The 72,089-nt window shown below is 41.4% G+C and overlaps 1 protein-coding gene across 1 annotated transcript; it reads right to left on the reverse strand.

Moving 5' to 3' along the window:
• Positions 1–1,421: 1,421 nt before the first annotated feature.
• On the reverse strand, positions 1,422–59,687 carry LOC132807656 (deleted in malignant brain tumors 1 protein-like). Its single transcript, XM_060821707.1, has 16 exons — positions 59,648–59,687; positions 23,097–23,129; positions 21,488–21,802; positions 20,627–20,941; positions 17,054–17,086; positions 15,221–15,535; positions 14,352–14,660; positions 11,754–12,071; positions 11,257–11,574; positions 7,976–8,431; positions 7,577–7,894; positions 7,415–7,456; positions 7,117–7,233; positions 5,466–5,567; positions 2,503–2,625; positions 1,422–1,460 (listed from the first exon to the last, which is right to left on the reverse strand). The coding sequence occupies exons 1-16, from the start codon at positions 59,685–59,687 to the stop codon at positions 1,450–1,452; spliced, it is 3,165 nt and encodes a 1,054-aa protein (XP_060677690.1). The 3' UTR covers positions 1,422–1,449.
• Between the last annotated feature and the right edge of the window lie 12,402 nt (positions 59,688–72,089).

Consider the following 72,089-nt stretch of genomic DNA (forward strand, 5'->3'; position numbering starts at 1 on the left):
GTGACGACCTGAACTGTACACAGTATTTTAAAGCGGCCGAACTAAATTTTCAAAGCAGTCAACAGTGCAGTGCTGGAAAAGCACAACAGGTCAGGCAGTGCCCGAGGAGCAGGACAATCGATGTTTCGGGCATAATCCCTTCAGGCATAAGAAGGGCTTATGCCCGAAACGTCGATTCACGTGCTCCTCGGATGCTGTCTGACCAGCTGTGCTTTTCCAGCACCACACTATAGACTCTGATCTGCGGTCCTCACGTGCTCCTAGTTAATTGTAATCTTACTGTGAAGCCTCTGCCAAGGATGCTACCTTGAAGACGTTCTCCTGAAGGCCGTACACCCGAAATGTCAATTTTCCTGCTGCTCGGAAGCTACCTGACTTGCTGTGCTTTTCAAGCACCACTCTCCTGACTCTGATCTCCAGCATCTGCAGTCCTCACTTTATCCTAAACTTTGAAAGAAAGCTATCTGACTTTGAAAAAAATTATGCTCTGAGCCCTAACTGATGACGGAAGAGAAATGGCATAGGACATGTTGACCTATAAATGTTGCCACTTTCAGGAAATTGTGATTTTGTACACCAGTATCCTCCAGATGTTAATGTTCCAAAAGTTTCTATCATTATTCTGTTTATCCATGAACTTCCCTCCTGCATTAAAACTTCCAAGTATTCACACAAACTCCGTTACACTCGCATTACAATCGCATACATAGTTGCAAAATCACAGAAAATTACACCACTCTCACTCATTCTTCCGCATTCGCACACATTCAGAAAAACACAGATAACTGAACTCACATTCTCGCCCACTGTCTTTCATAAACATTCATTCAAACACAGACAACACTCACTGACACACACATATTCTCTATGGCACTGACGGTTGCCAAGAGACACAGAATTTCAACACAGGAATGAATTCACTGCAATTTTATTCATAAACGGCAACTTACATGATCACTTACAGAAAGATTACAAAGTCACGACAAATACAGCAAATGGAAGGGAAATTTCAGTCAATACATAGCGAAATAATACTTCGGGCAATTGTTTGATTCAAGATGTTTTAAACTCTCCCTCGTGAGCTATGAAAAAGCAAAAAAATTACACATGGAATTCCTTATACTGCTTCATTAACAAACGACAGGAACTTCGCCCCCAATACAGAGGCAATTGATCCATACAGAGAAATGAATTAGATGATGAATACAAACACGATAATAATCGATCCAACCTGCTCACTTCCCATTTTAAGTCATGGCAAAACACACAATTAAACAAAAATAAACGAATGAATGCAAATATAGTTTTTCCAATAAAAAGTAAATGCTGATGAAATGCAATCAAGTGAAGCTTGTATTGAGAAATAAAGATGCTCAGCCTGTTAAAAATGTAAGTGGACGGTTTCTTGCAATATTATCTGCCTCGGGGCAGCCCATGCTGAAATAGACTCTAACATTTACCTGAAATGATAAAGAAAGTAATTTCAATCTACTTGATGCGATATCACTTATGACTCTATTTACAGCACAACAAACTGCCAATGCACAGCTGAAAATGGACTGGGGAAAATAGTAAATCTACACTTGAAATGTCAGACAATGACGGGTTGTATTTCAAACAAGGTGTGACTCTATCTGCGCGCTGTAAAAGACTGCCTGGAATCTGTTCTGAAGACTATTCGCAATGTATTTCAAAGATTCAATACTAAAGGTTGGTCTTATCTGTTTGTTGTGTCTGGTGCAAAATTCAGCGTCACACTTTCAGGGCATGTCAACACTGAAGGCACGATGGACACCTGAGTGATCAGAAGATAATGGATGAATTTTCTGACAGGGCATCTGGGAAAATGCCACAACACCTGGCGTAGCATATGATGCCCTTGACTGAGTTGATTCAAGTAACAATTGGCTCGGTTGAGAGCTGTCCATGAAGCTGGACAGTGCTGATGATGTTGAAGACGATGATGTGTTCATGTCAAAGGTTGTGTCATAGAAACAGGGTCTGCATTAATTTCTAGAAATATTTTAAGGTATCTGATAACACACAACAAAACAAGCTCTATTTGATTTGAAAAATAAGCATCCATAGGTTTTGTCTTCTAAGTGAGCAGTAAGAGCTACATCATTTAAAACCTGGACCACTAAAAATCCTACCTCCTATATTTTCAATCCAGCCAGTCGCTGATTCATTGTGAACAGTAGTTTTATAGACTTTCTCTCTCACCAGTGAATGAAGCCAGTGCCTGCTTTTCAAAGAGCTGACTAAACGCACTGCCTGCTCAATATCAAAGTAGTTTATTTTTCAAAATGATGTAATTTTTCATGATATTGAAATTAAGATCCTCTCAATGAACACTACACCTTCTCAGAGACAATTTGCGGAGATAAGGCTTCGACTTCGCTTTGCTGTAAATGCGATATTGATCTTAGAATGGAAAGGAATGAAGACAGCTTGTACACACAGAGCGGCGATTATGATGTGAGCAACTGTAGTTCAACTCACCGACTGAACAAAGACCATCATCAGCATTTGTCAGTGCGAGGGATTCATCAGCATTACTTTCCAATTGTGACTGACCATCCTGAGATTCAGTCTCAATGTCATCGTAATGGTCCTGAACTGGAGCTTGAAGAAAATGCATGATTGATTGTCATTGATGCAAATTGCAATACATAACATGGAGAAAAGGAGATCCGTGCTGGAATAGAGTATTAGTGCTGGAATGTAGAATTCGAAGAGTTAGATGGTTCAAAGGAGTCCAGTGTTTGGGGAATATATAGACTTTTAAAGCAAATTAGGTCTATTTTCTCTTTAAATTTGAAAACTAAGCACAATTTTGAAGGTATTACAACTTTTTAAAATGAGTAGATAAGGATGAACTACTTCGAATTGTTGTAGATTCTAGATCTCATATTCATAATCTATGATTTAGAGAATGGCAGTTCTGGAGGCATCACAGAAAAGAAACGCTGGGAGGGATGTGGAATTGTCTTCCTCTTAAAGTAGCTGATTCAGATCAGTTGCCAATTTTTAAATCTGAGACAGATTATGCTTTTTCTTCAACGAAGTCAATAAGAGATAAGTGCCAAAGGAGACATCTGTATTTAGACCACACAACAACCAGCCATGATCTCACTGCACGCCACAGCACGATTTGGAGGCTGAATGACTTGCTCCTGTCCAACCATTATTATTTCTTTCCATCGAACTGAGGACACTGAGGCGTTGATATGAAATTACGAAGGACATATGTGGGGTAGACAGGAAGGAATGCTTCTCTTTTGAGGGCGAGATAAAACATCAGGGGAATCGATTTCAGGGAAAGGAAAGAAGAATTAAAGATGATTTGAGGAAAATTGTTTTAGCCAGAAGCTGGTGAGAAACTGCGACTCACTGACCATCATGATGTAACAGGCAAAATATGCTGAGAATATATAACAGTATTCAGTGGTGCACCTGCGATGTCAGCCCATATAAGGCAAAGAACCACGTGCTGGTAAATGGCTTTGGAATATTTAGGTACTTGTTTTTACAGGCACAGTCTCAATGCACCATGCCTCTATGAGTCCAAAACAGCACATTTCTTATTCATTAACTTTGCTCATGTAAGCACGATCAGTGCCAGAGTCATCCTCAGTTTTGTGAGCATTAACAGTTTTATGTTCAGACGGCAGTGGGAGAGTCAAGGACAAAACTGAACTGACAGTAAGTGAACACATATACACCCAAACTTCTGTTGGCGTTCACCTCAAGATCGTCTGATCCCGGATTATTGTCACTGAAGCCATGGCTGGTGTAGTATTCAATGCGATTAACTGAACCAACGGAAGCAGAAATGACTAAAAACGGGAAATGGGGAGTTATTGTCAGATTCACTGTCACAGTGAAGGCATGACCACTTAGAAATTTAATTAGATGAAATTTCTTCAACCACATGGTGGTGGATCCTTAGAATTCATTAACACGAAGAGCTGTGGTTATTAAGTCTTTGACTGTAACAAAACAATGGTGAATGGGCTCTTGATGTGTAAGAGAGTAAAAGGTTTCTGGGAGAACTCAGGAGAAAGAGGTTGAGAAACATATCAGCTGTGATTGAAAAACAGCAGACTGGAGGGGCCGAAAGGTCTAATTCTACTGCTATCTCTCTCAGTCGAATAGACTATGGATTTATAATTTGTAGTCTAATCCGTAACAACAAAGACGAAAACATAATTCTTTCGTCTTCTCTTTAACAATAACGGGAATATTTTCAATGCAACCTATTATAGAAAAAGCATTCAATGCACAGATTGCAGAGAGTCAATGGAAATTTACTCAAGTCCAATTTAACTGCAATGAGAGATTTGAAACAAACTTTTATCCTCACATCGGACAAACATTTTCCCAAACATTACGTTTAATGACTTAATTCTCAATATCATAGTACGTGAGAAAGTGAAAGTATTGCCTTCAGTCTCTGGACAACTCCTTTGTGTCTGATTCGCCTTTAAGTGTTCTTAATTAGGTAACACAATGTGCATTTGTTGAATCTATTAAACACCATTTCTACACTTTTGTTTATCGTTGTATGCCATTCTTTGAGAATGCTTTGATACATTATTTTTCAGTATTATTCTCAGTTTGACAACTTAGTCAATCATTTCAAGCGATGTCGTGTAATATTCCCTCTCATCTCTATCGTAATAATCCTAAGATGAAGATCAAAGTCTCGAGTTCTAACCTAAATTCTACGTTCTATTTGATTTGTCTCGTCCCTCGTCAGCAGGTTTATTAGGCAGTGGTTCCCATGCATGCCAGCCTCGGATGTTTTAAGCATCCACTTTGCACGCAGTATCAGTCAAGTAAAAATGTTGCAGCACAAATTCTCGTTTGATAATTATTTTACTGCCGATCAAATGGATAATGGATGATTATTTGAATATAAATTGTGTTCAGAGACATGGGGAAAGACAGGCGAATCTGCAACAGGCATTCGAATTTGTGCTGACACATTGCGGCAAACGACTTCTCTTTGCACTGATGACATTTCGGTGATTATCTATATTAAATCGTTAAAAAATCCTACCAGAATGAAGGCATGTGTAACTGACAGTATTGCCTATGATTATATTATTGTACAGTCAATCAATGATTCGATTGATTATTCACAGTATCGGAAATCTGATATCGTCAATTTGGAATCAGGGTTGAGCTAGAAAATGTCATCCTGCTCGTATTTAATGACAAGTGTCAGAAATATTCTTCTTTCATCAATTATAGGAAATGGTGATTATAATATATCAAATATGTCTGTCACGAAACACAGACAAATACTCATTCCCTATGATAACATCTTTCACACGAGGACAAGGATTTTATAACTAGCCATTTTTACTTAGTTCACAGACCATTCAAAACTACAAATTCAAGGGAAGCCAAACTTTTCCGGTTAAGATTAACTATGAGATCGTAAATACATACATTACCTGACCCATGTTTCTCAGAAGTCTTCTTGACAGGGGGAATGTCCGCAATTTCTTCATAAATTCCTTGATACAAACCAAGGCTTGAGCCACCAGTGTAACGGCCTGTTAAAGGAGGGATAGACAGGTCAGCATTAGTAACTAAACACCCGTGACAACACTGAGTTTATTTCTGAAACAACATTACTGCACAACACATGTAGTTCATGAATTCCAGGAAAATAGAGTCTTGGCACAATATTGACTGATCACTGATGGCAGCAACAATTTGGACAAAAAAGTGAACAGGCCATGATTAATTTTCATTTCTCATCAGTATGCAATGCTTATTTAGTTGAGGGTGTAGTGTGAAATGTTGCTTGTTGGGATCTATACCTCAGTTCTGTTCGAATCAGGAATGATTAATTCCAGATGCAAATGTTTACTAAAAAAAAGAATTCTCAGGTCATAATGGAGCATGTGAGGGAAAATGATGGCTTTCAAAACTAAAACTTCTTAACGCAAAGAAAAAAATTTTTTTATCATTATTTGATGAACAATAGAAAAACTCCTTGATGATTATGGGGCGGTTACACATCAATGTTGTGTAAAACAAAAGGAAGCTTCAAGTACAATGATGTATTTAGAATCTGAATATTGTAACTAAACAATTATATGGCAGCTAATACTAGTTGAGTGCAAAAATGTGAGCACGTGAAATATGGAGAAGCTTTTTGACATTGATAACCATACAGGAAGTTTGTATCTTTGACGGATGGCTGTAAACTATTCTTAAGATAACTTAATATGGACAGAAGCTGACGCATTTTATAATTCGTAGGAGAAAATTCATGCCTATGCTGGAATCTATTGTGACAGCAAAAAAGTCTGGAGATCACAGCGGGTCAGACAGCATCCATGGAGAGACAGCAAAGTAATGTTTCAAGTCGAGATTATTCTTCATCAGAATTGCGTGGATGTCTTCTGACCCGCTGTGATCTCCAGCGTTTGTCATTTTCAATATATGACAATATTCGTGTTGATCGTCATCGCTCACCTAGTGGAAGACAATTTATTTGCAATTGGTATAAATAGTGAACAGGTATGATCCGGTTACTCAAGAGAACGATGACCGAGAATTGCAATTAACCTTTTCATTGACCACAACTTCTGTCATCAGCACCAAGAATCTGAAAAACCGTCAAGGAAAACTAACTGATGAATAAATAATTAGAGGCAGAGGGCCAACCTCTCAATGAAAACTAAAGTCACATTGTAACGCTTAGTAATTTATTCTGGAGTGTCACGGACAGATTAATTAAATTAAGGGGTATCCAATATTTATGTTTCTTGCTCATTAAAAGTGATTCAGGAAAAATATTGTCTTAAGGGTTAATTCAGCTTCGCGCTCCAGGTATTGAAGGACTTGATGAATATTTAATGCAATTCTGATTTCAAAATAACTCTTCTTTGAAGTAATTTAAAGTTTCATCTTTGTGCCAATTAAAATTTGGCGCTTCAAGAGATGAGAAGACAGCCAGAAACGACCTCATCCTCATCATCATCAAGGCCAAATGATGGAAAAGTGCAGCAACAATCTACAACACCGACACAACATGAAACACGAGCAGAGGGTCACTGTTAGCTCAGTTCAGTCGGGAGACGAGAGGCTCACCTTTCCTTTGATATTTTCTCTGCATTACGACCAGCAGCGCGATCACATCACAGATTAACAGGACTGCCAACGCTAAGCAGATGATGCCAGGTATGGAAATAGATGCCCTTGCCTGTCCTTAAAGAAAGGATTAAAGAGAGATTTCGCTGAGTTACCATCTGCATTGTATAACTGTAAAGAAACCATGCATCAGAAAACGTTGAAATTAGCTTCAACACCGCGAAATGCCAAAAGTATCAAAGTCTCTAATCAGGATTGGAACAACACAAATGTTAATGATAGTATCAATCATAACTACCAGCAAGTGGAGTTGAACGGGATGGCAGCAACAAATCAGGTCCTGTGGAAGAGATTATACAAATATTCGTGAAGGTGCAATTTAATTCAGGAGGACAAATGCCAAAATGTATTTTGAAAACTTAATGACAAGCGATCGTCACAAAGTCAACATAATGCTTACCAGAACAGATCACATGGGCAATTCCCTTGTGATCACACTCCTTTTGCTTTAGCTCCAGGGAGAGACAGTCTGACAGAGAGGATTCACTTCCCTTACACTTCACATCGTTCTGCCAGATTATGCCTTTAGCCTGGGAATAAGCGGACCCTCCTTGGGATGATAGAGCGAAGCCACATCCCAGCTGTCTGCAGACAACATTGGCCTCAGTTATATCCCAGGAATCGCCACACAACGCGCCCCAACCTTCATCGCACATTATCTCCACTCTCCCAGCACAGTTGCTGCTTCCTCCAACCAGGCTCACGCTGTGTTGCGAATCTGTGGTAAAGAACTGGTTATTACTGAAAGCAGACAAAGCAGAGACGCCATTCCGAGAGTTGACACATTCATGAAACGCACCTGCTTGCTGATGGCAAGAACTTGAATTGAGGGACTGCTCCTTTGTTGCATTGGTCTCTGTGAAGAGGAGGAACATGTTGACTCCATTGTAAATCAGTTTTTGAAATGACAACTGAAAATTTAGATTTGCTGTGTTACCTGAACAAACAACACCTGCATCTTCCCTGTGGTCGCAGTTGTGTTGACCCCACGGATTTCTCTTACATTGCCACAGCGTTGGCTCGTGTGACAGGCACTCCACGTCATCGAGCCAAATAGGTCCCGTTCCTGCTCCGAATAACTTAGTGTAATAATCAATGTCCTGGAGAGCACCGCACTGCAACTGTTTACAAATCACTTCCCCATCGTGGAAGTCCAGACTTTCTGAGCACACCGTTCCCCAGGCCTCATTGTAGAACACTTCCACTCTCCCCTCGCACCGATGCTTTCCATTCACCAGCCGCATCTCCTTGTGTTCTGTTCAAGGAGAAGCAAGAGTTTGAGTTTTAGAATACATTGAACAATGTGCCAGGAGTACCTTAATAGGATTGATAATGCAAAGTTGTAGAGAAAGAAAACTGACAGCAAACCGAAAGTCTGGCGTCACAATAGGTTGTCAGATTTACAGAAGAGCGGAAGTGATCTGCTGGAATTGGGACAGTCGCATGGCTATTTAGTATTGCAGGAAGCAAATTAGATTCGGGAACCCCAAGCCAATTCCAAACATTCTGATTGGCAACAAATTACAGTGAATGGTTGCAGTTCAAGACAATCGCCAAAAACAAAAATGCATAGTAATAAATGGGCAGTATGGGTGTCCAGTGCGTGATAGAATTTTAATTCACTTAAGTCTAATGTGGTGAAATCTGACAGAAAGTATGAAGAGGGCAGAGACGAATTGTAAACAAGAAATGCATCTGTTACTTGGTTGCAGACAGATCAAGGGAGACACAGAAGGGTGGGCTGACCATTGGCTGTGTATAAAACTTGAAATCATAAATAACAGCCTGTGACACGTAAGTCCTTTTCGACATCACGGAGAATATTCACTTCACCCAGACTAGTGATGCTGGTCCATCAATTACACATTTCACACTTAGCATGACGTATTATTTGGAGAAATATATGCATGGGAAGACAGTTTATTACTGATACAACCAGAGAGTCATAGAGATGTCCAGCTCAGAAACAGACTCTTCGGTCCAACTCATCCATGCTGAGCTGTTATCCTCACCTAATCTCGTCCCATGTGCCTGCACTTACCCCACATCCATCTAAACATTTCCTGTTGGTATAGCCGTCCAGATGCCTTCCAAATACTGCAAATGTAGGAACCTCCACTACCTCCTCTGGAAGTTTTTTCTATCCAAGCACCACACACTGAGTTAAAAAGATGCCCCTTAGTTCCCTTTTATATTTTCCCCTCTCACCTTACACCTATGCCATCTATTTCAGAACACACTCACCCAGGGCAATCCTATCCATGCCCCTTATGATTTTATCAACCTCAATAAGGTCACCCCTCTGTGTCCGACACTTCAGGAAAGTAGATCCAGAATATACAGTCGCTCACTATAGCTCAAATCTTCCAACCTCGCAATATCTCCTTGCAAATAATTTTTTAATGGACCCTTTCAGGTTTTATAACATCATTCTGATACGAAGGAGACCAAAATTGCACGCAATATTCAAAAACTGGCCGAACCAATGTTCCTTGCAGCTGCAACATGACCTCCCAACTACTGAACTCAGTACTAGTGGGCGGCACGGTGGCACAGTGGTTAGCACTGCTGCCTCACAGCGCCTGAGACCTGGGTTCTGTTCCCGACTCAGGCGACCGACTGTGTGGAGTTTGCACGTTCTCCACGTGTCTGCGTGGGTTTCCTCTGGGTGCTCCGGTTTCCTCCCACAGTCCAAAGATGTGCGTGTCAGGTGAATTGGCCGTGCTAACTTGCCCGTAGTGTTAGGTAAGGGGTAAATGTAGGGGTATGGGTGGGTTGCGCTTCGGCGGGTCGGTGTGGACTTGTTGGGCCGAAGGGCCTGTTTCCACACTGTAAGTAATCTAATCTACTCTGAGCAAGAAAGGAAAGCATACCTAACGTCTTCTTCACTATCCTATATACCTGCGACTCCACTTTCAAGGAACTATGAGCATGAACTCCAAGGTTTCTTTGCTCAGCAACGCTTCTGAGGACCTTGTCATTGCGTGTATAGTTCATGCCCTGACTTGCTTTTCCAAAATTCAGCACCTCGTATTCATCTAAATTAAAATCCATCTGACACTCCTCAGCCTATTTCCCTATCTTATCAAGATCCCATTTTATTCTGAGGTAACACTTTTCACTGCCCACTACACCTCCAATATTGGTGTCATCTGTAAACTTACTTTCTATGCCTCCTATCTCCATATACAAATCATTTTTTTATAAATGGCTAAAAGGAGTGAACCCAGCACCGATTCTTGTGGTGCACAACTGGTCACAGGCATCTCATCTGAAAACCAATACTCCACCACCACTCTCTGTCTTCCACCTTGGAGCCCGTTCTATATCCAAATGGCGAATTCCCATTGTAATCCGTGAAGTCTAACCTTGCCAAACAGTCTCCCATGGGGAAAATTGTCGAACACCTTACTGAAGTCCACAAAGACCACCTCTACTGCTTTGCCTCATCAATCATCTTTGTTAATTCTTCAAAAGCATCAATCAATTTCATGAGACATGACTTACCGTGCACAAAGCCATGCTGATTATCCATAATCTGTCCTTGCATTTCCAAATTCATGTAAATTCTGTCTCTCAGGATGCCCTCCAACAACTTGCCCCGCACCAATGTCAGGCTCACCTCGGTCTCCCGTTCCCTGGCTTTTCCTTATCACATTTCTTAAATAGTGGCACCACGTCAGCATACCTCCAGTCTTCCAGCACCTTACCTATGACTATTGACGGTGTAAATGTCTCAGCAAGGGGGCCAGCAATCACTTCCCTAGCATCCCACAGGGTTCTAGGGTACACCTGATCACTCCTGGTGATGTAACCACTTTTTATCAATTTCAAGACATCCAGTAACTTCTCCTCTGTAATATGGACATTTTTCAAGATGTCACCATCTATTTCCCCACATTCTGTCTTCTATGTCATTCTCCATAGCAAACTCTGAACTCAATTCAGCATTGGCATGATCGGGACCACGGAATTCAATTGCTGCCTCTGCTGTAAATACTCCCTAATTCACTATACAATCCTTCATATGAAGCTTGGTTGATGACATTGTATGCCACTAACAACATTGAGTGTCCTCACCTGAGCACATTATTCTTACGTCCTCTTTATGAGAACAGTCGTCTTGCTGACCGAATGGTGCTGAAGGGCATTCCCAGAGAAATGATTCGTTTCCAGAACAGTTCACGTCTTTCAACCAAACTGGCCCTGTGCCCGGCCCGCAGGAGGAAGGAAGGGCCCTTTCCAGTGCACCTCCACAACCCAGTTGTTTACAAACCACTTCAGCGTCTCTCACATCCCAGGAGTCATCACAAACTGATCCCCATGTCCCTTTGTAGTAAATTTCCAATCGACCAGCACAACGGGTTCCTCCATCTGACAGCCTTAACTGGATATGTTCTGTTTGACAATAACACAGATGATTATAATTTCCCTTCCTCGTTCAATCCAGCATGGTATATTGATTCTGATAAAGTGAGTTTTACAGTTTCCTGCGAGATGGAATAAAACCCTGAAACAGAATATCTGACGACATTAACAGACTAAATCAGACCTTCATCTGTGAAGAATCTTCTCACCTGAACAGAGGATGCCTACGCTCCCGCTGTCAGTCACAGACAATTGCAAAGAATTGGAGATGTTGCAATCTCGGATCTGTGATTCCTGTCCATGACACTGGATACTATGTATCAATGGACGCTCATTGCTATCCACGTAGTTTGAAGAGTTATGCGTTTCCAAGGCATAACCGCATCCCAGCTGTCTGCACACAACATGAGCAGCATTCAGATCCCACAGGGTGTCCTGTACTCTTCCCCAGCTTCCATTGTAATAAATCTCAACTTGGCCATCACAGCGGTTTCTCCGATTCACCAGTCTTGGTGACCAACTATCATCTGCAACATGAGATTTAGTTAGAACAATCATTGCACTGAACAAGATGCAATTGAGAAATAACAATTAAAGGTAAATGTATGATGTTTAAAAATCATTAGTGATGGCTGTTCCGATAGTTTTAAAGAAAGTTTTAGTATTGCGATCACCTTTCTTTTCCAAACATTTCAGAACAGGAAGTGGTATGGCCTGTGAAGGGCACAGAATGTTGGTTGGGAGGTGATACGAAGGAACTGAGAAGCAGGGAATTGAAATGATCCCTGCCTTTTCCCAACAGATCACTGCAGTCTGGCTACATTTTATCTCAGGAAACATTTGTAAAAATTCCAAACAATGCACTCAACGTCTTTGTTTCTGACAGGTCCATTCTGATGCTGCAAACTCCCCTCCCCACACCCCCCCCCCCACCCACCACTTCCCCCATCCCCCACCCCCAGACATCATGCCAATGTGTCAGAGTATTTCTAACTCGGATTTCCTCACCACCTCTGAAGCACGTATGGAATGTGCTAGAGGAACGCAGTGAGTCTGGAAACATGGTCGGAGAGAAAGGGGATTTGACGTTTGAAGTATGTTCGAGATACATGCAGAGATGAAGATAGTTAAGTGTCATCTCACGTGTTATTTGTAAAAGATTTAGCGGATTTAAGACGCATTAAGTCCGAGAATAAAAAAGCTGTGATATCTCAGAACACCGTTGTGCCAAATCAAACATGAAACTTTGAATAATAAAACGATGGAATGTGAGGTTTAGGAAGGATGTCACTTTTTTACATTTCAGAATGGCAGCTGATGGTGTTCAAACTCAGTGAATAGTCCCAGCATGAAATTTAGCCGAAGTAACAGTGGCATGGAAACCAATGTCAATTATCGCCAAATTTCACCTGATTAACTATCTTCCCTCAGGAAGGACATCTACCAGACTTACCAGACACACCCGAGCAGATGACATTGGCGACATTTCCATGGGAGCAGTTGAACATTTCCCCCTGTGAAATTGGACAGTCCCACAATCGTCTCGCGTTTCCATGGCAATTGTACTTATCCGTCCACACTGGTCCGGATCCCCTCCCAAATCGATCATCGCTGTGAATCGACTTGACAGTCCCACATTGAAGATGCTCACAGACTACTCTAGCGGTTTTTGAGTCAAAGAGATCACCACACAGCGTTCCCCACTGCTCTCCATGCAGAACCTCCACTCGCCCAGAGCACCTGTTCTCCCCACCAACCAATCGGGGTCCATGGTTTCCTGTTTTGGAGCAAATATAAGTGCACTGACAGACTTATGTGGGAAGATGAATTGTTTGAACAAGGAAGTTGAAGAAAAAAAATTAATCATAATCGTTGATCACCAGAAGCATGGTGGACACATGTGTCAAGTTCGAGGGCAAGAGATGTGGTCAGCATTTGAATCATATTGATTCGGACAACTGAACACTATTGTGAAATACACATTGATATTAAACTAAAATCATCGTGAAAGGTGATGGAACTAAAATGATAGCCTTCAGGATCAATATTAGGTTCAGAATACGATGGTGGAACAAATGACCATGACGACATATGTCAGATGACCAGGCATTAGAACTAGAAATACTTGCTAAAGGATTTGTTGGAAAGAAAGGTATCCAATTGCTTTAGAGAGTTTGGAACCGTCCTTCGAACTATTACTGGGGCCATGAAGCTAAAAAAACAATGTGTTCGTGTGAATTTAATTGTCCGATATTCACTCCAATATACTTATGTTAACTTGTGCTTACTGGTATTCTCATTCAAGAATCACACAACGACAGATTATAGTACCAACAGATTTAATTGGAAGCAATAGCTTTTGGAGCTTTGCTCCTTCATCACAACCACCTGATGAAGGAGCAGAGCCCCAAAAGCCAGTGCTTCTAATTAAACCTGTTGGGACTATAACCTGGTGTTGTGTGATTTTTGACTTTGTACACACCAGTCCAACACCGGCATCTCCAAATCATGGTATTCTCATTACAGATTTTTAGACAATCTGGACAATACAATACGTTGGGTGCAGACAATTTGCAATCATGAAGAAATCTCTTTTCCAATTCAAGTGTGATACATCTCAAAACATCTTAATTTCCAATAATTGCATGTATATTTTACCAATTAAAATTAATGCGTGACTACATTGGAAAACACTGGGAGTAGTTTAAATTTGGCACTGATCGAGCAATGCCAGAAATCCCAGCGCCACCACTTTCACCAACATTAAAGTGAAATGTGTCTTTTTTTCCCGTTAAGTCTGTACTCACCGGAACAGGTCAGGGTGACATTGTTGTATCTGTTGCAATCGAAGTGAGTTGTTGAAGACCGACGACAATTCCCCAGTTGAGTCTCGTTGCCCGTACATTCAAAGACTTTCGATCCCATGAGCACAGTACTGCCTCCAGAATGAGCAGAGCTTGAGACAGACACGGCCACCCCACAATGAAGCTGCGCACAGACCACATTGGCGTTTTTCAAATCCCAGTCAAGACCACACACCGTTTTCCAGGTGTCTTCAAACAGGACTTCCAGTCTTCCGTGGCATTGAGAATTTTCAGGTACTAACATGACTTGCTCTGTCGAAAGATCACTGAATCATAGTGAATTGCAAAAACAATAATTAACATTATTGACCAATTAATATTCAATCGATTAATGTCAGATTTGAACGTGAATCATTCCATCACTCTGTGTTGGTGTAGTCACCCTACAATAAAATTTATATTCACCTCCCACATTCCTCCCCATCAACTGGTCCAACACAAAGCGATTTTCAGCCTGTAGATAAATTATATAAACTGATTCTGTCAGGTAACACAACGCAGAATTTTATTAGTCATTGAGTTAAATGTGTGATGGTTCCAGCAGTGCAACTCTGTCAATGTAGCTTCAAGTGAAATCACAAAGTACACCTGTCCTGCATCTTCACCGGAGTGTACACAGTAACAGGAACTCTACTCTGTGATTACCTTTTGAAGTTCAGCACTTTATATAATGATACCGAATAAATCAGTGATTCTATTATTATGACATTAATTAATGACTGGCACTTGCCATTCTGTTAACATATCCCTTTCTTGTTTTAGACAGTAACAGGTTCTGATGCAACGACACAGAAACAACAGTAGATTTGTACCTGAACAGATGACACCAGCATCATTGGAATGTGGAACGGTGTAGTGACCCCATTCAACTGATGGACAGTCCTGCAGAGTGCGCTCTGTCCCCTTGCACCAAAACTTTCCAGTTACAATGGGTCCAGATCCTTCTCCAAAGTGAGCCCCACCTGGGGCAGAAAGTGCGATCCCACAGTCCAGCTGCCGACACACAACAGTAGCATCTGGCATGTCCCAGTAATCATCACGCACAGTCCCCCACAGACCCATGAAGTGAATCTCCACTCGGCCAGCGCAAGGACTGTCCCCATTCTCCAGTCTCAGACTCACCGTACCTGCAAAGTACAGAAATAGCAACTACGATTGATAATGTTTAAACATGAAAACTCTCAACACAGTCCAGATTCACCGTTCAGCATGCAATGGCTCTGAGGGAGTGGGACAAATGCATTTTGCTACAAGTAACTCAGAAACCGAACTGTATTGGGTGGAAGAGGAAGGGACGTTTTAATAAGGGATAATCACACACGGGGGTCAGAGAAATGTTTCCACAGAAACACTAACTCTAAACGGGCCAAGTTGAGAAGATAGTTATTATGCATTCAGAGGATATGGGCGTCGCTGCCTGGGTCAGCATTTATCACCCATCTCGAGTCGCCTCCTTGAGGTCGTGGGGATGAGCTATCTTGTCGAACTGCTGCAGTCCAGGTGCTGTAGGCGGAGTCACACTGTCCTCGGGGTAGGGGGGAGGGGAATTCTAGCATTCTGACCCAGCAATATATCTCCAGCACAGGATGGTGAGTGGTTTAGAGGAGGGGCTTGCAGGTGATGGTTACTCTATATACCTGCTGACCCTTGTCCTTCTAAATGGAAGAGGTCGGGTGTTTGGCTGGTGCTGACTCAGCAGATTTCGTGAATTTCTGCAAAATTGTTGAAATTAGATTGGATTACTTAGAGTGTGGAAACAGGCCTTTCTGCCCAACAAATCCACACCCACCCGCCAACACGCAACCCACCCAGAACCATTCCTCTACATTTACCCCTTCATCTAACACTACGGGCAATTTAACATGGCCAATTCACCTGACCTGCACATTTTTGGAACTTGGCACGATACCGGAGCACACGGACAAAGCCCGCGCAGACACTGGGAGAATGTGAAAACTCCACACAAAGAGTCGCTTGTGTCGGGAATTGAAACCCGGTCTCTGGCGCTGTGAGGCAGCAGTGCTAACTACTGTGCCTTGAGTAGTTAGTGCCACCCACACTACTGTGCCACGTGCCACCCACTGCTGGTTTACACTGCTGCGAGTGTACATTGATGGTGAAGGGAATGGATGTGGTGCCAATCAAACTGGCTGATTTTTCCCTGAATGGTATCGAGCTTCCAGTGTACTGTTGAAGGTGCACACATCCAGGCAAGTGTTCAGAATATATTTCAACTTCAGGAAAACCAAGAGCAACGGGTCAGTAATGGTTTCCATTCCATTGTGCTCAGCCCTGACTGGCAAGAAAAAACATGGACCCACGCTGAAACGTCAGCAAATGTCACGGGACTTTCATCTATCACGGCCAGGACTATTGTCGGATGTATGGTCATATGAGACTGATGCACAATGAAATAATTTAAATGAGTTTCAAAAAGCGGCGTTGCATTTCTAGCTGACCTTTCGCACTCTCCTGATTCACCGTCTCTTTATCTGAGAACGTACAATGGGAGAATACCACTCATCATCTCGTTTTCAGGAATGTTGAAGATGGAGAACTTCGAGAGTAATGCATCCACCTTCCGTGTTGAACAGATGTACCAGAACTTAGTGATGCCAATGCATATGATAATGACATGGAATTACCTGTGTTATTGGCCTGAGTGTCGACAGGTCTGCCTGAAATAGAGGAATAAGAATAAAGTGTCAGGGAGCAATGCAACACTTAGAAATGAATTCAATAAATAGCAATAAAGTGAGAGGAGCAATTGTCATTATTTTGCGAAATAAATAATAACCAGCATTGTGGAATCATAACTTCAAGCAAAAATAGAAAACAGGAAATGAATTTTCAGGAGCAAACACATATGGTCATTTATCTTCCTAAATCTAAGGTTTTTTTTACACGTAGGCAGACACACTGTCAACTCAATGCGGTGGGGCATTGCTGAGCCTCTTTGCATCCATGAGTTGTCAGTGTGAAGCTCTCGCAAAATTACTGAACGTTCTGCTCAGTGCTGCGCTGCCGACTTACTCAACATCGTTATGATCCGCATATAGAGTATTTACATTTCTCAATGACCAAAGCAAGGCGCCCCCAACGAAAGTTTGCAGAAGTTTAAGATGTTTGTTCGAGCAACAAGGCTCAAATAAATAACGATTCAAAGTAACTAGTCAGCAAATAATTCCAGAAAGTGCGATTCTCTTTTCAATGTGGAATGAGCTCGCAGTAGGTGTAATCACTGTGTTATACACATGTCACTCTGAAATACTTTATCCTTACGCAGACTTCTGCCTCTATCCAGCTAAATGAGTGCAACTAGGAAGATGTCAAGATCATTTCCAGTCGGCTTCAGCTGCACATGGGGATAGGAGCTTTTATTTTTAAGTACCATTTATTTAGATTTCAAAATGTTATCGCAGTTCGAATGAAGTCACTGTAATTCAATCAAATGTCAATCGTGATGGAGACTATAAAGAAACAAATTACTGACAGTGAGAGAAATGCAGACCAGTTGTCACTTTTGAATGTGAATTAACGAAATTAATACCCGAAATAAATAAAATATTCGATGTTGAATGTATTATTCCCGTCTTGATTTATATGATTTCCGTCATTATGTAATAATAAAACAACTTGCCGAATGGATTTTGAATTATATCCGAGTACTGGAAGAATTTCGTTAATGAGGAATTCAAGTCACAATAAACGAGAAAAAATTTACGTGAATATTGCTTCCTCAAAGCGTTTTCACATTTGTTTCTTTTTGAATTAATACATTTATAAAAGAGCAATCGTGTATCAAGGAGTCAGTTGTTTATAACTTTGGTATGAGGTGAATATTAAAATGGTCGATGCAACTTCTCAGCACGTGTTTCATGCACTTCAGCGACTGTTTAACAAACACAGCTTCAACAACATAATGAATGGAACTGTTCACCGTGATGTTATTGTCATCTGATCTGACAATGTTCTCATTATTGGATAAATAAATATTGTATGACAATAAATCATTTTTGTTTTTCCATTTTACAACGTAGAAAGATTGGTAAGTACTGTATAAAATAAAATAATGTACAAGACACCCAGACCCAGAGTAATTTTGCTTCTCTAATAGATCTGCTGGCTTCCCTTCATGGCTTCATCTCAGTTCCTTTTCTGTGAACTGAGAGGTGTATGAGTGCAATACTCCTGTCTCTGAAGCTTAGACATGGTCAGCATTTTTAATCATTTGCATAATTCTAACGAAAGAGTCCTGGTCACAAAGGCTCAAAAACGAAACGCAGAAACTTTTCTTTCAACTGTTCTGAACAATTTCGCTTTCCATGACAAATTAGTCTTGGATCGAACCACAACTTCAACGTGAAACCAAAAGGTTTCAAATTAAAAAACCTGTAAAGATTTCAGGATTTCTTTCCCTGCTTTCTAACGGTTGTCTGTACCAACAATATGGGCCCGTTCACAAAAATACCAAAGCAAGTAAACAACCAGACGAAAGGAAAGTACACTGGAGGCTGGAAATCTGAAAGGAAGAGAAAGCTGGAGAAACCCAGGAGGCCCGAACACTGCATCAGATATTATCTGAAATATGCAATTTTCCCAATGGCAATCTTTAATCTCCAAGCGAACCTCTGTCATCTTTCTTCACAGCCTAGATATGTGTTCCTTTCTGCGTCAAGTGTTTCGTTTTTACACTCCAACCAATTAACTTTATTGGAGAAAGCTAAGTAACTAAAATGTGCAAAATGGTCATAAAACTGGAAAAGGAAAGCTCTTATAAAACTTTCATGACAGACAAAAGACAACAGGCCATGCAATTGTGATTTTTTTGAGAATGGGGCACAGACTTTCCCAACTTAGCATTAACATGCGGGTAAAAGTTCAAAATTAGCTCATGATACCAGACATTGACGTGTTCAAACCATGACAGCTACCAATTTTAGTTGGGCATGCAAAGGACAGCAGAAGGACAGACAAATGATGGGACGAAAGGCAAATAAAGGTGGTGGGGAAAATTTTGGCAGCCTACGAAATTACTTGTAAGGTATATTTAAAGTTTTTTTTTCATTTCTTCAACGTTTACTTATTGATTAAATGTGCTCAGACAGAAGGACCAGCACCTTCAAAGGCTGAGATGGTTGAACTTGATCGAATACCTGGGAAAATAATCAGCAATGCAACTTATACTTAAAATTGTCAATAGAATTAATTCGTGAATAAATAGAGAAGTTATGATGATTTTTTTCATCCAGTTCTCCTCAGGCCGTTAGAACAACATTGTGCACAGTTATATGCAATGCGTGATACACAAAGGGTGTTATCGCCCTTCAGGAAGTGCAAATGAGCAATACTCGAATAAAAATATGAAAGGTTTCTATTTGTGACAAGATTGTCTTGGGCTATTAAGCGATGGTGCTGGTGCAGATAGAGTCACCCAAGAATGTGACTTGCTCCATCAAGGCAGGTGAAGAAAAATAATTGATCTCATGAGCTGATCATTGGAAGAGTAAGGGATATAAATGTTAAAGTTACGGGAAGAGTTGTGGTGTGAATTGGAATGATACTCAGTGGGATACCGGATGATATTGGCATTATTGTAAAATGCACAGTGATATTACGGCAAGGGCGCTGAAAAACAACATAGAAAGTGAGGGAACGAAAATATTCGCCTTTGGAAGCACGTTCCGTTAGGAATACAATGGTGGAACAAATGACCATGATGATACACGCCTGATGATGACGTATTGTGAGATGGAAATTCTTGCTGAAGAATTTATGGAAAGCGTGATGCTCAATACTTTCGAACAGTTTAAGAAAAGTTGTTCAAAATCATTATCGGGGCAAAAAAAGACCATCTTGGCATAAATTTAATTGTCCGACATTCTTTTCAATGTCTATATATTCACTCATGCTTACTATTACCGCGATGATCTACCTTTAAACAATCTAGGCAATAACTTATGTTGACTGCAGACACTTAACGAACTTGAAAATAATTACTTTCCAATGCAAATACAGACATTTCAAAACATCTTAAATTTCCAATAATTGCGGGTATATTTTTAATGACGTTGTACTTAGCGCATGATCACATTGGAAATCACAAGGATTGGTCTAGATTTGGCACTGTTAGACCAATTCAGGAATCCCTGCGCCATCACTTTCACAAACGTCAAAGCGAAATATATCTCACTTTCTTTCATTACCTCTGGACTCACCAGAACATATCAGGGTGACATTGTTGTGTGCACTGCAATCCTGGTGATTGGCTGGAGACCGAGGGCACTTCCCCAGATGAGTCTCGTTGCCCGTACATTGAATGACCTCAGTAGACTTGAGCACATTACAGCCTCCCGAAAGAGCAGAGCTTGACACAGACACGGCGACGCCACAGTTAAGCTGTGCACAGACCACGTTGGCGTTTTTAAAATCCCAGTCAAGACCACACACTGTTTCCCAGGTGTCACTGAACTGGACCTCCAGTTTGCCGAAGCATTCGGCACTTCCAGGCACCAATCTCGGAAGGATGTGGTCTGAAAAAAAGTCCACTCAATCAGAAAAAAAAGAAACTTGAACAATAATTGACATAACTGAGTGATGAACATTCATTTGATTAATGACACATTGGTGCATTTGTTTATGAAATATTCCATCATTCTGTGTGAGTCTGGTGTCCTGTCGACTTGCTAGTCTGATAGAGAGGGGAAAAAACACTTTCAGCCTGCAGATAAATGATACAAAGTGATTCTGCCGGCAGGCACAATATCAATCGCATTTTCCATTGGGATGTATATATGATAGTTGCAGCAATGCAGCTCTCTCAATGTGGCTTCAAATGACATCACAATGGACACCTGTTCCTGCTGCGTCACCGGAGTGGAAACAGCAGCAGGTACTCATTTCGCACATTATCTTTAAATATTCAACACGTTATATAATGGTAATGAACAAATCGGTGGTACTGTTATAATGATGTTGATAGTCGTTGAACAACTGCCGTTCAGTCACAGTATTACCTTCTGGATTCACACAGTGCCGGGTTGCGACACAACTACACTGAAACGGCGGCCTATTTTTACCTGAGCAAATGACACCAGCATTCTTGGTGTATGACCCGGTGTAGTGACCCCATCTCCTTGATTGACAGTCCCGCAGAGAGCGCTCGGTCCCATTGCATTCAAGGGCCCCGGTCATAATGGGTCCGGATCCTTCTCCAAAGTAAGCCCGCCTTGGGGCAGAGACCGCACTGCCACAGTCCAGCTCCCGACAAACAACAGAAGCATCCAGAAGGTCCCATTTATCATCATACACAGTCCCCCACAGCGAACGGTAGTAAATCCCCACTCGACCAGCACAAGGACTGCCTCCATTCTCAAGTCTCAGCCTCACCGTCTCTGTAAAACACAGGAATAGCAACAGAGGTTAAGAACTTATAAATATGAAAACTCTTATCACAGCCCAAAACCCCACTTCATCGTGCAGTAGCTGTGAGGGGATGGCACACCCTACACTCTGCAATAATATAACTCAGAAAATGAACCGAATATGTTGAATGTGGAAAGGACGTTGAATTGAATGGGGCTCACTCACAGAGAGTGGGTGTCAGAGAAATGTTTCCAAAGAAACAACTGTTCTAAACGGGCCAACTTGAAAATATTTGTATTATTCATTCATGGGACATAGACGTTGCTTCCTGAGACAGCATTTATCAAATATCCCTCCCCGCCTCCTTCAGTACGTCATTGTGAGCTGCCTACATGAACCACTGCAGTCCATGTGCTGTCGGTAGAGTCATAATGTCCTTAGGGAGGGAATTCTAGGATTCTCAATCAGCAATATATCTCCAAGACAGGACAGTGAGTGGTTCAGAAGGAGAGTGCACAAGCAGTGATTATCCCATGTATCTGCTGTCTCTTGTTCCTGTCGATGGAAGTGGTCCAGTGCTTGGCAGATGCTCAACTAGGAGCTTTGGTGCATTTCTGCAGTGCCTGTTGTCGATGGTTCACACTGCCACAACTGAGCGTCAATGATGGAGGGCGTCGATGTTTATTGATATTGTGCCAATCAAGCGGGGATGCATTGTCCTAAATGGTGTCGAACCTCTTGTGTAATGTTGAAGCTGCACCCATCCAGGCAAGTGTTCAGAAAGTATTTCAACTTCAGTGAAGCCGAAAGGGGCGGGTCAGGAATAACCTGTTTTCCATCGTGCTCTGCACTCACTGCCGAGAAAGTACTATGGACACGCCCTGGGAACATCAGAAAATGCAACGGCATTATCGCCTATTACAGCCAGAAATATTCTGGGTTGTGTTGTTATGTGAGACCAATCTCACCGCTCAATAGTGACTGAAATAATAACAATGAATTTCCAACAGCAGCACTGTCTTTCTATCTGAGAACAGCAATGCAAGTAGAAGCTGATCCTTCAGACTCTCCTCCACAGGAACCTCATTCATTCACTTTCTACCTGAGAACAGCAATGTGAGTGGGAGATCACAGCTCCCACTGTCATCACCAGGAATCTTAGAAATACAGACCTTCAGGTGTAAAGCATCCCCTTCAGTTATATAGACATGGTATTTTAACACATGAAGTTGAATGCCTGAGGATGAAAACCACAGCATGGTATTTGGACGGTTGCACCAGAATATTACGGTTCTACTCCATGTGATAATGACCTGCATTTACCTGTGCTATCGGCCTGAGTGTCGACAAGTCTGCCTGAAATAGAGGAATCAGAATAAAGTGTCAGGAATCAGTGCAACACTTCGAAATAAATTCGATATATGCAACTGAATTGTAGGTAATTATAGTCATTAATTTTCGGAATAAATGAAAAATTGAAGTGTGAAATCATGATGTCAAGTAATACATAGAAATCAAGAATTGTGACTTATGCAGCAAACATCGATGCTCATTTCTTTGCAAGAATTTAACCGAATTGATTTCACACTACTAAGACAATGGTGAGCTTCCTTGTGATCCATGAGTTGGCAGCTTGGAGTTTTCACAAAATTACTTATTGTTCTGCTCGATACTGCACTGACTACATACTTAACATAATTATGAACCCCATGCAGAGCATTAATATTTCCTCGTGACCAAAGCAAGGCGCTCCTATCAAACACTTGCTGTAGTGTAAGGTTTTCATTCGAACAACACTGGAAGAGACAATGATACACAATAACTAGTCAGAAAATGAGTGATTCTTTCTAAATGTTGCATCGGAGACAGAAGGTTTTATCGTGTTCCCCATCTACACAGCAGCAGCAAGGGTCAGTCATGAATAATGCCTAACAGTCGGCAAGTCTTGCTGCCTCACAGCGCTAGGGAACCCGTGCTCAACTCCAGCCTCAGGTGAAAGATAATGTGGAGTTTGTACATTAGTCCTGTGTCTGTGTGGGGTTCTTCCGAGTGCTCCGGTTTCCTCCCACAATCCAAAGATATGCAGGTGAGGTAAATTGGCCGTGCTAAATTGCCCTTAGTTTTTTGATTAGATTAGATTAGACTTACAGTGTGGAAACAGGCCCTTCGGCCCAACAAGTCCACACCGACCCGCCGAAGCGCAACCCACCCATACCCATTTACCCCTTACCTAACACTACGGGCAATTAAGCTTGGCCAATTCACCTGACCCGCACATCTTTGTGACTGTGGGAGGAAACCGGAGCACCCGGAGGAAACCCACGCAGACACGGGGAGAACGTGCAAACGCCACACAGTCAGTCGCCTGAGTCGGGAATTGAACCCGGGTCTACAGGCGCTGTGAGGCAGCAGTGCTAACCACTGTGCCACCGTGCCGCCCATTAGTGTTCTGGGATGTATCGTTTAGGTGCATTAGTCAGAGGAAATGTAGGGGAATGGGTGCAGGTGGGATACTCTTTGGAGGGTCGGCTTGGACTTGTGGGGCCGAAGGGCCATTCTCTTCATTATTAAGATTCTATGATTCTATCATTCAAACTGCAAGACATGCAATTCTACTATTGATAAATGGAGAGAGTTTGATAAGTTTTTGTCTAAAAAGATGTTCAGTGATCAAAGCAAAAAAAAGATGGCCATTCTGTGAAAGCAGCCTGTACTCCCTCTTTCAACCGACTGCTGAGTTAGTTGCAGTGCCTTTCTTCATCACCCTTAAATCGGTGCTCTGAGTAGATACTATTCACGTTCATTTGCACTGAGGACAGGATGGTTACGAAACCATTTGCATTTTATAAAAGTTCAGATGCTTACTGAGTGTGCCTTGTTAGTTATGACCATTGAGAACATTTTGTACTCCTTTCCCAATTTTCCCGCACGTGTCATAAACGTTGAGGATTTTTCGTTTCCTGCGAAGTCTCTCCCATGCAACTTCTAAATAACCTGTAATATTCTAAATCATTGATTTCCATCTCTAAATCGTTTTATTTAAGCTTTTAAGCATTGAACCAACACGGTATGTTTGTCAGATGTATTCACAATTGTTCACTCAGCACTGGCTGTGATTCATTGACACCCGCATCTGTAGATTCACATTTAAAATCATTCATCGACCTGAACCATCTTCTTGCCCATTTATTGTGATTTGACAATGTCCTTACAATGGTGTGTTAAATATATATTGTTTTTCTTTAGAATGCAGTTAGCCATGGTAAATGAACAACAATATTCTAATCCAGTGTTTCATTGCCTAATGCAATACACCAAGTTATTGTACTTTTTCATTCAGTAAAATTTCAGTTCTGCTTTCTTAGACTGAACTTCTTCACTGCATTAAACCACACACTTGGATCACTGGTTCTCCCAAATACTACCAATTAATATATTTGGTGGTGAGAATTTGTAACAATTGTTTGGGACATTGTTCCATATATTCCAAAAATTTGCAATGTTAAGTACCTTTTGAAACACTCTGCACAATATTGCACCAGATTGGTTGCTGACCTCAATGTGATGTATCAGACCTTTACCATGCCTCACTAACTGGGCAATTTTGTAAACAATAAATACGCATCAGATCAGTGGCATCATTTCGAACACAGTAACTAATTGGAGCACTGTTACATACTAAGGCTACAGAAGCAATTTTTTTTGCACGGCGAGACTGGATGGTATTATAGAATAATTCTGATTCTTCCAGAATATACGTGTGTGTTTGAACACCTTTCCAATTTTACTACTTGACATGATAACTCCCTGCCAATGTTGCGGAGGACACAATTTTCAATGTGGAATAAACAGAGTGGGTGCAATCACTGAGTTCAACACAGTTCACTCCAACATGCTCTATCCTTACGACTATTGTTGTCTTTTTCCAGCTGAATCCGGGTAACTAGCATGATGACACGTTCATTTCTGTGACTACTTCAGCGAGACACGGGGGACAGATATTTTTATTCAGAAACTTTGAATATTTAGTTAAATTTCAAATGTAGTTGCAATTTGTCTGAAATCTCTGTAATTCAATTAATAGTAAGTCGTGATGGGCAATATATCAAAATAAATTACTGACAGAAACACAGGTCCGACGTCACTTTTGCATACCCTTCAGCCCTACAAGTCCATACCGACCCTCCGAAGTAACCACCCAGCCCGATTTCCCTACCCTATATGTACGCTTGTCTAATGTAGCTAACATTATGGTCAATTTCACATGGCCAATTCACCTGACCTGCTCATCTTTGGAATGTTGGTGGAAACCCACGCAGATACGGGGAGAATGTGCAAACTCCACACAAACAGTCACCCAAGGCAGGAGTAGAACCCGGGTCCCTGGTGCTCTGAGGCAGCAGCGTTAACCACTGAGCCACCATGGATTAACGTTGAACATAAATTACACTCAAAATGTCAGCATCATTTTATTCACGGCTCATTTTGTCTGATTTTCGTCATTGATCTAAAAGAAAATAACGTCCTGATTGGATTTTCAATTATCCCCGGATAGTGAGTAGTTTTGGAAAAATGGAATTCTATTCAAAGAAAAGAAATTTTAAAAAAGAGTTAGAAGATAGAACAATACAGTGCAGAACAGACCTTCAGCCCTCGATGTTGCACCGACCTGTGAACTAATCTCAGCTCATCCCCCCTGTGCTTATCCAAGGATTGCTTAAGTCTCCCGAATATGACTGTGTTAACTATGTACTCTCTGAGTAAAGAACCTTTCTCTGACATCTGTCTTAAATCTGTCAACCCTCAATTTGTAGTTATGCCCCTTCGTACTAGTTGACTTTCACTGTCTACCCTATCCAATCCTCTGATCAGTTTGTATACCTCTATCAAATCCACTCTTAGCCCCACTTTTCCAAAGAGAACACACCAAAATCTCTCAGTCTTTCCTCATAAGACCTTCCCTCCAGACCAGGCAATATCCTAGAATTTCGCCTCTGCACTTTTTCCAATGCGTCCACATCCTTCCTGTAATGGGGCAAACAGAACTATACACAATTTTGCACAATTGCAGCATGACATTGCGGCTCCGGAACTCAATCCCTCTACCAACGAAACCTATCTCACCGTGTGCCATCTTAACAGCACTATCAACCTGGGTGGCAACTTTCAGGGATCTACATACATGGACTCCAAGGTCCTTCTGCACACCCGCACTACCAAGAATCTCTCCATTGACCCAGTACTCTGCCTTCCTGTTATTCTTCCCAAAGTGAATCAACTCACATTTAGCTGCACTGAACTCCATTTGTCACCTCTCAGCCCAATTCTGCAGTTTATCCAAGTCCCCCTGCAACCTATTACATTCTTCCATGCTGTGCACTACTCCATCAACTTTAGTATCATCTGTAAACGTTCTGACCCATCCACGTATGCCAGCGTCTAAGTCATTTAAAAAAATGGCAAAGTGGTCCCAAAACAGATCCTTGTGGCACGCCACAAGTAACCAAAATCCAAGCTAAATATTTTCCATCAACCACCACTCGTTGTCGTCTTTCAGTGAGCCAGTTTCTAATCCAAACTGCTAAATCACCCTCAATCCCATGCCTCTGAATTTTCTCCAACATACATATGAAACAAACCAACGTGTCTAACCGTTCACAACTTTGAAAGATTGAACTCGAATGAAAAATAAAAATATACAAGAGACTCAGACCGAGAGAAATTTTACTAATCTTACAAATTTGCTGGTTTCTCTTCGTAGCTTCTTCTCATTCCGTTTTTTTTTGGAGGGTTTGGCGGGGGAGCGATACTGAAAGGTCTACATCTGGGATACTCACACCCTTGATACGTTAGAGATTCGCAGCATTTTTAATTAGTCGCATAATTCTAACTAAACACTCCTGTTCACGAAGGCTCACAAACTAAGCGTTGAAAGTTTTATTTTCAGTTGTTCTGAACACCTTCCTTGACTATGAGAAATTATGCTTGCATCGTTTTCCTTCCAAATGCACTCCAAAGATTTCAAATTAAATTACCTTCAAGGATTTCATTATTTCTCTCTCTGGTTTAGAACCATCATTTCGGGCAAAAACGTAAATGTTTTCACAAAAATAGACCAAACCAAGTCAGACACCGGGTGAATGGACAAGTTCTTCAGCGGCTGGAAGTCTGAAACAGATACAGAAAACGCTGGAGAAACACCGGAGGTTTAGCAGGATCTGTTCAAAGAGCGACAGTGTTAACTTTACGAGTCTGGTAGGATAGTTTTATTCTCTGTGCTTCACGTCTGAACAATATCCATACCAGACTTGAAATGTTAACCGTGCTTCTGTCTTTATAGATGCCGCTCGAACTTCAGAATTTCTCCAGAATTCTCTACGTGTCTTCAAGGTACGAACCTGTTATCCAAACACTGCAAAAATTGTTTTGAGCAGAAAGGCATGAAACTTCGTTCACTATGTATTAAACAGTTGCTTCATGAAAATTATCCCGTGGCCTCAAAAACATCATGAATCCATGGTCAATGCTCAGCTATGGAATTAGCACCTTAAAAGTTTACTAACACAACTCAACTTAGCTCCTTCAGACAACCTAACAAAACAGCAAGCACACCACCTACAAAGGAAAATGGAACTCTGCCAAATGGAATGGCCAATCCTGACTGGAATGACATTGGTCTTAATTGACTGATGCTTGAACAAGGCTTTGTAATTCTCTTCCTCAGGTATTGCGGATATGCTTAGACTCAATAGAATGCAGTGTTTCCTGAATTAAGATCACCAACACTAATTTGGAATTTCAGTATTGCTGACCAAATCAGATATTGTCATATTTTTGAACAAACAGTAAAAAGAATCGCAGGATTGCTAACCTAATATTTATTTTCATTTAATCCACTCATCATTAAAAATAAAAAAAAGCAAAAAATTCTGTCAGGATGTTTCAGTGATATGGCTTTTGGAATAGTTACAATATTAACGAATATCGAAAGCAAAATACATGTACTACAACAATATGTTTATACAAATCATGAATGCAGAATCGGTGACATAAAATAACACTTCCATTACTTATGTCACAACCTGGTCAAGCAGCCCTTGCTATAAGCACCACTGTGAGAAATTCGATGTCTGTGTCAGTTCAAACCATATTAAACACAGTATTGGCTCGTGTTTTACAGGCACGGAGTTCACTGTTCGCCCAGAATCTGCTGAACACGCATGGAAAAGAGAATCGTTCTCGACGTTTAGATTATCTTAACAAGGTGAGACTAGATTGGGTTGGGATATCTGGTCAGCATGGACAGGTTGGACCGAAGGGTCTGTTTCCATGCTGCACATCTCTATGACTATGACGTTATGATTGCAAGGTGCTTTACTGTTTGTTTGACTTCAGCGATAACACTCCTGGCATACAACAAAACAAACAAGACAGGACAGGTAAACTGCGTCGATATCTCAGTTCAGGTCGTCTCTAAAACTTAGTTATGCACAACTCCAACGAGAGGAAAGGAAATATCTTTAAAATTTATTTAAATTTTCGAAGCGCTAATACCGCCAAAATCTGGAATGATTGTCAGACTTACTTCAATTTGCAGCAGTTTGGACGTTGGTTCGGAAAGGCAATTGTGAGGTAAATTTACAACGCTGAATGAACCGCTCAGTAGTGAGTGCATTTTGCGTAAGTTTTAGTGTCCTGGAGATTCGGCTGGAAAAGGAGAGGTTGGATAGTATTGGGTAATTCCCTGAGCAGCATTTGCAAGTCATTTTTCAGAACGCCTCATCACGAGAACATTCCAATATATAACAAGGCATCACTTGGGATTGTGGCGAAAAGGGCAATTTCTGTGAAATGCCTCATGCACAGTCAGTAGGTCTGTGCCACCACACGGTGCCCTCGAATCAGCCGCCTGTGCTGGCTGGGGGACGTGAGACTGACACACATCTCCTTCCGAAATGCGCCTTTGCAAATGTAGGCTGGAGGAAGATTCGGGACGTTGGTCGAGGTGATCCTGAGCAGCTCCGTGACACAGGGCGGTGTAGTCATCAATCTGTTGCTGGGACACACACCGAGACAAATAACAACTGCATCTGGAGGACAATGAACTGATGAAAGACATTATTTACCCTGTCTGAAACGTGTTCATCTTCCAGAGCAAGGGGACCACTTCAACCGAGTGTTGACGACTGGTGCATTCCAAGCCCAGAATTAAGCACTTAGGGATGCACCAAAGCATGGGTGCAGTGAGGAAAGACCACTGCCTGAGGTCTTCCTCCTTCAGTCAAATGGGGATCAGTTCAGGTATCGGACACTTATGATGCCTTAAATATATGTAAATATGATATTGACCAAAGAAGAGATGCCTTTGATTTCGCTGCTGGATAGAATTATACTCTAGATTGGTTGTTTTTAACTTCAACATGAGACAGTACAGGACCGAAGTGTTTGAATGACTACTTCTACAGATAAAGATATTTTATCAAGACAGCAACCTTTTTTTTGTAAAAGAAAGAAAAGAACTTTTTTTTTGGAAAATACGCTAAACGGGATAATCTGCCTGAACTCTTAAAGACAACTGTTCCGAAACAGGCAGGGGACCTTATGCGCGTTGATCTGGTCAGTCACAAATTTTCGAACAAATTCAAAAAATAAATGCGAAAAACACCTCAAGATAAAGAAGAACTGCACATGCTGAAGATCAGCAACAAAATCAGAAATTTGCTGGAAATAATCAGCCGGTCTGTCAGCATCTGTGGTAGAAAAGCAGAGTGAACGTTACCAGTTTCAGAGCACCTTCTGTCTTTCCAAGCTAATAAGCTAACTGGGCCCCTTATCACAGTAATCTTGTAACACTTGCCTCCGAAGGCATTGCCTGTTACATTTCCAAAATTGCAGAACAAGAAAATGTATCAAACTGGCGCCCAACTCCTTCATTCCATGAATGGCGGAAAATAAATGCAATGCTTTCTCTAAAATGGTGGTGGAATCTAAACAGCCGAAATACTGTGCAAAATTACTGCCAGTACATGCTTCTTAAAATGCAAAAAAGTCAGTTTATATTTTACATTGTCCCAGGTATTGACAAATAAATGAAGGAAATTTTCTGCTTGTCAACAGGGTTCTCTGTTACACACAATGGTAAACAACGAGATACACTATTAATAACAGACCCAAATTGACTTGAGGCTTTCAACTCCAATACCTGTACAGAAACCGTGAATAAAGTGCCAGGAATGGGGAGTAGAGTTGGGTGTTGTGATCCCTCAGGAATAGTTGCATAAAGAATGAGAAAAATAATGAAGAGAACATAATTGTCATGACACGTTATATCAATATTTCCTCTCGCAAAAACTGGTCATTATATCATTCCTAACTGTATCTAAGTAATGGTTGAAGTGTCGATGGTTCAGGAAATATAGTAAAATAGACGATAACTCACAGTTCAATAGCTGCAGAAGAAGCAAGTTCAGGAGGGTTACAAACATCGTCCCAGCTGCTGGTAATCGGTGAAATCTGAACATTAAGTGAATGATACTTTACACATACAGAGCTTCATTGAACGCATCTATTGACTCATCGATTTCTGTAAGAGTTATTTCGTCAGCCACTGTTTGCAAAGAGGCACATGTTTCTTTCCAACAACCAATAGATTTTGATGTGTGCGCACTGTGAAATTAACTCGGGTCTTCTACACCAATCGGAGGTGATGTGACCATTAATGGGTACAATGAAACCGGGTTCCAAACATCAGCTCATTTTGAGAGATCAATGACGTATAAGATTTCGAGTTGGAAGCGAGTCCTCGCTTCGGAATCCATGTCATAGAATCACACAACCACAGGAGGTTAATGTGCTGGCTTGTTTGAAAACATTTTACACCTCAACATCTCCTCGGGCAGGTGGAGAAACAACTCAGTTTCTGCTTCTGCACTCCACACTCTTCATGACGCAAAATGAAGTCCAACAATTCCAGCGCAGAATCTCTATCCTTCCTTTCGAATACAATTCTCCCTCTTTCTCCTTTACATATTTGTCTCTTTTCGGCGTTGCTCTTAGCAGACCAAACCCATTTTCACATTATCACTCCAATCACTAGCATCCATGTTTGACACAGACAAAGGCCTTGCTGATGTGTAAACTACATTAACTGCAATTATCTCAGATAGATATTTAATCACCTATTCAAAAGACCCAGCTAAATTAAACAGACAAGATGACAGGATCTCTCTCTCTCTCTCTCTCTCTCTCTCTGTCTTTCTCTCTCTCTCTCTCACTAACAAATCAATACAGTCTATTCCTGGTGAACCCCAGGCTTTTTCAAGTTTTTAATTCATCCTATGAGATAATGAGGACTTATTTTCCAATAACCTCCCTCCGCTGACATCAGACTAACTTGACAAATACTAGCTCGCCAGTCCCTCCTGCCTTTCCCAAACATCACCGTCAGCTATCGCCCAGTCACCTGGCACTTTCCTCGTTCCAGCAAAGTGTTTAATATGTCCTCCAGTGCTCCAATAATCTCCTCTTTTGCTTCACACAACGGCTTGGGATAGATGTCACCATACTCTGTGATTAAAGCAACTTGCTGCCCGCCACAGCATGGAACACGTCTTCCTCATTAATCTTAACGTTTACTGGAACTTTACCATTCTAACCGAATTCCCCGGCTACAATGTATTTCCCCTTTCTTAATCGAGATGAGAAATATTCATTTGAAATCCCACTCACGTCTTTTGGCTCCACGCACAGGTCACTCCTTTGATTTCCGTTAGGCTGCACTCTTCTCTGTTCCTCATTGTATACTTATAAAGTGACGGGGTGGTAGGTGAACATAGTTTCCTTAATCCTATCTGCTAAAGATACCTCGTTGCTCCTCGTTTGCTGTTAACTTCTACTTTAAGAAGCTTTCTGCATTCTTTATCGTTTTGAAAGGCATCTCCTTCCTTTTGCATACAATTATATCTGACATATTGCTCTATCTTTTGCTTTATCAAAAGCTCAACAGTCCTTTCACATCCAAAGCTGCCTAGAAGCTTAGGCCCTGGCCTGTCTTAACTTCACATGCTGCCCTCGAATTCTCATTGCGCCAGAGTTGAAAGTCTCCCACTTCCCAATTGTAGACTTAGACAAAGTAACGATTCCAAGTCAACGCTTGCCACTTCCGGTCTAATGATACTGAATTTATCCTCTCTTCAATCTAAAAGCTCTGCTATGCCTCCATCTCTTGTACGGTCTTGCAGAACGTTCTACTCTTTCAAAATTCTACGCTGTCTCATCCTTCCACACTGACATAAGCTCATTTAAATAAGCGAAGGTGAAACACTTGACAATTATCCTGTCACGTTATATGTGATGGAACAGAATTTTTGGGTCGAATACCCAAAGACTACTCCTATTGTGTGTTTATCTACGTGAACTCTTGATACAAATTGACACGATAAGTCAACTTTCCCAAAACAAACGTTTGGACAGGCATTAACCTTATTTTATTTTCATATAAAATATTCATATTTTCATATAGTTATAGATTTTTCGATGCGATTTGAAATTCTCCAGCTTGGTTGGCGTTTTTACTCGCACCTAAGTGACTTGGAAATGAATGGCTTGCGAAACAAACTCAGAATTAAGTTCAGGTACAATGCTGGAAGTTATTATGGCTCCAAATATTAAAAAATTGTCAACAGTATGAGGATTTCCTTCCCTCTGTATTATGAGCAGATCAGATGGATTGCTACAGTAATTGTTTTCAGTAATTGATTTGAAATTTCGTCATATGCAAGGCATGATTTGTAATCAAGGCCCTTCGACCTCAGGATTACAGGTGCAGTGTCAATTCATTCCTGTCACTGTTTTGCCTCGGGACCCAAGTTCCAATAGGCCTACAACCTCATGGAAGTAAAACATGGAAGTAGACCCCCGAAAACCACTCCTGCGTGTGAATGGTTAGCTAAGGTCATCTCAATTTGCCAACAGTTTCAGAGAAATGGATGGAGTAGTGAATGAGAAATTTAGTGATACATTCTGGCAAGTTTGGAGTTTAGGCAATTACTTTCTTTGCAATTTAGAACACGTGGGACAAAAAGGGGTACCAATCAGACTTCTCATGCATTCAGTTATTAAAGTAGAGCAATCAACGTAGAACACTACAGTACAGTATAGTCCCTTCGGCCCACGATGCTGCGCCGAACATTTCTCTTAATCTAAGATCAACCTAACCTACACAGCCCTCAGTTTACTGCCATCCATGTGCTTGTCCAGCAGTCGTTTAAATGTCCCTAATGCCTCTGACTGTACTACAACCATTGAGAGTGCATTCCCCGCACCAACCACTCTCTATGTAAAGAATCTACCTCTCATATCTCCGCTAAACCTTCCTCCAATCATCTTAAAATTATAACCCCTCGTGACAGCCATTTCTGCCCTGGGGAAACGTCTCTGGCTATCACCTCTGTCAATGCCTCTCATTACCTTGTACACCAATAACAAGTCAGCTCTCTTCCTTCTTCTCTCCAGTGTGCAAAGCACTCATGCACTCAACCTCTCTTCATAAAACAAGTCCCTAATTCAGGCAGCACGGTTGTAAATCTGCTCTGTACCCTGTCTAAAATATCTACATTATTTCGACAATGCAGTGAACAGAACTGGACTCAATATTCCTCGTGTGGTTTAGCCAAGATTTTATAGAGCTGCAGTATAACTGCACGGCTCTTAAACTCAATACCCCTGTTAATGAAAGCCAAAACACCATGTGCCTTCTGAACAACGCTATCACTTATTGTGGCAACTTTGACGGATTGATGTTCGTGGACCCCAAGATCCCACTGTTCCTCCATTCAGCATAAAATTGACCCAGGAATTTCCCTATTCATTTTGTTGAACAGAGGAACAGCATTCGCCTCCCTCCAATCATCCAGTAATACTTCCGTGGAAAGTGAGGATGCAAAGTTCATTGCTACAGGCGCAGCAAACCTTCCTCGTTTCCCGGAGTACACTTCGACACATCTGTTCCAGCCCTGGGAATTTCCTATCTTGAGGCTTCCCAGAATTTCCAGCACATCGAATTTCTTCATCTCAACGTGTTCAAGCCTATTAAACTGGCCCACGGTATTCTCACTATCAAAAAGGTACCTCTCCCTAGTGAATCCTGAATCAAAAAATTCATTTACTGCCTCTCCTTACCCCTTCGGACTGCAGGCACAGGGTCCCCCCACTATCTCTGATTGGTTCTCCACACTGTCTGATCATTCTTTCATTTCTAGTCTAAGTGTATAAAGCCTTTGGCGTTTCCCTAATCCTTCCCTCCTAGGCATTTTTCTGCCCCTCCTAGCTCTCCTCAGTCCATTTCTGAGTTTATTCCAAGCTACCCTGAAATTCTCCAAAGCTGAGCCAGATCCTTGTTTCCTCAACCTTGCCTCTGATTACCTCGCTTATTGCTGCTGCCTTTCTCAATGAACAATAATATCTGTCTCTCGCCATCTGGCAATATACCGATGCCCAGTGAAATGTTCAGTATGTCCGTCAGGATCCCAAAAATCTCCTATCATGCATCACATAGACGCTTGGTAGAAATTAATAGGCCTTGGGATTTTATGCAACTTTACAACACCACAGGATCAAATCCCTCTTCCTCATTAATTATTAAATATTCTACAGCTTCATTATTCCAAATAAAATCCCCAACTACAATTTATTTCCCTTCTCTGAATATAGTTGAGAAATATTCTGTTAACTCCGCACCTTATTCGTCAGGCTCCACACTCAGTTTGCTACTTTGATCTCAAAGACTGCAGTCTTTACCCCTTCCTGTAATATGCTTACAAAGTGCCTGGGATGATGGGCGTGTGTGTTTCCTTAATCTTCTTGCAAAAGATATGCAGTGGTTCCAGTCTTACCTCCTAATTGAGATTTTTTAAAAACCGACATCGACACACACGGAGAGAAACACACAAACATACACAAAAACAAACACACGTACACACACACCCAGACACACACACACACACACACACACACACACCCACACACACACTTACGTCCATGCACGGACAAAAGCACACGCACATTCATACCCGCACGCTCATACTGAAACACGCTTAGACACACACATAAGTCACACACGCACTCAGATACTCATGCACACACATGCAGGCACTCAGATACACAAACACACACACGCACACTTTAATATCATTGATGTCTTTTCCAGCTTTGTTTTTCATGCGCTGTCCCTGACATATCGTTCCACATTTTTCATTGTCAAAATCTCGAGATCTCTTGAATTGTAGTGCTTTCCTGGACTTTCATATGCTTGCTTTTCACTCTTACCGAAGTATACCGGCCATTTACGTTTAAACACTCCCTCTTTCCAAGAGTAGACTTAGCTCCAATTAACGGTTCCAATTCCATGTTTGCCAGCTCCTATCTCATCATGTTCATATTATTCCTACCTCAATTCAGACATCTAAATTTCTCCACTCTCCTTATCTCTTTCCAGAATCACTTTGAAACTTATAGTTTTACCATCATGATTCCCAAACATGGTCGCTGAAAGATGCTGCGATAATTTGAGAAGATTCATTTCTTTGTTATTAGGTCTCACACTGCCCTATCTCTGAAAGGACAATCTTCATACCTGCTCAAAATGATGTCCTAGAGACGTTACAAAATGTCGACCCTGTCCATGGTGACTCAGTGGTTCGGACTGCTGCCTCACAACGCCAGGGTCCTAGGTTCAATTCCAGCCTCGGGCAACAGTCTGTGTGGAGTTTGTGTATTCTCCCCGTGTCTGTGTGGCTTTCCCCCAACTCACAGTCTAAAGATGTGGAGGTTAGGTGAATTGGCCGTGCTAAATTGCCCAAAGTGTTCGGTGCGTTAGTCAGAAGGAAAACATGTCTGGATGGGTTATTTGTCGGGCCGAAGGGCCTGTTTCCACACAGTAGGGAAGCTAGCCTTTTCAAACTGACGTGATACCAGGTAATATAAGCGAAGCTGAAATGCCTTGCATGCATTATTCTGTTGATCTCACTTATACAAAGATGGAGCAGTATTTTCCATCCGAATAGCCTAATCCTGCCGCCTATATTGTGTTTGGCTTCGTGAATCTAACGTACATTAACAATTTTACATGCTCAGTCAACTAGCCAGTGGATGCTTTTTCCTTGCAAACTGTCCAATGCTAAACAGTTGGGCAGGCAACCACACTGGCTTATTCATACGTTTATATTATTTTTGATGAGATTAAGAATTCTTGAGCTTGCAGCATTTTTTCCCACTCCTAACTAGACTTGCACAAAGAGACTTGCTGAGCGCATTCAGAGAACAGTTGACACCTTATTCCTGTTCTCGTGTTAAAAACAGGCAAGATATATTAAGGATAGCACATTTCCTTCCCTCAGTTACATAAGTAGTTCAGGTGCATTGTTACGACAATTGATTCATGTTCAGACACCAGTTCCTGTATTTTTAAATATTGGTTTGAAACTGCACCATCTGCCATGTCGTACTTCGTGATCAAGTTCCAGGGCCTCTAGATGACTGGCCGAGTATAATTTCATCTCTTTCACTGTCTCTCATCAGAGACCATATTCCATTCGATGCACGACCTCGTGAATATAAAATATTGAATTTCCACTTTGAAAACCTGTTGGCCCATCAGAATCATGTCATATCTAAGTTCACTTTAGTCTGGCAACAGTTTCCAAGAAATTAGGAGAGAAATGCAGAAGGTGATGATCAATAAATTTAGACCAATTCTCAAAGTTTGAACAATTCTTTCTTCGAACTTTAGAGCATGTGAAGCAGGAAGAGGGACAGATCAGAGTTTGTGGTGCATTCAATCGAGAAAGGAAATGCAGATTATGTTGTGTACTCCAAAGAATTTCTCTGCAGCTAACTTCACATAACTACTTAAAAGTTATTCATGGGATATGGGGATCACTCATTCCACCAGCATTTATTTCCCACAATATTTTGCCACTTGAAAGTGCACTGGTGAGCTGCCTTCTTGAATCTCCGCAATTCGTATGCTATCCGTGCACCCACAATACAGTGAGTGAAGGAAATCAGGTGTTTGACACAGAAATAGTGAATGAATAGCAACATATGTCCAACTCAGGATGCTGGGTGGTGGTGATACGAACTTGCAGTGTTTCCATATGTCCTTCTGGATGGAAATGGTCATGAGTTTGGAAGGAGTACTCTGAGAAGCTTTGGTGAATTTCGGCACTGTGTTTTGAGATTAGTGCACACTGCCATACCTGAGTGTTTGCAGTGGATGCCTATGGATATGGTGCCAATCTAGTGGGCTGCTTTGTCCTAGGTCGTGTCAAGCTTCTTGTTTTTGTTGGAACTGCCCGGCAACCATGGCATTTGGAGAATATTCCATGCATCAGTCTCTCTCTTCTTGAATGCGACCAGACATGCTGAGCTTTGTCCAGCATTATCTAAAAATAATTGAGAGGTAGTGTTTTTGAGGACTGAGACTAGGCATTAGTTTGTAGTTGACTACTAAGTAAGTATTGCTTGATAGCACTGCTGATGACCCGTTCAACCACATCTTTTGCTGAAGGAGTGTGTACTGATTTGAAAACAATCAGCCTGGTTAGATTTGTCCTGCTGTTTATGTGAGGCCACGCATGGTCAATTTTCAACACGGACAGTAGACAGAAAAAAAACAGCCAACCTGAAACAAAGGCCAGTGTGTCCAATTACCCTTCCCCAGGTGACCACTTCCTGTTGAAATGTGCGTCACATAGTTTGTGATACAAAATTAGCTTGGTCGCAGAAGACAAAAGCAAGTTTAGAAGTGGGCTATTAGTTCAAAACTGTGAATAATATTGTTCTTACACGGTCAGTGCTGGGTCGTCTGTTGTTTGAATCGTAAATAAGTGATTGGGAAGAAAATATAAATGGACTGATCAGTAACTTCTTGGTAACCACAATTATCATTAGTACCTCTTTAAAGTCCACATTATCCCTTTTCTACTATAAAACCAATCTTTGCCTTTTGCTCTGGTTACTCTTACAATCAATTTCACTCGAGAATCTTAGATGAACAGCACATAAACCAGCAGTATTCCGCCCCCTTCAGTTCTGAATAAGAGCTTGCAGATTCGAAATATTAACTCTGCATTTGTTCCAAGATCCTGCAGCTTTTTCTGTCCTTAAATAAAACTTCCAATACTGGCAAAACATTAATTGCGTTATCACATTGACAAAACTGCACCCAGTTTAGTCCGTTTGATTACATTCGCCCACATGACCAACAATATTCAGCTTCACTTGTGCTGTTTTGCTCTATTTGTTCACAAGACAGCGGCTGAGCCATGTCTGACAGACGTGCTGCAGAATTTCACATCAAATATGGGTTGTGTTACGATAGAGGGCAACTTGCCAACCATGTGAAGAAACCTCATCGTTCAGAGAGAAGCAAAACACACAAACACAGGTACTATTGTAATAAATGCTAGGCATTCTCCAGCAATAAATTGCACCCAGGCAGACAGGGAATGATGCCTGAAAAATCGCAGAAGCATAGTTTACAGCAGGTCATAATTGGGAATTCGCCAGCATTTATGGAAGTTTCAATAGGTGAAAAACACTTTCTCAGTCGGCAGAACCAAAGAACCACAAAACTGTCACTGTGCACTTTGCATTTTCTGTTGAATCAACAGGAAACACCTGGCACTGCCGTAAATTCTGTGCTCAAATGTTGTCGCCAGTTTGTCCTTTAAAATTAAAACTGCACATTGGAAAATGTGGCAAATTCCGAATTATACTTCAGACTCCATATCATCTCATTGAGTATTTCATCAGGGCACAGCACAACCTTCTTCACTAACCACGATACAAACTGTCTTGGTGTCATCTGCAAACCTATTAACCATGTCTCCGATATTCTCAGTTAATAAATTGAGGCGCTGGATAAAGCATAGCAGGTCAGGCAACATCTGAGGAGCAAGAAAGTCAACATTTCGGGAATAACCCTTCATCAGGACTTGGAAGGGGAAGGGGCTGAAAAATAAATAGGGTGAGGGAGCGTGGGTCTAAAAGAAATGTAGGCGGGTTGGTGAAAGGTGGATGCAGGGAGGAGGTGAAGATGATCGGTTGGTGGGAAGTGTGGAGCGAGTAAATGGAAAGGCAGATGGGCAGGTAAGTCAGGACAAGAGGCCGGTGATAAGTCAGAGGGTTGAATCTGGGTTGGCGTTGGGGGGACGGGGAGATTTGGAAAGTGGGGAATTCAATGTTGAGGCTGTCTGGTTGGAAGCTGTCGAGGCGGACGCAGAGGTGATCTTCTCCAGTTATGGATGTGGTGGAGGCTTAAAATAGACATGTCATGGGGGATGTGGGAGGGGGAGATGAAATTAATGACAACCATAAATTGAGTTTGGTTGGTGCATACAGACCTGAGATGAACCCTGAACAATTCTGCATGTTTGCGCTCAGTCTCTCTCATTTGGGGAGATCTCATCGAGAGCAACGTATGCAGTAAATGAGGTTTGAGGATATACAAGAAAATCACTGCCAGATTTGGGATGAAGCTTTGGGGCCATGGATGGAGGTGATGGAGGAGGTGTGGGCACAAGTTTTGCACCTCTTACAGCAGCAGAACAAGTTGCCAGCTATTAAGTGGCGATTGGTGGGTGGAGCAGACCTAACAAGGGAGTTGCAGAGGGGATGCTCCATACGGAACACAAATAGGGGTAGGGAGGAAAAAATATTTTTAGTGGTGGGATCTGATTGTAGTAGGTGAAAATAGCGAAGGATGATTGGGAGATTCGTGGGTGGAAAGTAATGACAAAGGGGATTCTATTCTTGTTGAAGTTGGGCAGATGGCTCATCATGGACAGTGTGGCAGGAAATGGGGAGACACAATTGAAGGCACTATTGATCATAGTGGAGAGGAAATCACCACACTTGAAGTAGGAGGACTCCTGGGATGTCCTGGAGTGGAATCACTCATCCTGAGAACAGATACAGCAGAGGTGGAGGAATTGGAAGTAAAGGATCATATTCTTACAGGAGGTGGGATGGTAGAAAGTGTAGTCAGCACCAGGCTAACAGCAACTGGGAAGCTGTAAATATATTAGCACCTTAACTCTTGATCTGCCATGCAAAATTTCCGCAATCATTGTATAGGAAGGCAAATGTGTCAGAGAACAATGCAGCTTGACAGAAAAAAAATCATTTTGAAATTCAGTAAGTTAGAACAATCGTGCATTATGATCAAAGACTGACATTGTAGATTTGAAGGGAATCTGTAATCAAAACATCACTGATCGCAATGGTGTTACAGTGTGGAATGAAGCTGTTCAGCCAATCATATCTGTACTGGCTCGACAAACATTCATGATTACCCAGTGCCAGCATCCTGCTGTAAACCCATAACCTTGCATATTTTTTTTTTGCATACTCTTCCAATGCCTTCTGGAGTTGCAAATTCAAGTCTGGATTCCCCAGATTTCCAGGCAATGCTTTCCATGTCTGAACGTCCAACTATATGAAAGAAAAATCCTCACTTCACTTTTGCTGCTGGTACAGATCACTTGGATCTATGCTGTCATGTCCATGCCCCATTTATGATCGGGAAAGGTTTCTCCCCAACTAGTTTGTCAATGATTCCTTGATCAATGGCATGTACATTTGCAGCATGACTTACCAACTTATTAATCAGATCTCTGATATATTTTCCTCACAATAGAGCTCGCAGCAACGATTCTTGTGTAACAAGACTGGTCACAGATCTGCAGTCTGAAAACAGCCCGAAAATTTGCATCCTCTCTCTTCTCTAAAAAAGAAAACTTTAGATCCATCTTACCAATTCACACTCATTGATCCCCTGTCGTTTTATCTGATAGATTCCTGGAGCCTATTCATTGCTTTCATGAAGTCGTTATCGTCAATAACATCTACTATTCCACCCTCATCAATTATCTTCATCATTTCCTCAAAATATTCAATCAACTTCCCAACGCAAATGATTGTTACTATTTCTAATAGGTCCTTTCTTTTCCAAATATGTGTTAGTCCTTAAGAATTTTCTCCAAGAAGTTGCTTGTCCCGGATGTAAGACACAGTGACCTGTATTTCCCTGAATTAATCATGCTCCTCTTTCTAAACAAACGAAAAGCAGTGGCTACTCTCTAGTGTCAGCGTCCTCACTTGTGGCTAAATAGGATCTAGAGGTCTCTGACAAAGCCTCAGTAATTCTCCCTACCCCTAACTCCTTAAATATCTATCTATCCTATGGGATAGATCTCAGCAGGCCCAATCTAAACTAAGATTTTTCAACACATCCGAAATCTCCTCCATCCTAATTTTGAAATGTCACAAAACATCAACATTTTCCTCCCTAATCTTGCCATAATTCATCTCACCGTCCTTTGTGAATACTGATGGGAGGTATGCATTAACGATCTGACCCCTTCCTCTCACCCTTGACATAAACACCTGCCTTTGCCCTTGAGTCTTTTTGCAACCAACTCTTGCTCATAACACAACAATAAGTTGCCTTGAGTCGAGAGTGTGTTGTTAGTAAAGCTCAGCAGGTCAGGCAGCATCCAAGGAGCAGGAGAATTGATATTTCATACATAAGCCCTTCATCATGAATCAGGAATCATGATGAAGGGCTTATTCCTGAAGCGTCGATTCTCCTGCTCCTTGGATGCTGCATGATGTGCTGTGCTTTTCCAGCACCACATTGTCGACTCTGATCTTCAGCATCTGCAATCCTCATTTAGGAGAAAACACCTTGATCCTCCTTGCCAAGAATATTTCCTGGTCTCTTTTAGCACTCCCAATTCCTCTGTTACCGTCTTTCTAGCTTCCTTTATACCCGTCAAATGTTTTGTTTGATTTCCGCATTCTAAGGTCAGTTTGGGAATATTCTCAATACCACCATGTTCTCTGGCAAGTATCTCTTGCAGGCTTACTATTGTACCCCAGCAAAGCTCAGCACAAGCTGGAAGAACAAGGTTTTATTTTCCCCTTGGGAGCTCTGCACCTGTCTGGGCTCAAACTCGAGTTCAGTAAATTCAGTGCCTGGGCAACTTCCGCAGTATCTGTGACCCAGCTTCGTCATCATGTAGGCTGCTCCTGCACATGCTCAAACAAACACAGACAATTGCACTCTCTCACATGCACTCACTGACACACTCATTCACACTCATAATATCAAGAACAATTGCACTTACATTCTCGCGCTCACTGATACACTCACACTCGCTTACTGATATTCACACAGAAAAAACAGGCAATTGCACACTTACTCACTCACTGTGACGCACAGAGAAACACAACTTCACTCCGACTGTCACTCACACACACTCAGTGACACAGATATTTCCACTTCCACCCTCACTAACTGACACACATACACACAATTTCACCTATCTCTAAGTTTGACACTCACTAATGCCTGCAGAGACAATCGCACTCACACTTCTGATAACACTCATTCACTGACACTCACTCATGCACACAAGCATGGATCGTTACCTTCCTGTTTGCAAATTAACATCGTGCGTTTGAACAGATCCGTTGTGCAAATTAACATAAGTTTATTGTGCAAATGAGCATGGCTTTATTTAACAAATGAATCCTTTATCCACGAATCTACCCAGAGACATTAGGTATTTGTTTGTGGGTATCTCTACATGCATGTGCCTGGATTTATGTTTCTGGACGTGTGTGTGCATGTGTTCGTTTCTGTGCGTGAGAAGTTGGTGGTGAGCTGCCTTTTTGAACCACTGATGTCCATATGGTTTAGGGTAAATGAATGTTGTTGTTTTGGGAGGGAATTCCAGGATTCTGACTCAGCCACACTGAAGTAATGGCGGTAGATTTCCAAGTGGGATGGTGAGTGACTCAGAGGGGAAATTGCAGGGCCTGGCGTTCCCCATATCTGTGACCCCTTGTTCATCTAGTTCCACTCCAAGTCGCACACAACCACTTTCTCAAGGGGGAAACGAGGTACAGGGTAGTATATGTTGAGTCCAACCTGCGGTGTCCTGGGTCTGGTGAACGAATGAAAAATAAAGCGAATCCATTGTAGTTTACTAAACGGGATAGACTATCTACAACCCTGTATTCCTTGACCTCACTGCAATATCAGAGACATATTGAAATGTGACGGTCACTATTACTTCACTTTCCCCCATGTACTCCCTCATTGACTCACACATGTAGCAATGAAACTGGGAAGATATTCAGTTTTTTTTTCTTTTATTGACTGTACATGACAGTGACCTGAATACCACAGAGCCAGCTCTCAGACTGAGCAATACCCCTGACACTCCTGATTTTTAAAAATATGTTACTTACATGTGGAAAGTCCTTGACAATGATCCAGCTCCCTCAGAGCCAACTCTGAAGTGAACCGAACCTGCCTTTTATTATTCTTCTTTTTTTTTTCTATGCTGTATGTGTGCAGGTGTGAGACACAGTGGAAGACATAGAGTGTACAAAGCTTTATTCAATTTCCACCACTAAGAAGAAAAGAAACACCCAAGTGATCAGTGACAAACAGTGCTGTTCACATCAAAGGCAATGTTGTGTGATCAAACAGTGACGGGGAGGGGAGGGATTAAATCAAAATAGAGTTAGAGGGGGAAATGATACACTCCGCTCCCTGCGGTGCCCATCTCTCCCTGAACAGCTCAAAGGTGTTGGCAGACACCGCGCACTCCTTCTCCAGAGATGATACTCAGTTTTCTTGTGGCATAGAACGCTCCTGGAATTGAATGGGTTAATGGAACCTATTTGTTCATCATCTGTCATTAACATCAGTCTCAACATATCTTCATTGTGTCCCTGGAGGGCACTTCCCTCCTTTAATAATGAGGGACTACTTACAGTCTTTTACCCTGCCAAGCCAGCGGTAGTGCCAGGTCCCTCACTATCCACGAACCAGTGTCTGGATGGAGAGAGCAAAAGATTGGACTCTGACAGTGACCAACTGGGATCATTAAGACAATGGATAGAAGTTTCTACGATAGGCTTTACTGGCTTTTCCAGGATTGGACATCTCGACCATCACGGATTCAGGATATGCTTTGGATTATTCAGGGAGTCTACTACCGCATTCTGGCTTTTGTCGGCGTTCCTGGTATGTATCGGGTGAAGCCATAACATGCAATAAGGCCGCTTTGGTGTGCCACACACAATTCTGTTCGCCCTGCTAAAGGAAGGATATTATTAATTGGAAAGAAATGAGAAATTATTTGTTATCTAAACTGGAAAGTTTGACTTGTCAGGAGTGGTTAGATAGGCTTGGACTTATATCTCCCTGGACTGTAGGAGACTGAAGGATGACCTTAAAAACGTTTATGAAGTCACAGTGGACGTAGGTGACATGAACACGCAAGACTCCGCACCACAAACCCGCACACACACCCAGGGTGAGGGAGTGCAAACCTAAAGAGCGTAAGCTCAAGGTAAGAGATGCAAGCCTTACATGAGTGGCAGCTTTTTCATGTGATTCGTGTGTAGAATGAGCTGCCAGAGGAAGTGGTGGAGGCTGGTCCAATTACAATATTTAAAAGGAATCTGGATGGGTATATGGAGTCAGAATGGCTTAAAGGCAAATGGGACGAGTTTATATTGGTAATCGTTGTCGGTATGGACGGGTTGGGCCAATAGATCTGTTTGCTTCTTGTGTGACTCTATGACACAATCGTCATCCATACATATTCACGGGAAGCTCGATCAACTCCAGTGCCGTTTTCTCCATCCATGTTTTCTAAACATCCCTTTACCAGAGCTAGCTCTGAACCCCACTCCCTCTGCATCACAATCGCATAAGTCATCGGAACGTACAGATCTACACCACAGAAGAGGAAGGTAATTTGACCCATTCAATGACCAATCTAATCCTCTTCGATTTCCATTTTCCTGTCTTCTCCCCTTGATTCTAATTCTCTCAACCACGAGCTTACTCGAGTCTAACATCAACTAGCCACAAAACGACATGGCCCTCTCTCACTAACATTGTTACATAAGGATAAGGAAGGACACCACTTCCACTGGGACAACACATTCATCCTAGGACAAACCAAACAGAGACACACACGAGAATTCCTAGGTTAATGGTATTCCAACCTCGATGAACAAGCATATTGACGTGGACACCATTTAACACTCCTGAGAAAGATATCAGGAAATGACATCACCATAGGAAACGATGTCACCACAGAAAATGACATTCCCAACCCAAGGAACCACAAGCATATATATATATGTGTGTGCGTGTGTGTGTGTGTGTGCAGTGCTTCGTCCGGAGTCTCCCTGAAGACGACACCTAGTGTGTTGACGAAACGTCTGAAAATGAATCTTCCAGCTCAGCGAACAAACCTGCACCCAGAAGCTCAACCTGAGCTATAAATCTTCTCAAAACGTGCTTACATTTCCATCTAGTGCGTGCTTCCTTGTTTGCAGCTACTGGTGCACAAGGTCTTTCACAGCATTTTGTTACTCATGACTTCCTCAAGTTTAAATATTTAAACAACACACTCATTTTCTGTTCTTTCTTATTTTTCATCTGCTGTCCTTTACCTCACCCTTATCCAAATTGGACTACATCCTCCATACAACGTAAAGCATAGAAAAGCAGAACACAGAAGAATCTCGTAGACCCATGATGTCCCGAGGTTTAATCCTAATGTAAAATATAATAACTTAACCTACGCACCCCTGAACTCACTGGTATTCATATGCATGTCCAGCAGTCACTTAAATGTCCCTAATGACTCTACTTCCTCCACCACCGCTGGCAATGCATTCCATGCATTCTCAACTCTCTGCATAAAGAACCTACCTCTGATCACTCCTTTATACCTTTCTCCTCAAACCTTAAAACTATGATCGCTTTTACCAGTCACACCTGCCCTGGGGGAAAAAAAGTCTCTGGCTATTGACTCTATCTCTTCCTTTCATTATCTTGTTTACCTTGATCAGGTCTCCTCTCTTTCTCCTTCTCTTCGGAGAGAACGCCCGAGCTTATTCAACCTTTCTTCATAAGTCAAGCTCTGCAGTCCAGGCAGCATCCTGGTGAACTTTCTTTTCACCCTCTCCAAAGCCTTTGCATCTTTTCTTCATGTGTTGCTCACTCACCCAACCTGACAGGAAAGCCTTGAAACAAAGTTGGTGCATCGCATTTGATCAACAATCAAAATCGTTGATTAATATTGTAAGGTCCCACCGTCAAGTTCTCGTACACGCTATTTATTACCCCCTTCCAGTGAAAATGCTCATCTATTGCTGTCGGTGAACCAAATCTCTGTGCCAGTTCGTTACATTACATACAGTAGCGTGAACTTCAAGGTCGAACACAAATGTCTTATGTGGGATTTTATGAAAAGTGTTCTAATATCCATAAGCGCCATGTGGACTGTTCTCCCACATTTAATATAGCAGACACCACCTCAAAAATTATAGTGCGCTTAACTATGAATCTCCTCCCGTCAAATCACGATGTTTTGACTGATTCCAGTTGATGATTCAGAATGTTCCTGTTACCCCATTATTTCTATGGAGAGTATTATGGCACTAGTACTTCGTTAAGGTCCACAGTCTGAACATCCCGTTTCTCCCTTCCTCAAGTTAAAACAATCAGTTCACATTTTCTTCCCAAATCTGCCAGATTTTTCTTTCACAGTTAACGAAGGTTTGCAATGGGGCAGACCGAAACATGCATTAAATCCTTTGCCACCTCCTTAAATGGCGATAAATGCAGCCTGCTAGGCCCCGGGGGATTGATAAGCGTTTTGTATTTATATATTGTATAGATCTAAAGTCACACGTCCCATGACATCAGGCCCACGATGTTTTACAGATCAGTAGAAACAAGAGAAATCTCGATATTAGGCAAATTTGAATGTTTGTGCATTATTATCGTATGCCACTGCATTGCTACAGCAATGCCTGGAGCAAACTCAAGATAATTTGAAATTTGAGCAAGTTTTACGAAGGGAGAGCAAAATAAGCAAACATTTTCTCTCACGAGTAAGTTGCTAAATAACTTCAATCAAATGATCATCATTGGTTAAATGTTGAAAGGGATAACGAAGGGGATCAGTGGACCATTTGGATGGAAGACATCTGGAAATCAGTATCTTCAACAAGGAAAATATCAGGTTCTTGGGGATTTGCTTAAGATCAATTTTTTTTAAAAAAAGTTAGTTCAAAGGTCAGCATTTTTGAATGACAGAAAGCTGAAATTCAAAACAAACCAGGCAAACATTTGAGGAAGACAGTAAATACTTCGAGCCTAATGTGAATTCTGGATGGTGACAGTTTTTATACAATGGGCAGACAGGGAGCAGGCGCGAGAGGAACAGATGGTGAGCGGGGCCATAGTAAAAGCCAATGGGACTGCTCGCTATGATAAAGCAGGCAATGGCGTGTTTTGAGAAGATTTGGAGCTCAGGTTGAGGTTCTGAGTGTAGGTTTGCTCGCTGAGCTGGTGGGTCCGTTTTCAGACGTTTCGTCTCTCATTAGGAGGTAATTAATACTCAGAATGGGCGCTAATGATTGGGGTGAAAATCGGCCTGTTCTGCTGAGGCCAGTGCCGACAGGACACAAATACGTACACGAGGAGAGGGTGAACAATCATCAAAAGGGAGGATAGAGATTCGATGCTGAAATTGTTCGACTTCTGAACAGCATAAAGTAAAGAATTAGAAGTTGAGTTGTTTCTCCAGCTGCTCGAAAAGATGTTGAATTGCACAGCGTCCTCAAAGTACCGGAGACCAATAACCTCCTGTGGTTGGGTGATTCTATGATATGGATTCCGGAGTGGGGACTCACTTCCAAGTCAAAATCGTAAACGTCATTGATCTGTCAAGATGAGCTGGTGTTTGAGACCCGTTTCTTTTTGTACCTGTTAATGGTGACATCACTTCTCATTGGCGTAGAAGACAAGAACTTCATTTCACAGTCCGCACACATCAAAATCTATTGGTTGATGGAAGGAACCACGGGCCTCTGTATAAATCGTGTCTGCGGGGCTAACTCTTCCAGATATTGAGGAGTCGTTTGATACGTTAACTGCTGCTCATTATGTGTGAAACAGCACTCAGCAAATGTTCAGATGTCACCTTGCACCAACAGCTGGGACGATGTTTGTAACCCTCCTAAACTTACCTCTTCTGCAGCTATTGAACTGTGAGTTATGGTCTGTTGAATACATTTTGTTAACCATTTATAGGCCCATCATTACTTTCATATAAATCAGAATAACTAATAGTCAGTCTGTGCGTCAGAAAACATTGACATTTTATGGAATAACAATTATATTCGCTTCATTTTTCTATGACTGCATATGCAAGACTTTATGCGGCTTCAGAGCTACCCTAAGCACCACCTCCCTCCCCAATCTCCCCAATCTTTGCACCTCTTGCGTGGCTTCTGTACAGCTCAAAGTCAGTTTGAGTCTGTTTAAAATCGCGTCAGTAGATGGTTTAACAACGCGTGTGGCAGAGAGACCTGCTGAACAATATCTACATCATGTATTCATCAATATTTGGAAGAACTTAAAGTAGAAGTTGATTTTCTTTCGAATTTCTAAAATCTTGATGTGGCAGCCATTTTGTTTAGTATTTTTGCTCTTTAGATTCCACTCACATTTTCTAGGTAGTGGTGCATACCTTCTGCGCTGTTCACATTCTCAGCGAAACAGAGGAACCACGTGCCACTTTGGTGTATGTTGACATTCAGTCATTTCTGCACTTTTGGAAGCGGGGCAGCATTTTTTTTTCCGGAAGAAAGTATTACAATCATTGCTCTGATAACGGGCACAGTTCAGTGTTTATCTTTGAAAGGAACACTGGTCCGAAACGTTAACTCTGCATTTTGTCCACAGATGCTGCCAGAACTGCTGAGTTTTTCCATCAATTTGTTTCTGATTCCTGAAGAAGGGCTCATGCCCGAAACGTCGATTCTCCTGCTCTTTGGATGCTTCCTGACCTGCTGCACTTTTCCAGCAACACATTTTCAGCTTTGTTTCTGATTTCCAGCATCTGCAGATTTTTATTTTTGGTCATCTGTTTTTTCTGATTTGCTCAAATTCATCAAAATATTATCACTGCCCAGAGCAACATTGGTAACGTACTCTGCTTGTTTTGGAACAGTTGTTGCTGGAAGTTCAGTCGAATCATCAGGTTTGCGTCTTTTATGAATTTTTTTTTTACCCAAAGGAATTTATTCATAAAACATCTTTATGTGCAAACGTAGACTATGAAGTAGGTCACATCTAGGCGGTAACACATTAAAAAACGAACAAACATTGGAATTTGACTCTATCCAGCAAACAAGCCAGATGCATCTGTACAAGATCATTTTTACATTTATTGGAGGCCTTGGAAGTGTCCGATGACTGAATGGACACACATTTAACTTGCGCAGAAGAAAGTCAAATAATGTATTTTTAAGTGCGCCTTGGTAGCAGCTGCTCCAAGCTTGACTCCTTCTCTCAGCACGCAATCCTGGACCTTGGAATATGGTCTGTCACACATGGTCGAGGTCAACTCCTTGTTCTGGAAGACCGAAAGGTTTCGGAGTTACAACAAGTTGACGGTCCTTCAAGCGCGTTTCATGTTTCACTGGATGTGCATCCCACAGAACGAACTGTACAGCACAACGTCCTGAGTCACACAACTGCTCAGGACCGAATTGGATGAAATGCGCTGCACCCTTCTCCATACCCACTTGGAAAAGACACATTTCAAAAGGAGATGTGCGACAGTTTCTCCACCCCAACCCGCAGCTACTTCAAGGACAGCGTGAGTTAGTGTAAACATTCCAGGCGCAGGTGAAGGATTTAACAGGGACTGCCCATCTTCCAACCAGCCAAGGCTGTTAGAAAGTGCTGTTGATTAAATATTCTGCCAACATACTTGGGCTGTCTGCTCAGGGAACAATCGGGCAGGATCCAACTTATCCTTTTCCTATAGGGTCGAGAGATCACTAATGATATGTTTGCAAACTACCCTCGATCCCGCACTGTTCATTCAGCATTCCGTTTATGCTCAAACATATAGAAATGTGTTTAACCATTAGCTTTCTGAAACAGGGGAAGGGCTGCTGCAAATTAAGCCATGGCTGACCACAATATTATTTTGCTGTCAGTGTCTGCTCTCCGAAAGTTAAAATCCAATTTGAATAGACGTTTTCCTATTCTCTGGTGAGTATTGTTTGAAACATAATTTTGGAGAAGATTGAAACGGAAATATCGAGGCCATTGACTCGTCTTATTGTGTTTTGATTCGTTTTTCTTGCTCACATTGCTGTCACTTAAGACAAAAAGGGAATAAAACAACTTTAAATATTGTCAAAACTGCTGAAAGGATTTTCAGTCACAGTCGGGTGCAGCGGATTCTGGACCACCAGTGAGTTCACTGTTTGCAAAACAACAGTCACTACTATGTGGAATGAACTTGCACACATTGGGATGTTTCTCTAAGAATGTAGGTTAAAGCATGGGTCACTTGTCCAGGTGTGGCATAATTCATAGAGCTGTTAATTTAAGCCACTTGCCTTGCATTCTCGATTTGTATCAAATCATTGGTGTAGAACTAATATGTTTCGATAGATGTTGGTTAATATCGTTTATTTTGCAACATAGCATGAAATATCCAAAAAGTATCTTTCGCTTAAGTTGTTCTCAACAATGGATACAAATATAATGGCAGTTTATTTGTTCAGCGTGGCTGTCAATCCAAACGAGTTAGAATTCAAGAACCATTGCATTGCATTGAGGCCTGGTATATCACAATATGTGAGGAAGAGAATTGCAAAATCTTAATCAATTATCCACTCAAGATTCTGAACCCACTCAAGAGTCTGAATGGAGCTTGCATGTGTTGGTGCCATTTTCTGTGTGGAAACAGGCCCTTCCCACCAACACGTCCCCACTGACGCGCAAACTACCCCTAATCTAACACTATGGACAATTTAGCATGGCCAACTCACCTAACCTGCATATCTTGCGACCGTGGGAGGAAACCCACGCAGACACGGGGAGAATGTGCATACTCCACACAGCCAGTCGCCTGGGGTGGGAATTGAACCCGGGTCTCTGGTGCTGCGAGGCAGCAGTGCTAACCACTGTGCCACCACGCCATCTGAATAAACTTAGCTGAGTTGCTGCAGATAACTCTGATGGTGCCACTTCTATGGTTGAATGTTGGTCGTGGATACAGTAATGCTTGACACAATGGACCGGATATAAATCAAGCCCATTTCTTCGTCCCAGATGCTGCCCATCTTCTGAACACAGTTTAGGAATAAGAAGGTGAATTATGCAGAAACTCCAGCAACTGTTCTCCAGTTATAGAGAAAAAATAAATATCCCAGATCATATTCTGGTTAATGCCAGGCCGTAGCACGTGAACAGGTTTTGTGTATCTATCCTGCTTTGTGTTAAAGACCGTTCCTAATCCTCCTTTAAAATTTTACTCCTATTTACCCAGTGTCGTATTCTGACATGAAGGTATGGCTACTTCTTTCTCATTTATATATATATATAAAGAGAGAGAAAGATCTAGAGAGAGAGAGAAAGAGAGTTCAGATATTATCTCCAAAACTACATTCAGTTTTTCAAAATGAAACACCTTCATCCCTGCCAACAGCAGCAAAGCATTTACGGTCTGTGGAAATTTGCATAAATATATCTTTTGCGTATTTTCCTGTGATAGTTCCAAGAATATTAAGAAAAGTTAACTATTAAAATGCCAATTTTTGTGAATTATTTTCTTTAAGCATATTGCAGGTAATGCATTGTCAGAATTGTCTGGGATAGAGATACTACTGTGTGCAGATAGGGTCAATCATTTTGCACTCAGATCTGCTGGAACCATTGATAGCGACAGCAGTGATATATTACAGTTAGACAATTGAAATTATGTCATCTTTGAATTTCAGTTGCTCCCTGTTGTCTCTTTGATATGTGGCAGTTGAGAAACTAAAACAGACATACATAGCAGTTTTGTTCACTTGTCTCAAAGACTGCATTTCACATTCCAGTTTTGAAAACGCTACAAACCCATGTGTAAGTTGTTTGATGTCTGAAGAAAGGAGTTTGAATTAACTATATTAACAGCAATTTTTGGAGAATAGGGATAACACGCTCATGTTTTAATCAGAGAGAGCGTGGCAGAAACTCCAGCAGTGTCTGTGAAGCGAGAAGTACAGTTAACATTTCTGATTATTCTTCAGAACTGAAAAAAACACACACAACGAAGTGTCAACCTAGACCAGCAACGCTACATACTGTTTTTCTCTCCATGTATGCTGCTCAGACAGTTGCATTCCTCCAGCTTTCTCTGCATTTGTTCCAGAGTTCCAAACTCCACAGTATTTTTCCGAAGCCTGATGCGTTATTTGCTTTGACCTACTTTCGTGAATGTGTTTATTTTGTGGGCATTCACGACTAGAAAGAGAAATCACGAAGTCTTTGGATGCAACTTAGTTGAAAATATTTTGGGTTCAGTTGATACCTGACTGGGGACCAATGCAAGAATATTCTTTTCATAGAAATGATTCTTGTTCTGAACAATTGGAAGAAGGGTATGAGTTTAGTTGTGACAGTCCCAGGCCAGAGTGCTCAGTTAGAATTCTACAAACGTTTGAAAAATCTGAGACCGTCTAATCTTTTCAATGGAGGAACATACTAGAAATAGATCTCCCAGTTCGCAGATAGAAAACTGAGACGATGCTTACTGAGACAAGCCAACAAATCTGAGAGAGAAGTAAAATTACTCTGGATTTGGGTCGCTTGTACATTTTTTTCGTTCGTCGTGTGCTTTGCAATCTTTCAAGTAGAATAATTGCAAGGCTTTTCCTAGTATTAATTCATCAAGAAATAACATTCTCGGGTGACGTGATGAAGATGGTGAAGTTGAATTGCTGATTTAATTAAAATTAGGCGATTTTTTTCTGTTTCGTTCTCAAATAAGAGAAGAGCATGAAATGTGAATTCGCAAGTTGTATGAATCATTTCAACATTCACAGAAACTATGAATAACTACCCACTCAATACACGATTGTACTTTTAGAGACTATTAATGTGTCATGAAGAAACAAATGGCAGAAGCACTTTCAGGAAGCAATGTTCAACTCAAAGGTTTCTCTTTAACTTTGACTTGAATTCTTCCTTCTCGAAATCGCTTGACTACTCAGATATAACTCAAAATCCAATCAGTGCATTTTTTCCCCTTTTTATGAGAAAAAAAATTATGTGAAAGGGAGGTGAATCAATTTTTGTTTTGCATTTTTCGTTCATATATATTAAATGTTAATTCGAATTGAAAAATGACAACTGCTCTGCAGTTTTGTGGCTGTCAGTAATTGTCCCTCTAGTTCCCTCCACTCGATTGCCATCGAACTGAATTAATGAGATTTCAGTCAAATTCGGATTACGTTGTGAAGTCCAATTAAATGCTATCACGAAAGAAAGATTTCTCCTGTCCCTCTGCTGTAGCTGATGCAGACTGGAAATAAACGTGCCATCCCAGTTACTACATTGATGAAAGTTGAAGTGCGTAACAATCTGTGTTAGGATCGAGCATATTGAAACGAAATGTGTAGAACATAGTAATTGCACGGGCTCGCAGCTCATTCCACATTGAAAACTATGTCCTCCACAATGTTGCAATAGTAATACCATGTGAGGTAGTAAATGTTTAACAAGTCTTCTAGACACCAGAATTATTTTGTAATTATACATTGTTTAGGGTCACGACTAATATTACTTCAGCAGCCTAAGGTTGTAACACTGTTCCCGACAGTTACAGTGTTCAAAATGACACCATTCACGTGAAGAGAATTTATTGTTTTCCAAAACTTTCCAGTCAGTAAGGAACATCAAAAGCTCGACTATCACATTAAAATCAACAACCTATCTTGTAAAATTCTATGTCGTGCTCCAAAAGATATTGAACGTGCTTCCTGTCATCTCTTTGTACTGAATCAACAGAGATCTCTCAACGTGAAGTATCTTGAAGTGTATGTAACAATGTACAAAGTAGTATACTTAAATTCTCATAAACATAGTAATTATGTAGCAGTATATAGGAGAGTACAGTCGATATAATGACGGTTTAAGTCAAGGGAAATGTACAGTTTGAGTAATAGGTAAGGCTGAAATTAAATTAGGATGATGAAGGACAATATTCCAGTGAAGTAAACAGCCTGCAAGACATTATTTTATACTTTGTTTCTCATTTTCCATGACTAACTGCATTCTTAAATCGACAAGCATTAAACATTGCACGTTAAATTGAAGGGACATTGCCCAATCCTTATAAAAAAAGAGGAAGCAGTTTGATGAATGCATGTGATTAGAGAATCTGTACTGCAGGAGAGGGTTAAGGCAAAGGTTAAATTACCCTTCGTGAACACATCGGACAGGCCGACCAACTTGTCATAATTCACAAAAGTATAATTAAAATACGGAGATTGAAAATTATTACTTCGAGGTTAACAGATTATTTATAAGTTATATTTTAAGAATTCACAGGAAACTTAAAATCGTCAAAGTTAATCTCAACGTTAACTTAATTTAAAATTTAAATATATTTCAATTCCCACATGAACTTGGCTTAGGAGTACGACATTTTATCAATGAATATCATGAACAGGACTTGCTCAGCAACCATTTCAACTAAAAAACAAATACAAAATGTGATAATCACCATTATGTACCCAGTGCAGTTTAATGTATGTATTACATACTCAGAGTGACAATTGAGGGCAACGCAGAAACGAAATGCAACTAAGTAACAGTTTGCTCAAAGAGATAGAATAGACCCGTTGGACCTATTCCTGGTCCTCGACAGTTTCATATTAAACAGTCTCCTTTGATCCATGGTAAAACAGCATGTTGTCGAATTGATGAAATTTAGAATTGCTGCTGGAATTTGTCGTCAACTGTACCTCGTGATGCTGCTGCAGTGTAGACACGGGAACAGTAGAAAGCCGAATGTGGAAGGTGCCAAACGTAACACTTGCAAAGAATTATACTTATAGAAGTTAGTTGCTGACAAAATATGTTTTACGTTTTCCTCATTACATTGTGGCTGATCGAGTACGACTCTTAAGGTCCTGAAAGTTTTTGATGGATTCATCTTTCTTTTGCCGCTGGGAAATATTAACGTGCTCTACAGGGATAATAACAATGTCGAGTAAGTTGGCAGTGCAGCACCGAGCAGAATATTCAACAATTTTGTGAAAGTTTCACTTTGCCATCAACTTGGATCGCAAAGGGGCTCATCAAAGGTCCCAGTGTATTGGGTTGTCACTGCTACTGTCTGTGTGAAAACAATTCGGTTGCATTCAACAGTATTTGTTCACTGCAAACATTATATTTCCTGTTTTATAAGCATTGCACGAAATTATTATTAACATTTCCAGCTATCAATAACTCTGCAATATAATGACAACTCTCTTACCCCCAATTTGTTTGATCTGTTTAAAGTACATCTTAGTGCTGCATTGGTTCCTAAATCCTTATTTCTTATTTCAGGTAGACTGGTGGACACTCAGGCCGATAAGACTGGTAAATGCATATTATTTCACTATAGAGTGGAATCACTATATCCGGGTGAAGCTGTTCAGACACGAAGTTGTAATGATAGTTTCTACGCATTAGTGTTCATTTGTTAACCAGTTGTTTGTTCATAATTAAATGGGGGTTGCATTACTGCTGAAGGTCTCTAGTTCTAGGATTCCTGGGGAACAGAGTGTTAAGTTTTATCTCCCACACATACTGCTGTCCCCAAAGGTAGAGACTAAGAATAGGGAGTATGTGGAAGATTGGTTCACAAACACACCACCAGTCCTCAGATGGAGAAACAGTTAATTGGAGATTGTGAAATACTAGCTACACACAAAGTGTTGCTATCGGAACTGTATTTATATAATTTCACTCAAAAGTGAGTGTAGACATCGTTCTCACATCACCATACATCCTCAACATTTCTGGCTGTGGTAGATGGAGGTGACGTTTGATTTTATGATGCTCCCAGGCAGTACCAATTGAGCCTTCAGGCCAAGCAGTGCTGAGGACGATGGAGAACAAACCATTACTGGCTCCACCACTTTCAGTTTTCCTGAACTTAAAGTGTTTTCTGAACACTAGCCCTGAATGGGGGCAGCTCCAACCACAGTCGAAATGCTCGTCACCACCTGGGGAAAAAAGCAGCCCCCGCTTAATTGGCACCACATCCACAAACATCCCCTCCCTCCCATCCTCCACCCACCGACGTTTTGAAGCAGCAGGGTGTCTCAACCACAAGTTGCACTGAGGAAATACACCAAAAGTCTTCAGACAGCACCTTCCAAACCCACGACCACTTCCATGTAGAAAGTCAACAGTAGACAATACATCGGAATACCAGCCCCTGCAATTTCCCCATAGGCACTCAGCATCATTCCTTGGAAACATTATCGCCATAGCTTATATGTTGCTACGTCAAAATCCTGAAAATCCCTCCTGAAGGGACATTGAGTCCATATAGCGTATGCCTCAAGAAAGCTCGGGAGGGCAGATAAGTGTTGCTGCGGGCAGTGACGTACATATTCTGTGGATGAATAATAAAAATCTTCCCAAGTTGCACTGTTTAGAGTAATTTTCTCGATGGAACCACTTTTCTCACCCTCCCTCTCTGTGAGTGAACACCACTTAATAAAAGTCCTTTCTGCTTTCACCATGTACAGTTCGTCCTTTGTGTGATATAGTAGCAGACTGTATTTCTACCATTCCCCTCACACAGATGAACAGGAGGTAAGGGCTGTGGTAGGTATTTTCATGCTTATACATTTTGAGCCTTAGTTTGTATTTCTGCATCTTACAGAGACAGTGATGCTGCGACTTGAGAGTGGAGGTTTACCACAGTGGGCAGTGGGGGACAGTCGCTGTTGATGGATGGGACCTGTTGGATGTTGCTATTGTGTGCCAAGAGGTGCACTGTGGGACCGTAGTCTCTGCTCCTGTCAGGGCTAACTTTGGACCAGGATCCGTATCCATTGTGAAATGGAACGTTAAGTGCAAAGGGACACGGGACTAATTTTTCTGGCAACAAGTCTACGATGGTGGTGTCATCTGTTCAGGTAAACATCCACTGTCGTTTCTGTGTAATTTTATCATAATCTGGTGGTGTATAAAAACCAGAAAAGGATATGATAACTGAACAAAAACTGTCCAGTAATTACTAACATGTCAATCAGTGTGGAATGCTCTGCCCCAGAGGGCAGTGGAGGCCCAGTCTCCGGATTCATTTAAGAAGGAGTTGGATACAGCTCTCAAAGATAGTGGAATCAAGGGTTATGGAGATAAGGCAGTAAGCAGATACTGATTAGGAATGATCAGCCATGATCATTTTGAATGGCGGTGTAGGCTCGAAGGGCTGAACGGCCTACTCCTGCACCTATTGTCTATTGTCTAATCCCCAATGTATTCCGTATCAATATGTAATGTGTTGACATTGTGTTTGATGGCAGAATCACTTTGCTCTATTTATCTGTATACTGAAAGTCGCTTTCTGTCGAACCAGCCAATGGTCAGGATTCTGATGGTGAACATAAATGAGGTCGACTAGGCTGCAACCCACACTGATTGATGGAAGAATTTGCATTAGGATTTGCCAGATTCACCACTAATCAGATGAACGTTCATCCAACAACAATGTGATTCAATATTGTTTGACGTTATTCTGATTCAATGGTTTTCTCTATAGACCACATCATTCCGAGGTTGTTACCTGGAAATTCCCAATGCTTCAGCAGACCTGGAAAACGGTGTGTGGTCTTGACTGGGATTTGAAAAACGCCAATGTGAACTGTGCACGGCTTCATTGTGGAGTGGCCGTGTCTGTTTCAAGCTCTGCTCATTCTGGAGGCAGTACTGTGCTCATTGGTACTAAGGTCTTTAAATGTACGGGTACTGAGACTCAGCTATTGCGGTAACCTCGGTGTTCAGACACTCACCAGGATTGCACTGGACACGACAATGTTGCCCTGATACGTTCTGGTGAGTATAGATTTAATGGAAGAAAAGATGTACTTCGCTTTAATGTTTGTAAAAGTGGTTGCACTGGCATTACTGACATTGCCCTAACAGTGCCAAATCTAAACTAAAGATTTTGGTTTCCAATGCTATCGTGCACCAAGTGTAATGTGGTAAAATAGACAGATAATTATTGGCAATTCTGGATTAGTGGTGCTGGAAGAGCACAGCAGTTCAGGCAGCATCCAAGGAGCAGCGAAATCGACGTTTCGGGCAAAAGCCCTTCATCAGGAATAAAAAAAGATAATGATTGGAAACTTAGTTGTTTCGAAATCTTTCTACTTGTATTGAAACAGCGATTTCTTTAAGCACCCAGCATCTTTTATTACCTTGATTGCCTAAAAGTCAATCATTGTTGATAATATTAAGCACGGGCCAATGTCGATACATTGAAGTGAACATTGGACAATTAAAGTTCCGACGACCCAATAGAATTCTCATCACTGTCCCTGCCCTTGATACGATTTTTGAACAACTTTTCTAAGCTGTTGGAATTAATTATACTCTTTGAAACAATTACACCAGGAAGAATTTCCAGCTCGCAATGGCTTTCCATCCGAAATGTATCATCTTGGTCATACGTTCAACCATCACATTCTGTATCTGGTATGGTGCTCACAGGTGATCCAGTTCATTCCCTGAACGTTTACTATGGTTTAAATTTACCTTACCTTAATGCCATTGTGCGTTTTACAACAACATCTATACGATGAGTTGTCTTTTCAATGTACACGACTCCTTTTGCCACAAAACTTAACGTTTGTCCCCAAAACTCTTCTGAGGACCCGCTTACGGGAGCAGTTTTTCTTTTCTTTACCTGCCAACTTCCGGTAGTCATATTCTGGTTTATCTGTCATCGTTTCCACTCCTTTAATTCAAGACCATCTATGTCCTCTCCAACATATCTGTGTCAGTACTGGAAGCAAGTTCATACATGTATTCCAATATAGCTCATCTCCACCTCGTCAAGGACCATGCCACCCTTTGTGAATTATGTGTTGCCCATAATAGAATACAATGCTTTAATATCGGCTTACAGACGGTTGGATAACAATCACCATAACGTCTCTGTTTATGCATCAATCCACTCTATTTACAAAGTTAGGTTGAAATTGCATTCCTGGCTTCACTGTCAACTTCAAGTATTGTAGCTCTTGAAGGCCTAAGGCCTTCTGTTTGAGCACAGTCAAAAAGTGAATAATGAAAAGGTGAAAACCTCAAAAAATATGTTGCACGTCATTTTCCAAGCTACTAAAACGTATCCCCTCACATGCCTTTGCAATAAGTTCCATCTGCCACTTGTCTGTTCGTTGCAGGTCCCACTAAAGATGGGAGTTGCCATAATTAATGAGGTGAACCCCCAGCACTATTTTGAAAAGCTAGTCTAAATCCTCATGTAAATTTGATCCACTCTACAAAAGTTCAAGTACACTCCACAAAATCGCAAACGCAAAGCTCCTGAACGCTTTCCTTACTATGCCATGTGACTTTGAATGATTCCTCCATACTGATATTCAGTTTTGAAAATTGAGTTATTTACCTTTCCCCCAGATATTTAATTGCTTGTGGTGTAAAACACACACACGTGAAGCAGAAGGGAAGGTAAGATTAGGGTAACATATGTGGATTTTGAGGTAAGATGATATGGGTTCGATTGGACTCTACCATAACATCTCTGATGGGGATCGGTTAATTCACTTGTCCGAATGGCTGGGTTGTGATACGTGATGATTCCAACAGCATTATTACATTACCCCCTCCCCCCACCCACCCCTCCCCCCACCCCCCCCCCCCCCCCCCCCCCCCCCCCCCCCCCCCCCCCCCACAATCTAACGTAGTCATGGAGGTCCTGACTTCCTTAGCTGTCCCTTCGCCAGACGAATGTACACCATCAGCTTAAATCACCATCAGTCTTCTCTCGCAACAGGGAGAGCAGCCTTTTAATCAACTCCCATCAGGGAACATCTGAATAGTCAAAAATGTCTGTACGGAAACTGCATGCATCAGTAATACTTTAAAGTTGTTGACATGTAAATAGGTGGAGGAATTATTCGAAAGAAAAACATGCTTTCTGTCGGCAGTGTTGCTGCTGGGTGAAATTCTGATGTTTCACAAATCTATGAGCTTGGGAGATTACAATTTCCCTTTCAAACAACAAGCAGTTTTTTGAAAAAATCTTTCTCAAAATGGTGATGTCGTTTTGTAATTCCCTTCACTAGAATTTGGTGCAGAAAGGGAATCTCATTTTCCTCAATTGAAAACTATAGAATTTCGATAGATAATTGAGTTGAACTTTATACATGAGGGGTGGAGGGACAGAGAGTGAAATAAAGCAGGGAACACTCCCTCTCTACTCAGACCTTATCCAATTTTCACTTTTTTTGAAGAAATAAATGCAGACTCAGGCCTCTGAATGTCTAACTAAACGGTGAAGAGCATTTATAAAGACAATGTCATTGCTGAGTAGAATAGCCAACGATGTCCGAAGTTAAATTCGGCGCAGGAGTATTAAATTATGCTGCAGAACTCATTGTTAATACCAGAAAATTTCCTGAAATGGGAACACTGCAGCAAATAGGGAAATCCATTTTCCGATGCAGGTCGGGTGAAGCTTTACAGTGACGCATGCGTGATGCTTAAGTTATTAAGGAAGGGTTTGCTTCCACATTAAGCATCAAAACATATGAACGGAAATTACTGGAGAAACTCAGCAGGTCTGACAACAAGTGTTGAGCGAAATCAGAGTCAATATTATGAGTCCAATAACCCTTAGTTAGAACTATGCTCTACTCTCGCTCATTAGCATCGAATTGGCTATTGGCCCATTGTGCAGTGCAGAGAGAAGATGAAAAGAAAAAAGACAAGAACACACTTGGTATATTTTTTTCAGTTCTGGTCACCTCATTATAGGAAAAATGTCGAAACTTTAGAGATGGTGGACATGAAATTTGCTAGCATGCTGCCTGGACTGGAGGGTATGTCTTATGAAGAATTGTTGAGAGAGCTCTGTCTGATCTGATTGGAGTGAAGAGGGATGAGAGGCCACCCCCGATAGAGTTGTACAAGATGATAAGAGACATAGACAGAGTGGAAAGCCAGAGACTTCTCATGGCAAAAATATCTATCATGGTGGGCATAATTTTAAGGTGACTGCAGGAGGGTTTGGAGAAGTTGTCAGAGGTGGGTTCTTTACACAGAGAGTCGTGCGTGGGAGGAATTTACTGCCAGCAGTGGTAACCAAGTCATGTACATGAGGGACATTTAAGTGACTCTTGGATAGGCATATGGAAGATAGTACAATGAAGGTTGTGTAGGGTAGTCTGATCTTTGAGTCAGATAAAAGGCTGGCACGACATCAAAGGGCGAAAGGCATTTACTCTGCTGTACCGTTGTATGTTCTAGGTTGTTGTGCCTCTGTGCGCACTTGAAGTTCGCATTGGAAGAAGGAGCTTACAGGGAAATCCTTGAGCAGGATATAATTGATAAACGATGTCTTTGGATGCCTGCGTTTTGTTTTTGATGGGGATACATCTTTGAAAGCACCATCAGTAAACTGGCCGGAAATAGTTATTTACAAACCTTTCCAAGTCTAATATTTTGTATTAGAATTGGCGAAAAAGAGGATAGTTTGTTAATCTAGCCATGATTAGAAATGCGAGAAAAGAATCCATTCAGATTCCAGGGAAACTGCGTTGAGGGAATTCTCATTGGACAGAAATGTTCCGACATCCTGCCAACATATCAAGGTTTTGCATCTCAGAACTATCATGCCAAAAACAGGGAAGTTTGCCGTGTTGAGTAAAATTCTCACAAATATTGCCTGTACCAACATGCAATCAATTAGGAATGATGGAAAGAGAATCGGCAGGAAACATTGCAATTCACTGCTTCGGGGTCCCACCAGCCCACTTCCCAAAATCCATCATGACCTGTTGACAATTCACTTCATTTCACTCTTGCTCCATATCAACAGCACCTTTTCCTCCATATCTCTCTCAAATGTTTGGAAAAGAAAGGCGATGGTAAATACAAAGCTTTCTGATAAGCTATCGGATAAGCCATGATAAAATAGTTTTAAAAATGATGCATTTACTTTTGATTGTTAATTCTTGAATGTTTCGAATCAGTCTAGTCATTATTCTGAATACATTTCGGGCTGCAGGTGAGAAATGGTGGCCAAGACTGGTGAATGGGGGAAGCCGCTGTGATGGCCGAGTTGAGGTTTACTACAATGGAAGCTGGGTAAGGGTGCAGGACACCCAGTGGGATCTGAATCACTCCCACGTGGTTTTCAGACAGCTGGGATGCGGGTCGTGCCTTAGAAACTTACAAATCTTCAAAGTATGAGGACAGAGATGGTAGTCCGTGGGTGCATGGTATCCAGTGTGATGGATAGGAATCTCAGCTCCGGGATTGCAGGTTCCCAGGTCCATTCAATTCGTCTGCAACTGAAAGCAGTGGCGTAGCCATCCTATGTTCAGGTAAAAAGACACTTCACAGAAAACCTTGCTCAGAAAGATCAAACCAAATAGCTGTCTCCTGAGAATGTGCATCACATGTTTTTCAGTGTTGATCAAACAAGTTATTTAACTCCAGATGAAAGCAGACGTGGGTCAGGTGAGTGGGTGTGAAGAACGGAAAGTTTGGTTTTGCACGATTGAAGTTGCAAGGATTGTATAATGCCAAAGTCAAACTGACACGAGAGATGGGAAGAGGGTAGAATTATTATGTTAACGATGTGTTTGAAGGACCTGTTTTTCTATCTGTAGAGGTTTTAATTAGCCGGAAGAACTGTCTGATCTTTTGCAGTACTGGGGAGGCCAAAAGAAAAGACTGAATTTATGAGATGGTTCACACGAAGACATAGATTTTGTTTGGTAATGATTGGCGTATGAGACAGTGACACTGATATCATATGAGGCGTAATACATCAATATTGGAGGTGAAGGTAGGGGCTGGTGAGGAAACACTGAATGTAAGATACTTGCAAATAAATGTTTAAGCATGGAGGCGATGATGGCCACATGACGAATTTAGATGAACATTTTCAGCGGTGATGGAAAATGAGACTGAATGTACTTCAGGGAGTAATGTTAACGTAGATTTCAAATGATGAAATAGGACTGGAGAGAAAATCACAGAAATATTCAAGTCATTTCAGAATGGATGTTGGAGCATTGATCACAAGCTCCGAAATGAAAATTCGGTGGCCGTTAAATAGTGAGGAAAAACAAGAATTCAAGGACTGAAGGAAATAGATGGATGGCCAGATATGCTCGTCAGTGGTAAATGGAATTCAATCCATACAAGTGTAAGGTGACACACTTAGACATTACAAACAGGGGAAGATATTCTTTGGTGAACTGTCGGACAGTGGAAAGCAGCAAACATCAGAGGGTACTTGTTGGGTATGTACACCAGTTTCTTTGAGTAGAAGGGCAGATAGTTAAAGTGGTCAAGAAGGAATATGGAATTCTTGCCTTTATTATCCGAGATATTTAGTATGAGAGCAGGCAAGTTATACTGAACCTGTAGTAAGCTTTATTTTGTACAAAGATAGAATAGTGAAAGTGGCTCTGGAATCTACGACATTGGAGAAGCACCACCGCGTGGCGAAGAGTGTTTCCACTATTTTCGTTGGACTGCAATTTTGAAATTACGAAGAGTGTTTGGACAGTCTGTTCTTGTTTTCCATGGAGCAGAAGAGACTGGGGAGTCGAGAATGACTGAGAGGAATGAAGTTATAACTTTTATCGATAGGTAGACAGCAAAGAACCTTGCACTTCAGCACTTCGTAAGTGTGATATTGCTAGTCAGGCTTCGATATTTGTAGAAGCAGGCAATTGCGAAGTCAGAGATATCTTCGTCGGTTTCCATCACAACCATTTCTAGCTTGATCGAATAATCATCGCCCTGGAAACTGTCGAAAGCTGAAGCATACTCTTCTAACCTTATTAGTTACATTTGACCAGGAGGTGACTTTGATACCCATGTCAGCTTGTTGAACCATTTTGAAATATACAAACATCACTCATAATTCAACTATTTTGCAGCTGGGACTCATCTTGTTGCCGAGATAATTATTGCCCTCCAACTCTCCTCCCTCCTGCTACCTCTGGCAACACGATCTCATTTAAATCTCTTCTCACCACTATCTATTTCAGATTTTGTCCGATTCCTCATCGATTGTGTACTCACTGTCTTACACTCCATCCCAGTAAAAGTGGCTGACACATTTATAGCAGTGTTATCAAATGTTTCCCAGTTAACATGGGTATTATTCCACTCCCAAATGCTTAATCAATAGCCTTCACTGTTTGCAGTGTCTTAATATCCAGTGATGCAATAAGTCTGGACTTTTGTCCATTCTCAACGTACTTGGTCCAACACAGATGCTGGTATTGTCATTTCTCAAAACCAAGATATCCTAATTGCCTTCGAAACCTCCCTTCCTTCGTCTCAACCTGTTCTGTTTTATCCATTACAGTTAACCCCTCACCATGTTTTTGGAGAACTCAGCAGAAATTTTGTTGAGCAGCTTCGGAGCTGCAACGTAACCTCCCAGCTTTTAAACACAACCCCTTCAGCAATTTGCTTTCTTAATTACCTGTTGAACTTGCAGACTAACCTTCTGTGATTCAGATCCCGCTGCACCGCGGTGTTTTGCAATTTCTTCCGATTCAAGTAATAGTCCTTTTCCAGTTATTTTTATGAAATTAGATGACTTCACATTTACTGACATTGTACTTCTGCCAGATCCTTGCCCACTAACTTGCACTATCTATGTCCCATTGCAACGTTTCACATCCCTCTCCACAGTATACTCTGCCACTCATCTGAGTGCTATCTCAAACTTTGACACACAACATGTGGTTCCCAACTCTAAATTATTGCTGTAAGTTGAGAATCATTGCAGTCTCAATACCAATCCCTGATGCACATATCTCGGCACCGATTGCCAACCAGAATAGCAGCTTTTTATTCCAACTCTTTGCTTCCTGTTGGTTAACCAATCCTCTACGCAAGTTCGCACATTGTCCGTAATGCTTTGCATCTTTAGGTTATGTGGCAGCCTTTTGTGAGGTGCCTTGTCGAATGCCTTTTGGAAATCTAGATACATTGCACCTACTGGGTCCCCATTGTCCGCCGTGTTCATAATGTCTTCATAGAATTCCAAACGTTTATTTAATTATAACTACCCTTCATGCACTTACACTGTGCCTGCCCAATTGGATTATTTCCATCCAGATGCCTTGCTATTTTTTCCTTGTAAATGCACTCAAGCATTTTCCTCTCTACAGCAGTTCAGCAACTGATCTATCATTCCCCAACTTTTGTCTCCCTCCATTTTTTTTAACAGTGGTGTCACCTATACTGTTTTCAATCTGCTGTAACTGCCCAAGAGTCCGTTGAATTTTGTAACATTAGGACAAGTTTGTTTGCTACATCTCCTGCCATGTCTTTTCCTACCCTGGGATGCACTCAATCAGTGCCGGGAAACTTGTCTACCATGAGATCCATTAGCTTGCCCAACAGTTCCTCTTCCGTAATACTGATTGTTTCCAGGTCCTCTCCTAACTTTGTCTCTTTTTCATTCCCTGGCATGTTATTCGTGTCATCCACTGTGAAGACCAACATAAAATACCAATTTATTTTCTCGGCCATTTCCTTACATTCCATTACTAAATTCCCAAAAAGGACCCATATTTACTTTACCCACGCCTTCTTGTCTTGTATGTTTATAGAAACATTTGCGCTCTGTCTTTATATTCTATGTTAGTTTTTGTCTCATAAAATATCTTATTTAACTTAAAGCTCTTTTTGTAGCTTTCTGTTGATCTTTAATGCTTTCACAATATTCTCATTTCCGGCTGATCTTAGTCATTTTCTCTTCCAATTTGATAGTCTCCCTTTTTTCCTTCAGCACGCATGGCAGATTAACCCTTTGCCTACAGTCCTTCCTCTTCACTGCTCTATTCTTGAGCTGAGCATTTTGAAATATTACTCTAAAATTCCTCTACTGTTCAGAAACTACCGCACCATTTTGTGTTTGCTTTCAGTCTACTTTTGCCAACTCCTCCATAATTCTTTTACAATCTCCATTGTATAAGCATTACATGAATCAATATACTAAGCTGGATTGAACGAAGAAAGGAGTGTGCATTGAAAGTATACAATTCTGTGTTATTATCCAACAGAACATGTCCTGTTAAGGCTGTCTGACGGTGGAAGTCCTTGTGCAGGTCGAGTGGAGATTCACTACAATGGGACATGGGGATCAGGTTGTGATAACTCCTGGGATGTGATAGATGCTGAAGTGGTTTGTAAACAACTAGGTTGTAGATACGTAATGGAAATGTCACTTCCTTCCTCGTATGAACCCGGTGCTCAGGCCCAGTTTGGTTGAAAGATGTGAAGTGTTCTGGAAATGAATCATTCCTCTGGGAATGTCCTTCAGTACCATTGGGTCACCAAGACGATTGTTCTCATAAATAGGATGTGAGAATTATGTATTCAGGTAAGGCCATTCTCTGTGTCGTTAGTCTAATTTTTATGCGAGACTTTACAGACTGCTGTATAGTGAGTTCGGGAGTATGTGCAGCAAAGACAGCAACTTAACAGTGGAACATGTCGCTCAGTGTTTCGCACTGCTGCCTCATAGTGCCAGTACTCACATTCAATTCCAGCCTTGGGCGACTGCCTGTGTGGAGTTTACATATTTCTCCGTGTATGCGTGGGTTTTCTCCCGGTGACGAGTTTCCTCACACAATCCAAAGATGTGCAGTTTAGAATGGATTGGCCGTACTAAATTGACTACAGTTTTCGGGGACGTGTAGATTAACGTAGATTGGCCGTGCTAAATCGCCCACAGTGCTCAGGGATGAGTATGTTCGGTGCAGTTGTTAGGGATATTCGAAGGCCAATAAGTTGGGGGAATGGTTCTGGTGGGTTACTCTTTGGTGGTTAGGTGTGGGCTTGTTGCGCTAAAGGGCATGTGTCCATGCTATAGAGATTCTATTGGACATTTTTTTTTCATCTGCATTGAGGTGTCCTTCCATGAGTATATTCCTATATGAAATGCATGGCAAGCTATGCGTTAAATACATCATTAATGGTCCATTGGCAATATTCTGAGGAAAGTGGATATTCTCCAAAATGTTTAAGGCAATGTATTCAGAAGAAAATGCTGTTTGTGAGCTTTAGTTTTGTACCCAGCAATCAGCATGGTCATTCCTGTCTGTGCATCCTTTGATCACTCTGCGGCTATATTTCAGATTGCTTCTTAGTTTGCTATGAGTGTATGTCCTCTTTACACTTTGTTCCAGATTTCACCACATTCGACTTAACTGAATTAAAATTTTATTACGCTCTGGGCGCTCATACTGGCCATTTATGCTGATTTGCTTGTTTATTTTTGTGTGTGTGATCTTTCCTGATCTGTCACCCTTCTTCCGAATTTGTTGTCAATCGGAACGTTTTAAATTATGTTGGGGTGACCAATTCCAAATTGCTTACTCAATATTTAACAGGCATAATATCAAGTCCAGTTCCAGTGGATCTTCCACTCCGATAAACCTGACGATATACTTTTCCCACAGACGTTCTGTTTTCTGTCAGTTTCGTCTCCCTACAACTTTGCAAACTGAATGTTTTCAAGATTCTATTCGCACATTGTTGAATGTTTGTTTTTAAATTCCATGTGCGTGGCCCTCCTTCTACTTTAGATGTCTCTGAGTTCTTCTCAAGGTTTAGTAAGGAATCTCATGCGCCTTATTCAGTCACAACACCTGAAGTAAATGTCAGAGGACATTCATAGGTATGTACAGAAGACATTAAAAAACTATCAATCTGGCTAAATCTGTTATTATATGAACAGAACACAAGAAGATGCGGCTGGTGAATGGAGAGCGGCGCTGTGAGGGGAAAGTGGAAGTGTTCTACAACAGGGCATGGGGAGCATTGTGCTCAGAAAGTCCCGAGCTCCACGATGCTGACGTAATCTGTAAACAGTTGCACTGTGGTTCTATGTGATTCCTGATGAAGGGCTCTGGCTCGAAACGTCGACTTTCCTGTTCCTTGGATGCTGCCTGACCTGCTGTGCTTTAACCAGCAACACATTTTCAGCACTGTGGTTCTATCCTGTCCATTGACTATTACGGTCGAGTATTCGGAGCAGGAACGGGACCTACTTGGCTCGATGAGATTGATTGCCGATCTCATGCGTCTGCCTTGTGGCATGTCAGAGAGATCCGTGGGGCCAACACAACTGTAACCTCATGGAAGATGCAGGTGTTGTTTGTTCAGGTATCACAACAAAACTTCTTAACATTTGGGTGTAATTTCAAATACCGATTTCCAATTGAGTCAGCATCTTTCTCCTCTTTCCAGCGAGCAATGTGGCGAAGGAGCAACCGCCCAGTTCAAATTCCTGCCATCAGTAATCAGGTGCGTCCACATCATGAATGTACCAAATCTGGGAATGATGTTTCTGCTTTGTACTGCATTCAATATTACTCGATTCTGTGCCACATATTCGCGACATAGCATGCGCCTGGATGGAGGAAGCAGCAACTGCTCTGGGAGAGTGCAGATCATGTACGATAAACGCTGGGGCACCACTTGTGTGGTGATTCCTGGGATATAACTGATGCCAATGCTATCTACAGACAGCTGGGGTGCGGCTTCGCTCGATCGGCCCTGTCTCCCAAGGGAAAAGTGTTATATGGCAGAATGACATGAAGTGTAAAGGGAGTGAATCCTCCTCTGTCCGACTGTCTCTCACCAGCACCAGCTCTAAACGAATGCCATCACAAGGAAGTTGCCAGTGTGATCTGTTGTGGTAAGAATGATGCTGACGCACTCGTGTTGATCGGTGATCATTAATATTGCACATCTGTGCCACCATTACATTGAAACAGTTTAATTTATTGACAACTGGCCATTGGAAGAAATTTGTTACAATATTCCTGATTTCCCTCCTGATACAGATTGCATCATTCTCCACATTCTCTCCCACTGAGTTCGTTTCTCTGACTTGTTTAATTATCTGTCGTGGTATCCCATTTTCAACATGTGCCTTTCACCACACTGCCAACGAAACTCTAGCATTTTCACTGAAGAAGGGTCATGGGAGACGTAACATCAACTCTGCTCTCTCTTTATTAATGATGCCAGACCTGCTGAGTTTTCTAGCAATTTCCTTTTCTGTTTCTTTAAGTGTTCTGCATCTCCTCTCAAACTTCCTTCCTCTTTCACTTCACTGTATGTAAACTGGCTGGCTAAATCTCTGCGAATTCTATAATGTAATGGTGTGTTTGAATCGCGTCGATACATTTTCAACTGTTGCAATACTTCCATAAATCCTATCTAAGTCTCAGATAAAAACCTAACTGACCGTGAAAATGATTGAATATTGTTGCTCATTCTTATCAAACTGATGATCGTGTCAATAACAAGGAGACATAGGTAACAATGAAAGACAACATTTTGGAAGCGATTTGAGGAAATTATTCACTTCACAGAGGCTGGTGGGTATCTGGGATGTCTGGGATGCAGGAATTTGAGACAGTTGTAGGTCATAACAGTTTTTTTGACAGTACAGGCTTGATGCTCTGAAGGAAATTTACTGTACTACATGATTCGATATCTTCATAAAACAGTCTGTGATATGGCTGCGCTCCTCCAGAACGGCAAGCCAGCATAGTCTGGAAACCTCTGAAAGGAGCCATTTTGTGACTTGAATCATCCCAGCCCAGGTTACCACTTGCAATGGCTAGCCTTGCAATGTTACTTCTTCTGCCCTCTCAGAAAACCCATCCTTTTCCTACTGATAACTCATGTATCCATGGTGCCTTTGGTATTGACATGCAGTGAAATTGCGATACAAACTTTTACAACGTACCCATCCAAACAATAAGAACTACCTTTTGCTATAAGTTCCAGTGTTTCTGATGGAGAGGAGAGAATGGAGTTCCTTGGCTTTCTACTGAAATCTGAAATACACTGAGCATTAGTTAATGTTGAGAATCACCATACAAAGCATGACATTTATTTTTCAGTTAACCGATTGATAGATGCGATGGGAATTTTTAAATTAGTCAGCAAAACAATTTTTACCGAGTCACAGAGATTATTGAAATTGTTTCATCAGTGTGAAAGAAAGCACAGACAATTCTTTATGTTAAACGTTTTACCAACATCCTGTCCGCAAAATCATGCATAAGCCAGTGATGTGTTTTTGGAAATGTCATCTCTGTTGTAATGCAGTATAAGGCGCACTCAGCAGATGCACAGTAAACTCCTGCAAATCCGAAGGCCATAATTATGTATAATAAGTTCAGTGACTGTTGTTTGTAGAATAAACAATTGACTGCGTGATCCCTTGCTGGTCACACCTCTGCTATACTTCAGAATAGGTTCCAGGCTGACTTTTGCATACAGGTGAGTGCGCAGATAAAGATACAAGTCAACGTGCCTTCCAAATATGGCCCAACATCAGACAGACATTGCAGAGGCAGGTTTAAACTTTTATTCCCCGAACTCCTGGAGTGACAGCTTCAGCTGGGAATTAGCAGCTTCATGTGCTGTTAATGGAGTCACAGGTGACTTGAACTCAAGTGGACTCAAATTATTATATTCATCTTTTCAGGTAAATGTTGAATGTTATTTCAACACGGGATGGCCGGAGACAGATAATAATGAGAGAACATCACAGATGATCGTTTCGAAACGGCTAAATCATTTTCTCAACACAAACTGCATTTGATTGTAATTTATCAGTATTTACTTTGGCTTTGAAATGACTATATTTGCATTCTCTATCCTTGTAAACTTCACTTTTGTGTGTTTTAATGAGTTGGAAGTGAAAATAAACAGATTGCTTTTTAGTTATTTGTATGTGTATATATATTATGCAGATTATTACTTAGTGTGAATTAATTTGCTCACTGTTGTGAATCGTGGTCGTGTGGTTTATCAAAGAAGTATTGAAGAAATTCCATGTGCAATGCTTTGCTTTCTCATACTCCATGAAGGAGGTTTTCAAACATGTCGAGTCAAAACATTCTACGACTGTTTTTCTTTTCACAGTTTATTGAATGAAAAGTTCCCCTCCATCGCCATATTCTCGATTGACTGGGGTTATGTCTCTCAGTGATGATGCATAATGCAGGTTGCAGGTCATCAGTTAAAATCCGGTGATTACAAGTTTGTGTTGGGATTCTGTGTCCGTTTGTGGATTCCAGTGCCGCAGTGCATGT

The sequence above is a fragment of the Hemiscyllium ocellatum genome (genome assembly GCF_020745735.1).
Source record: "Hemiscyllium ocellatum isolate sHemOce1 chromosome 27 unlocalized genomic scaffold, sHemOce1.pat.X.cur. SUPER_27_unloc_2, whole genome shotgun sequence".
Classification (NCBI taxonomy): domain Eukaryota; kingdom Metazoa; phylum Chordata; class Chondrichthyes; order Orectolobiformes; family Hemiscylliidae; genus Hemiscyllium; species Hemiscyllium ocellatum.

Coding starts and splice junctions, on each gene's coding strand:
- LOC132807656 (XM_060821707.1), bottom strand. CDS start 59,687: ATGACAGATAAACCAGAATATGACTACCGGAAGTTGGCAG. Junction 14,661..15,220: donor TGCTGGTGTCATCTGTTCAG/GTACAAATCTAC, acceptor ATCTTTCGACAG/AGCAAGTCATGTTAGTACCT. Junction 8,432..11,256: donor CGTAAGAATAATGTGCTCAG/GTGAGGACACTC, acceptor CTCCTTGAACAG/AACACAAGGAGATGCGGCTG.